This window comes from Mya arenaria, chromosome 4 (genome assembly GCF_026914265.1).
Source record: "Mya arenaria isolate MELC-2E11 chromosome 4, ASM2691426v1".
Taxonomy (NCBI): Eukaryota; Metazoa; Mollusca; class Bivalvia; order Myida; family Myidae; genus Mya; species Mya arenaria.
In genome coordinates this window covers 29470961-29527794 of record NC_069125.1, presented here as the reverse complement: position 1 = coordinate 29527794, position 56834 = coordinate 29470961, and the positions used below count along the sequence as shown (strand labels likewise).

The 56834-nt window shown below is 34.1% G+C and overlaps 1 long non-coding RNA gene and 1 pseudogene across 4 annotated transcripts; both read right to left on the bottom strand.

The window, feature by feature from the left end:
- Nucleotides 1-20436: 20436 nt before the first annotated feature.
- On the bottom strand, nucleotides 20437-22721 carry LOC128230478 (uncharacterized). Of its 4 annotated transcripts, none has more exons than XR_008260234.1 (3): nucleotides 22272-22721; nucleotides 21528-21826; nucleotides 20437-21392 (listed from the first exon to the last, which is right to left on the bottom strand). It is a non-coding gene; the product is annotated as an uncharacterized LOC128230478 (long non-coding RNA). The 4 variants fall into 4 exon arrangements; XR_008260236.1 differs by having other exon boundaries at nucleotides 21594-21826; XR_008260237.1 differs by having other exon boundaries at nucleotides 21626-21826.
- Nucleotides 22722-33957: 11236 nt separating this feature from the next.
- Nucleotides 33958-47293, bottom strand: LOC128230741 (uncharacterized; annotated as a pseudogene).
- Between the last annotated feature and the right edge of the window lie 9541 nt (nucleotides 47294-56834).

Genomic DNA, 56834 nt, shown 5'->3' with positions numbered 1-56834 from the left:
CACGAAAATACTTAAGTCAATTCTCAAACTCAGTCTCAACTCATGTCCGCATGTAAAAGCATAATATTCTTCAAAATCTTGCATGTTTTATACTTTTTGAAAACATATTTTGTCATAAATGTGTTGTTTAAAAGATGTTATCAATATTTCAAAGAAAACTAATTCTAGAGCAAAAATATACTTGAGTATTTTATAAAGAATACTGAATTGTACTGAGAAATACATTTTCGGCTGTAGAATATATTTACCTTGGAATTCGACCAAAGGCGTTTATCAGCATATTCTATGATAAAATGTGCTTATAAAACTGTAAAAAAAAACATATATGAATTTTAATAAATTATAATGCTATGTGAAAAACTGTGTTGAGACTGAGTTTGAGATTTCACTTAAATATTTTCGTGATATTGAGGACAGTTCTATTATGTGTGACCTTATATGACTAGATAGAAGGAATTTTTACCAAATTTTCAAACTTGTATATGAAAGACTGTGATCTGATATTATGGCAGCAGTCTAATATCACTGGTTTCCATACTTTTGCACAATAATTGCCAATTTAAAGACAAAAAATAAAAAAGGTGTCTGAACAGTAAAACTGTGAGGATGCAGCTTTAAATTGGTGTTGCACTTCATATTTTGTGAATACTTTTCTGTTGTTGTACAGGCTTTTAAAATAATTGATCTGAAAATATAATTCCTATTATTGTTGTATTTTCTGTTTTCTATTTCAGGCACTGGAATCCGAATGTAATCAAAAATGCCATTGTATGAGGATTGACCTGCAATGCATGGAAATCATCTAACACAACTGCAACGCCTACCTTGGAAAAATGAGTGCAAGATGGAAACAAAGCATTCAGTGGAACATCTTGTCATCTCAAATATTTGATGACTTACATACTGATGTGAAGTTGTAGATAAAAGTCATCTGTAGGTCCGTGATTATTAAATAAATCCGAACATATATTTAAAAGGGTTATATGGTAAAGGATTTATCTACGCTTAAAGTGGTTTTCCTATATTATGGAGGGAAGGTAACTACAAAAACAGAAACATATGGCATCGGCAGACCAAATAAAGGAGAACTATTTTGTTCGGTTCAGTTTCAGAAAAAGACTTCAGAAAATCCGTTAATAGGGCACATCCTTGCAAATGCCATATTGTAAACTGGGCTCTTTAAAATGTGAAAAGGTGAAAGTGGTCTAGAGGATAAGCCTCAGATTCAAGGTTGTGAGTTCAAGACCTCCAAGATACTTTCTCTTGACCTCAGGAAAAGGATGTCCATACTTGTTTCTACTTAGGCAACAGACTTAAGAGTGATTCTGTAAGCTTCCAGCTTGCATAGCAATCTGATAAGGCATAAAATAAGATTGCTTACTGCAACCAATATTTATTTTCTTTATTAAGTTAATTTTAACGAACACATAACATGACTTGTGATTTTACAGATGCATGTTTATTTTGTTGATTGTATGAGTTTATTTTCTCTAATGATGTAATAAAAATTATTCTGAATGACTGTCCTTTTTTGCATGAAGAAAATGTGTTGAGGTTTTGGCATAGCATAGTGTCATCATCATCATCATCATTGTTGTGTACAAATAAAACATTCAAAACAATGTATTAAAAACCAAACTGTCAAGCCAAGTACTCAAAGAGGCACAAGGATATTGCTAAAGAGACCGGTAATACATTTAGACAAATAAAATGCAAAGAAAGATCTATAATTCTGACACATGGTAATGCTTTAGTCCTCTCATTGTGTGTTAAAGTGGAGACATACAGTATTTTTTGTAATGAAGACTTAAATTTGTATGGCAACTTAAAGCCATATTTGGGGATTAAACGCCAGAAATATTGTGAAGTCTCCCAAAAGACTCAATGCACTTAAAAGGGCTTGGCACAGAAATGAAAGTAAAAATGGGAGCAAAACCTAATTTACCATTAATTTTACATTGGATTGCATACAGATGGCTCCGTTATTACTTGACTAATATTAAAAATAAAATTAAGAGAAATGTTGATCCAAACTGTAATTATTCTTGTTTGCATTTTATGGAGTTGGACATTAAAGAGTCATTTGGTGAAGAGTGATCTAAAGGCTAATTATTCAAAATAGATTAAGTATTATTGAAAAAAGTCTGGTATACATTGCTGAAAAACTTAGTGACCTGGCTAAATATTTTGTTTAAGGCTTTTATTTACAAAAAAATAAATCAGTTGAGTATCTTATCAGTTACTCTTTTGGTGTTGTTGTTTTTAAATAAAAAATGACAATTTACTAAAAGATATTAAGACTAATAATTATAGATTAAGACAAATATAATGTGTAAGGAAACTTCTAATGAGTGGTTTTATCCACAGCCTAGGAGGTAAAGTGAAGCATGATCTGCCTTGAACAAATACTATCTGTCAACTGTGCACCAGTCAATTGTACCCCCCCCCCACCCCAAGTCCAGAGGAATACTGGGGTTAACCGGGGAAATGGGCCGTGTTTTACCTATCAGGTGGCCATGCAGTGCTGGGTGAATGCGGTGGTTTTGTCTTCGCTTAAAATATAGAGGGGAATGGGCCTTACCTAGAGTCCCTGGGGTGTGGGGGCATTTTGGCAGGGATTTTGCCATTGGATCATCCGCACAGGGTGGGGAATTTTAGCCAGGGTTGGCTGTACTGAACGTCAAAGTCCCCACTATTCCCCAGACCTGGGTGGGGGGGGGGGCGTGATTACAATTGTCTGGTGCATATCCACATGAACGTTGTACTGGTACTCTAACAATAGCTAGAGGTTACTGCGTGGATAGTCACCGCCCCACCACAACCCCACAGAACTGTTTACATAAAAAAAATCTGCAGCCCAAACCCAATAATGCTGAAGTAAATGCATGCATAGATTTCAGCTGCTAAAGCTGACTGGGTGCCAAGCTCACACCCATCCTACCACAACCCACAAAACTGCACAATGCAATCAATGATTTTACAGAATAGTAATGTTGTTTTAATGGCAAGGCTTGGTGTGAAAATTAACACGGCAAAGTATGACTTAAAACTTACATTTCTTAGGGTATTCCTATAACTGTTGAGAAAATGTTGACATTTAGTCCATGCATGCATTTAATCCGATGTAATGATTCATGCATGCCATGAACCGTATGATCATTTCAATGACTGTCAAGTACATTTTCTGTGTGCTCACAATTTTTCTAGAGGAAATAGAGTGCTTCAACTATAAGGAAACATCAAAATATTCATAAAACGAACATTCTTTGAGGTTACAATAATATTTTCTCTTAAACAAGCACATTTAATTTAACACAATCCATTTCCTTGTTGTTACAATGGGCCTTCTTTGCGCGGATTGAAAACGGTGTTAATCGCCGGCAGCCGCATCGCACTTTCGTATATCCTTACTACTATTTACGAGGTCTATCTCGAAGCTTGCCGGAGATGGCCGAGTTGTTACGATTGATGCATGTTAAGCAAGCGATCACTTCGTACGAAGTTGCGTACGATGATTTCTGCGACCGTTTTATTAACGCTTTCGTACGTAATTACTCTTCAAAAGGGGGAAGAATCGGACTAAAAATGTAAACAAACCGTAGATGTGAGTATACTAAAAAAAATCGCAAATAGTGATTTGATCGCTTCTTTAGATATATTTACTATTTATTTTAATAAATATAGTGGGTGGTAACCTTTTGTCGACTACGGTTGCTACGGCAAGGTTTGACCCGTTTAAACAGCTGTTTCTGTGTCACATTGCAATGTTTTCAGGTTATGACACATTTCGATACCAAGTATATTCATTTCTTATCGCTTGTACTGTGTATAATAATTGTTATGGCGTTAACATGTTAAATAATCACACCCCAAAAGGTAAATGTACTATTACGTTCGTTAATTCTTTGTTCTATTCGATTGAAAACCCCGGAAGTACAAATTTAAGAAAGAGTTTAGTTAGCGAATATTATTTGAACTGTTTCTTAAGGTATGTAACTTTACACACTCAAATATGTTTTAATATACAATTATATATACTAACCAGTATACAAATGACATTTGTCATTACAAATAGGTATACCTATTGTCAATTACAGTATCCTCTTTGTTTGTTGTTGATTGCAATCTTTTGAAAGAAAAGCTCAGTCATCTGAGATGCAGTGTTGCATCACTGAAAAGCATTGGGTATGACTGTATATCTCAGCGTATGATTAAACCAACTATTGCAAAAACTATGCAAACAGTAATCGGGGAGTAGGATAATTATTAGATTTTTTATTGTTATAAGACCCAGTCTTTCAAAAACAGATGCAATTGCCATTAAGACATAGTATGAAATAAGAAAATACTTGCTACTGCTTCTTGCAAACTACCGATTTTTTTACTAATATATGTAATCATAATACAAAATATCACTGTCAAGGCAGGCATTTCATTTGAATTTGAGAAATGGCTTTTACAAAACAAATTTGTACTGTAGTGTTGTTTTTTATCTCTTAAGATAAATGTGTACTTTTACAAGAAATATTATCAAGAATTGTATTTGAAAAAAATGGTAGACCATTTTTTTATTTTACTAACAACTTTCACGTTTTATGGATAATAGTAAAGATTTATGTATCTTCTATTTTACAGGTGCCCATCATAGAGTGTTTTTCTTTGCCTGCAATCAGGATACATCAACTGACCTTTGAACTGTGTTTTTCAACTTGGGATTCAAACACATACCCTCTTGGGTAGGAGAAAGTCAGACAAACACTTGTGGCTATATCACTATACTTCTTCAAGTCTCGCTCTATGAGTGATCATGATGTGAAATAAAACAAAATGCAGTCATCTTTTTGTCATATTAAATGAGTTATGAACAAATAAAATATTTCAAATATTTTATTCATTCGTTATTTTGACAAACAGTATGAATAAACATACATGTATACCAATAGACAAACAAATAATTGGCAAAAAATGGGCACAAAAATATGAGAATATTGAAGTTGGAGATTTATTGTTAATATTGATTTTAATGTGACAGAAAATGCCCCAATTTGCCAAAAAGCATTGAACATCAAATGACAATGCTTGGATTTTCAAAATTCTGCCCAAATGAGCATAGATCTGTGAGTTGCTGTTTGGTATTTGTTCATAAAAGTCATGATATATAAATCAAAGTTTAAAGCAAAAATGTTGCAAACATAAAACAGTGGAGGATCTGATGTTATGTTGAAATGATATACTTGTATAAGCTAATTAAACTGTATTTAAGCAGATTCTTATGGAAATATGAGCTTTAAATATTACTTTATTCCAAAATGGTGACCTAGAAGGTTTAGTTCCTTGTATTGGTCAGTGTTATATTGTTCACTTAACAGCTTGAGGTAAATACAAGATATAATACAGTCAAGTTCAGAAACTGCTCAACAGTTATAATAATAAACCCTTCCTCTCAATATGGTGTACATTTGTGGGAAGTTATATCAATCCTTCAAAAGGTTAAAGAGACATGGAGCAGACACAATTTGTTACAGACGGACAGACAGAAAACTCGAGCCAAAAGAATTAGTCTATTTCAGGAGGAGACATACTTAGCCAAATGGTACTTGAGAAAAAGTCATTGAAAATAGTTTATAAAAAGTACAGTGAACAGGCAGTCATAAAAGTTAACATGAACACTAACTTAGGCTTAGATGAGCTGGATGAAAAATGTCTTAAACAAAATAATTGAGAAGTTGCCCAAAATGTTACAGCTACATGTAAGAAATGAGCCAAGTATCAACAAGAGATGTTTGTCAAACATTATTCCCCCACCTGAGCGCCATGTTGTCAGGATTATATGAACAATTGAATGAAATAAGCATGGACCGAAATGACAGCTGATTAGTCACTGACATTGGATGCCGTTGAGGCAGTTTTAAGATTATGACCATTCAAAGTGTGAGAATAGTGTGTTATGACCATGACCTTTGACTCTATGACCTCAAAATCCATATGAGTCATCAGCTGGTCTACAAAAATCTAAATGTCAAGTTTGAGGGACATGGATTCAGGCATTGACATGTTAATGTCAAGTTTGAGGGACATGGATTCAGGCATTGACATGTTATCACACAGACAAGCTTTTTTCAATCAATGTCACTCTGACCTTGACGTTTGACCCGATGACCCCCAAAATGAAAAGGGGTCATCAACAGGTCAGACACAACTCCAAGTCAGGTTTGAGGGCCATCGGTACAGGCATTGTCAAGTTATCACTCGAAACATTTTCACATTCAAGGTCACTGTGAACCTGACCTTTGACCCAATGACTCATAAAATCAATAAGCGTCATCTCCTTGTCAGGCCCAACTTCCATGTCAAGTTTGATGATCATAGGTTCAGGCATTGTTGAGATATCACTGGGAGAAGATTTGGTATCTTTTTTGCATTAAAGGTTATTGTGACCTTGACCTTGGCTCGATGACCCTCAAAGTTAAGAGGGGTCATCTACTGGTCAGGCCCAACCTTTATGTCAAGTTTGATGACCATTGGTCCAGGAATTGTCGAGTTTGCTTTCAAGATCACGGTACCGACCGACATGTGCAAAGCAATATACCCCTCTTCTTCGAAGGGGGCATAATAAAAAATGTCTTATTATGCACAACAGTAATTACATTGACAGAGACATTTTTCCTTGAGTCAGTAGCTGAGTCCTTGGATGACATAACAGTGCAGTATGTTGGTTATAAAATTTGTTTTCTTTTTAAATGATATGCCAGGATGTATAAAGATGGTCTCTTCTTCCTGTATAGAGTCAACATCAAAGTCCACAGTAAATAGATTCATGTGAGTTGCAAGAAGACAGAATTTTCAAGTTTAAACAATTTACAATGTTGAACTGATGTAAATAGTTGCTCAGATCACAGCAAGAGTAAACTAAATCAGAATGAATCCATTGAATCTATTGAAGGTGTTGAAACAGTTTCTGTTTGAAGGCTGTTCAACTCAAGCACAATCCTTTGATATGAGATGGTGGCATAAACTGTTTTGTGAATTCTGTCCTTGAAAAGTCTTTGGTAGTCTCAAGTATCACCTTGAAGAACAGTTAAGATGAATTTTGTAGAGATTGGAAAGTCTATTGCTCTTTCGGTAACTTTCATTCTAGGTTCTGCAGTATTTGTGACATGGCGCTGAGTCTCTGAAACGAAAAACAAAAATGATTTAAGAGCAAAATAACAATGATAAAAAAAAATGAGTACATATATATACAAGATATTTTAAATTTACACCTTTTAACAGTCACAGAATATTTCAAAGAGCCTCTTGTAAAATACGTATAATAAAACATCTGTTGTTTTCTCAGTTATATAAAGGGCACAACTCAAAATCTCTTAAAGCCGGATTTATAGACCTAATAATTAGGACCTATACATCGTATACAAATATAATACAATAACATTAGTGTATTGTCTCTGACATGACGGACGGCTATAATGATACCTTGAATTTGGTTCTTTGACAACAGACTTATCTGCTAGAAATCATTAAAAACCCTTTTTATTTCTTTTGTTTTCTTTAATGCTGCACTCTTACAGATTAACAGTTTTGATAATATTTTATCTTTTGTCCAGGAATGAGTCAATTTTGTGTAAACATCGTAAAACCAGCGATACAAGAATGCTGACAAAATATTTTATCGCAGTTTTTCATATTTCTGTCGCAAATTAATGTTTTTGAAAAATGCATAAAACATCAATTTTTGAAAATTAATATGAAAACTTGCAATTTTTTCAGCAGTCTTATATCACTTGTTGCTATGCATTTTCACATGCAATGTTACATATATACAGTATAGAGTGATGTGGATCATTCTATATATATGCTGCACATCTTTAATATTATAATTATAGAATGTGCATCAAACTATATGCATGATAAGCTTAAAAAGTTGTATTAAATTGAGATTTGGTAAAAAAATTGCTACAAACTGACTGTAAATACATACATAATGCATGATTTCCACTTGATTTGCTCTTGTGGTGTATTAACTTTTATCTTGATTATAAATAACACACGTAAACCGGAAATATGGAAATTTAGTTACCCAGTCAGAAACCTGCAGTTCTGTGAATCAATCCGTCCCGCCTAGTTACCAGCATCTTGGATCCATGTCAAGATCTGAAATAAAAAATAAATAATATATTTATTTATAAACAGGCTGTTTTCTTTCTGAAGCTTAAAATATGGTTGACATTTTTCTTTAAATGCAAGGTGATTTCTGTTTAAATAAAGCCATTGCTTGAGCTCAAGTATTCATCAGTCTTGGGGTTCAAGATCTGAACCTGTCCCACTTTTGCACCCAGGTTTACCGTACTAATAGTATACGGTTCATGAGTGTGTCCCAGTACTAACCCACACAGGTCAGATTGTTTGCAAATTAAGTTATCAGGAACAGTTTGTAGAGCTGGTTGAACAATTCAACTGCAAGCTTTAAGTTATTTCAAGTTCTAAGGGCCTTTGAGCCAAGTTGATAGAGCACAAACTTGCAAACAGGGAGTCCCCAGTCCAAGTCCCATTACTAGCTGCACTGTTTTCAGAACCGCAAGAAAATTGAAAAAAATGTAGTTTGGGACAAACAAGTCTCCAAACTGTGACCAATAGAGCTTATGCTTACCTTCTGGCTGCTCTGGATATTTTAAAAATACTTTTTGACTAGCTACAATAATGAGCAATCAACGATTCTTTTTTTATTATCTTGACATTTCTTATGTATCCCTGTAACGCTACAACTCTCTACCATTTAACACTGAGCGAAAGAATAAATACACAGAGCGAAAGAATAAATAGTTATATTATGCATCGATGTTGAATAATAATGACAAAGTTGTTCAATATATACCCGACAGTGATCTAAATTGGATTTAATTTGTCATTAGAATCGTTTTTTCACATAAATATATTCTTGGTCACGAATACCGTTATACATGTACACAACCTGTCAGATTTGTCCCAGATTTACAGATATCAGGACACTTGATAAAAAAAAAATGAAACATGTACTGGTTGGAGAGCAGTAGCCGGCAGTTTTTGCATGTTTTTGAAGATTTTCTCGGTAGATCGAAATGTAACGGAAATAATACTTACATTTTATTAAACTAGGGGTCAAGGTCTACTAACTTTACAATATTGAAATTTGTGTTGTCACGAAGCGCGTGCCTAATTGGGGCCACAAAGGGGGTAATCAATTAGTGCCAATTTACAGATTATGAGAAGCAGTAGCCGACAGTTTTATTTCAGTACCGCTCCTTGACTATAAAACCGATATTTATCGGCTTATTAAGTATAATTTTCCCATCGGGCGCCTCTGTTGAACAGGGAAGTAATACTAGTAACCAAGCGCTGGGGTAGTCTCGCTTTAACAACGCGTCTAAAACCACACCATGGATACATAAAATTTTGAATACTGTGAAATCATTAATGTTCGTTGGCATGAAATTTCGTGGTTTGCCGAAAAAAAACAACAATTTCGTGGGTACTTGAATTCGTGGATTTTCATTATTGAAAAAAAAATCGAAGATGCGATCGTCCTAGACCGTCTGCATAATATCCACGCGCTGGCCCGTGATTTCCGTCTTCTACGTCACTCGGTTTATGACACTCGCTAATGTGGTACGACATGCCAATTAGTGCATATACCCATGTCACTTATCGATTTAATTGGGAATAAAGGTAATAAAAGAAGATGTACCTTAATCATAAATACAGATAGGGGAAGCCATTGAATGCCAATTAAGAATTTTGCAAACTGAAAACACCGAAAAGGTGCGTATATTGTCACGTTCGGTGCTTTGTAACCTTCAATGTACTAGTAATCGATTAATTATTTCATTAAATAAAAAATCGAGTATGGACACTCATCATAGACTGGTACCCTTCGTTACTTTTTGATAAAAATCTAACGACAGGTATGCGCCAATCCGGATCAGCAGGTGCTCGTCAGTTGTCAATGTCAACAAAATGGCGGCACTTGCACCAAAGTAATTAATGAGACGAGGATTTTCGAGAAATATCTCTTGTTGACTGATTTATTTAACAAGATAACCGCCTTGATTCATTTATCTCAGTCAAGGTCCTTGAAATGAATTCATTAGCCCAACTGAGTGGTCGTCGTGGCTCGCAACTGATATATCATAAAGATTTCTTTATTGAAGTCTAAAAACTCTCATTAAGTGATTAACGTAAACATGAAAACAAATTTTAATAAAACAAAAATAATATAGCTTGATCCTGTTGTAAGAGATTTATGAATTTTCGAGAAATTGGGGCCGGAATTTGGCTGAACTCACACCTGAAGGACCGCATATCAAGTTGGAGATGCTTTGGAATCATTTAAAAGTGTCACAATAATATCTGTGCAGATGTAGTCAATTCTATCAACCCATATCTATTAGCTGGATTATATTCCAACTATATTTATGGCATTACACCTGCACTGATAATCAAACAAAATGAGTGGATTGATGTCTGTAAGGTAAGATTTTAACCAATAAGCAATTATTTAATAAGTAAATTTATCTCATATATATATATTTTAATGATACAGTACTGGTATTCATTAAAATAAAGCAAAATATTTTCATTCGTCTAGCGCCCAAAAGTCACATGGTCTCAGTTTCAGATTTTGGTTCAAGCATTAAGCTAAGGTAAAGAATATTTAAAACATATACAGGTATATAGGGTCACGGACATTACAGACCATAGGGACATTATGGACCATGATATATAATTTTTCTAACAGTTTGTTTTAACTTTACCAGTATAACATACCATATTTGCAGACAATGATATATAATTTAACTCATAGTTTGTTTTTACTTTATAATGTACCATATTTCGGGACATTATGAACCATGAACTATACATCACCACGGACCTATAAACCATATACATGACATCACTCACTGTTTTAGAACAAAATTTATCATAATTTGGTATTTAAAGGGGCCTTAACTGTATCGTACACACAGTATGCCACAAAATAATATATACAATTTTATAAACAGGTTGAAATTCAAAAAATCTTCAAAAATCTTCATGTAAATTCACTTACAGCTGGCTTTATACTATTTCTAGGCATAATTGTAAATGTATCTTAATGTTAATTGCTTGGCATGAAATTTTCTAACAAGTCCTGCTATATAAATTACAGAATTTAAGCAAGCCTGGAAGACATCTTACCACTGCAGGGCTTACGGGCTTGTGTTAATTTCAACTGCTGGCACATTAGCCATTTTTAGCACTGATAAAATTTAAGACATTCTTAAATTGGAATGAAACTTTAAACAAACCTCAATGTTTGTAATATTCACTGATATATATATATATTAGTGTTGGGAATCGGTTCTAATTTTACTATCGATAATCGGTTCCACTCATGTAACCGATTATCGATAGTACAATGTTTTTTTTAAATACTAGATAGAACCTAAAGTGAAGTTTTATTCAGACACAGTATTAAACTCTTAATCATCATATGCATATACATTATGTCTATGATTGAAGTTATGAAGTTACTAAGTGTTGTTGTAAAAAAAACAGTTATTTTCTTGCTCATTGTGGCTTTCATCATCAATTTTGTTAAAGATAACATCTGAACACTTATTAATATTTTTTTTCAATTTTTTGTTCGATGATCGATTATAACCAAAAACAATCGATTGTCGCCGATTTCAGGCCCAACCAATCGATTTTCGATTATAATCAATCATCGGAACATCACTAATATATAAATATATATGATCAATTATAATAGATAATGTGTTTATGAAATTTCAAAAGATAAAATAAATTACCAGTATATCAATATAATATTGATTCGCATGTAATTCAAACTCAAGACCAGTCAGTCGAAACAATATATTTATTGTAAAAATAGAATTACAATGGGCTGTATAATATTGACAAGAATGTTCCAATTTTCGCAAAGAAAGGTTTGATACTTTTCTGGTTTGTAAAAAAATGACAAGAATTTAAAAGCCCCTGAATGCTTTTCTAGTTGGCCACCGCTGGGATTTGAACCCAGAACTCTTTCTACATGGTAAGAAGTGTTTTTCTTAAAACTACAGTGGCTGAGTAAAGAGCAGCATGGAGCATTATGTCGTAAATATATAATTTCTTACCAGAATAAGTACAAAAATCATTAATAATAGTACAGTAACGAGGGCATACAGTCATTTTATTAACCAACTTTGTACGTAATTTCAATGTCAAGTTTATTTTGGCTAAAAAAAAGGATATATGGTAATCCATCAATGTATAAGTAAGTTATGGTGCAGACACGAGCATGTGAACTCTTGTGTGACCTTGACCTTTGAGGTATGGAACCGGGTCAAGGTCACTGCACATCGTCTCAATGAGGAAAACATTTGTACAAAGTAATATGGTAATCCATCAATGCATAAGTAAGTTATAGTGTGAACACAAAATGTTACAGACAGACAGACAGATGGACAGACGAACGAAGTGCATTCCTATAACCCCTCCCCACTCTATGGCGGGGGATTAAAAACCCATCAATAAGAATAGGATTCAATCCAAAAAAATCCCCTTATTGATAAAAAGAGCAAAATTAATTTAAGATTTTACAAATATCAATACTGAAATCTTTATTCATAAAATAATGGTGAATATTCAATAAAATAGGAGAATTTCAAGATACTTGTAAAAATGAGCATAGACTGCATAGTCCACACTGATACATGTAAGTTGTTACTTTTCTTCAAACAAATTTTGTCCAACACACAGGGGGCAGAAACAAATTATTTTTATTCTGTCCTTTATGTATATATCTATATTCCTTTAGGCTAGAATATATACAAATAATTTGTTTCTGCTCCCTGTGATCTAACATTAAAAAATCCACATTATTACCAATATCACCAGTTATCACATGCTATGTTTCTGCTTCTGCTTAGGTACGGTGCAGGGCCTGTTACGGCGTAGCGCACCGGGGGGGAGGCGTTTAATCAAAATGGAGAGCAGCCCTAAAGCTCTCCACTGTCTGTGCGTGGACTATACTATTATCCAGATGGTTCCAATCCTGACACGTTTTGACAAAGAATGAATGTTTTAACTGCTCAGTTTTGCACTGTTGAATTAAGAATCCTCGATCATGATTGATCACTTGTTTGTCAATAATGTTTGTTGTAATACAGTCTTGAAATTTAGTTGCTTTAGTTTGCCTCTTTTGCCTAGCTGGCTGTAGGAACTCTGTAGGTGGTAGTGCTGGCACCAAACCCTCGGCCACCTTATAGAAGAAGATCAGCCTGCTACCTGTTCGTCGATCTTGTAGAGCATGAAGTTTCAAAGATTCAAGCATGTTTGATACACATCCTTCTTCTCTGGACTTGTAGTTCCCAGTTATAAAACGGGCTGCCTGACGCTGAACCTTTTCTAGTTTTAAAATGTCCTGTACATGGAATTTGATTATAAGTTTACAATAATAATACAAATAACTACAGATGAAATTAGAAAATCCTAGAAAATGTGCAAAAACATCAAACAAGTATCCATAACAATTTGCACATAATTTTTATGCAGTTATCATATTTTTGAAACCTCAAACTATTCGAAAAAAGTGAGGGCACATATGTCAAAACTATTAAAAATGTCAAGAATAGTCATATATAATAAAAGAAAAAAGTATAATAAATCTAAAAAATGCTATGTGCCATGCAATGAATAGTTAAAAATAACACATTTTATCCAAAAAACGTATCAAGGTGACATGCAAATTTTGTCCCAAAAAAGACGGTACCGACTTCTGAAGTATAATTATTCAACTAAGTTTGTCATTTTGGTAAATAAAGAAATAAGATTTCGATTATGTATATTCGTCGGAAATGGAGTGAATAACACCAATATACCAACATTTTATACAAAGGAAAACAAAAACGTTTTTTACATCGGCTCTCCTGATTGTTTACTACTTACACCGCCATTTTGATTTGGTTCCCGTATTCCTAATACTTTTCGATTGCACGACGGGCACCTGGTTTAGCTGATACCGGTCTCTTTTTGTAGAAAAGAGAAAAAGGGTACCAGTCTACACTCATCACGGACATCTTGTAAACCATTCGGAGCTCCTCGGCCATTTTATCGAAAACAACCTCGGATGTATTTGGACGGTTTACACACTCAAAAAGTGGTACGTTTAAGTCCGCTGCAAGTAGATCGCGTAGTAATTTTATTTAGCAACTTTGTGACTTAACTCTTGGGATTCTTCATTATGTTTGCTATAATACAATTCAATGACAATAAATTTAAACTTAGATCAATAAATACAACTCTAAAACACTACATTTAACTGATGATATAATTCAAAATTTTACGAACTACTTCAACAGATGTACCGGCATACATCCGAGGTTGTTTTCGATAAAATGGCCGAGGAGTTCCGAATGCTTGTAAACTTGGAGATTTTCATTAACAGCACACGTTTAACCACGTGCTTATAACTGTCAATTGCTGCATAAAACACATTTAATTGATTTGGTTCATTATTTGTTAAAGGCAGTTATAATATATTAACAGAATAATGATCGTAAGTTATACAGTGAGACAGGTTTTAACACTGTATACAGCGACCTCTGTAAAGAATATACTAGAGTATGTACGTAACAAGGCAATTGAAAAAGTGAATAAAGGGTTTATATTTCGTGGGATCTTGAATTCGTGGATCACCCAACCCACGAAAACCACGAACATTAATGCCCCACGAACATTAATGATTTCACAGTATGTCAATATTGTTTGAAAGCGATTGACGGGCAATATGAAAATATCATTTCAACAGGCTTTTTTAAAAATACATTTTGCTGTGATTCATCGATGAATAATCGTTCATAACCAACACTTGACTGTCGGTAAATGCTAGTGCTATAATTAGATATGCAATATTATTCAATTGCGCATGCGCAGTAACATTCACGTGATCATCCCCCACGAGAAAGTTGGCAAACTTTTTGACATTTCCAATACTTTTTGTAAATAAAATGTTTAAACGTATGCTTTGTGTTGGAAAATGGTGTTGCTTGGATTTACCATTCTCACCCTTTTTAAGAAGATTTAAAAAAAAACACGAATAAAAAGCGGTTGCCGGCTACTGCTCTCCAACCAGTATACCTGAACATGTTTTTTGGCATAGTGACATAAATAAATATGTGTTTAAAAGTAGGCAATAATATTTTCGTAGAAATTTGATTTTATAACGGAGATAATTTCAAATAGTACTGCAATATGGTGAAAAATTGTGCAAATCATGGGAAAGCATGAAACTTTGCAGATAGGTTCTATTTACCATACATAATTCAAAATGTACGAGACCCCGGATGTATCGGACAATATGGCCGCCGTGGCGGCCATTTTCAAAATGGCCGCCAAAATGCGATAAAGTCGTACAAAGTCTTTGATTTATTTGGTCTGTATAGTATTTTATTTCTTTTTTTGCAATTGTTTTCTACGGAAGAATACAACTTTCTTATACATACGCGTAGAAATTGTTTGTTTTGTATATTTTACCATAAATATGAGCCTGCAGTTTTAAATGGCCGCCAGAAAAAGCGTGTACTATGAAAAATACATATTACCTAGATTAAAATTTCTCACTACAATGTCATTTTTGCAGTACATTTGAAGGTAAATACTTCAATTGGCATACCAAATAGTCATATTAATAGACAGTAATATGTATTTCTATACAACAATGCCATTTGAATTAGCCAAATAAACCTACAGCTGGGGCACCCTTCACCCTTCAGAAACTTATTGGTCTGTTCGTGGGCATGACCTTAAGAGATACCAGAAAACGCATGGTGCGTTTTATTCATTACAAATGCTCCATTGCTGAAATGCTCAGCAACTTCGGGATGTTGTTTTTTCAATAAGAAACAGGTCTCGTATATGCACTGGTAGCCAAGGCGCATAGTTGTGATGATCAAGCGCGAAGAACCACGGAGCTAGAATTATAAATGAATTTCTGTACAATGTGAAGCCCTCTTATCAAAAAGATTTCACAAAACGGAAGGTTAAGCCCAGAATTTAGACTGTGGGGACTTTACTTCTCTGCGTATCATCATAGATTCAAAAGATTCGCCCATAGTATTTGCCTCCGATGAAGAAAATGCATTATGAATTAACATTTAAGAGCACTTGCGGAGACTTGATGAAAATGGCGAGTTCTGGGTACTCGGAAGCTTTCAATAACGATTCAGCAGTACCTGACGATGCAACATCAGCTTTTTCAATGACATGTGTCAAGCCACTGTTGTCCAACCAGTCACCAAGGGTCCTTAATGCTGTTATTTCTATATGTTACCAACAAAGTACCCGTCTTCCCCATGTGTTTGAGGCAAACTCCACATCACTAATTTTATTCTTGCATACAAGGGCTGGTCACATGCGATGACAGGTGTATGACTGGGATTGAGATGTTGCATTCTGGCCGAAACAACATTCATTGCATGCTTGTTCATGGCTGGTGACTTGGCTTGTTCCTCAAAAGTGGCAATAGTGTCTGGAACTGTCGCATTCCTTGCATGCTGGTCAAGGTCGGCATGATACGCTGACCATGACATCTGCAAATTTTACATCTCCTCAGTTACAAGGCAGATACGAACATTTCAAAACGCCTAAAATAAATTCAGTGCAAAATATTCAAAAACTGGAGCAGAGGATTTAAAACAAAAGAAATATCTCTAATAGTTTTTTATGCTAGTCAACAAGTATGTTGTATATGTTTATTTTATAAATAAGTAAGTGTTCTATTTTTCTTTCGGACAAGGTTTGACCGGTTCTGTATTTGTATAGCCTACTGGATTCACACCTCGTTATGACACGGGTAACTGTTGGACAGTACTAGAATTGAATTCCCCCTCAATGGTTGGAACACCTTGCTCAATTCCATCTGATAATGTATGGCGCTGTTGAAACAATGAGATGCTATTGCCATGGAATGAGCCTTGTGATGATGTAGAGCTAGGGTTGAGATCTATGTTGTTCAATGCTTTTGAGGACACATATAACATTTTGGCTTTCATACACCTTTATGGCATTGTTCCCTAGTACAGTGGATAGCTCAAGTACTCTGTTATAGGATATTGACGCCCCATGTTGCTTCATTATCCACAAGGCCCCTATTTCTAGTTTCAGCATGTTATCCTACATACATTGGAAGAGGAAATTCTCTACTTTTGAATGAAACGGAGCCGTTGAACTGCTTCTGCAACGTTGTATTGTGTTAAACTTGACAAGTTGAGATAATGCATATGTAGCTTGGGTTTCCATCACATTATATGTTGCAATTTTGCTATTTTAGAATCATGCTCACTAATGACTACAAAGACTGTGGTACTGGCTTATCCTGACAAGCATTTTCAACAAATGGATCCAACAAAACATTCAGACTTCTTGTCAAATATATCTTCCCTCACAATGTTAGCAGCTTTGGCGAGTATTACAGCATTACTATACTAGTCTAAGCTGACAACAGCGTGCTTTAGAACAGCTCCAATGCCTTTGCGGTAGGCATTAAATACATCACATCCTTGAGTGTACCCCTCTAATTCAGGAAAAACTGATACTATTTAGTCCTTAAGTCTAAAGGCATGAATATATGTGTCAACACCCATCTGCTGAAGACGTTTCTTTTACAACTGTTTAAGCCCTGAGAGTATGAAAACTCGAACTAAATCAAAATCCCCACGAGTATCTTCTATATATGATAGTAACTCAGCGAGTGCAGTACTATGAACCTGAATGAGTTTGTCAGACATATATTTCACATCACTGGCGTTTTCATCCCGAGCCTTGTGGAATAGACTTCTATAGCATTTCAAGTGATAAACAGCATCTTGAGATACTAATTCCCAAGTACTTAGCTTTACCAATAAAACTGTATCTTGTAAATCAAGACTATTTTGTCTCACATTGCTCTCCCCTTCAGGAGTTGAAACACTGTGCAATTGCCCTGTGTTTTTCCTTTGTTAAGATTTGAAGCACTTTCTGTATTTTTACGGGTATGCTTGGCAGGGGTTGTATTAGCTTCATCACATATATTGGCAGTAAATACTGACCGCTTTTCAGTCCTTTGAAATTTCCATTTGCAATACTTATTTCTTCAGTGTTTATGTCATTTTGCCTTATTTTCATAAAGCTATTTTGCAATCCCCCTTAAAGATTCCAAGGACTGTAACATTCGGAAATCCTCGGCCATTTTATCGAAAACAACCTCGGATGTATGCCGGTACATCTGTTGAAGTAGTTCGTAAAATTTTGAATTATATCATTAGTTAAATGTAGTGTTTTAGAGTTGTATTTATTGATCTAAGTTTAAATTTATTGTCATTGAATTGTATTATAGCAAATATAATGAAGAATCCCAAGAGTTACGTCACAAAGTTTAACTGCTGAATAAAATGACTACGCGATCTACTTGCAGCGGACTTAAACGTACCACTTTTTGAGTGTGTAAACCGTCCAAATACATCCGAGGTTGTTTTCGATAAAATGGCCGAGGAGCTCCGAATGGGACTGTAACTGATTTGGAAGGTAACATTCATTGACTTGGCAATACTTTTAAGGTGATCTTCCAATGACTTTTAACTCTGCTGAAGTGTATTTTTAAAGTTCCTAGCTGTGGCTGAACTTTGCAATGGTTCACTGTAAGTTCATGACATAATAATATACAAGACTGCCAGTTTATACTGTTAATTTTAAAACATTTTTAAACATTTTAGTGTATCAGGTTTGCAGAACATTTCCTCCTTCTGCAATGGTAAATGCATTGACTTTTTTCCGCACCCCCCCCCCCCCCGAAAAATAACCTTGGGAAACTTATTATTAAAGAATACTTTATGATTCATAAACCCTTTTATCTTATAAGCACTAATGTTTACATATAAATGATTAATGATTAGAATTGTACTAAAAATATTAATTCTTCTTTTACAAACATGCCTTATGATATATGATTATTTTCTTACTACAATAAACTTAAGAATAGAAATAACATACACACATGGAATATAAAAATCAGATAGTAATATAATACTTTTTTTACTTGTTGGAAGATATGCTGGATAACGAAGAAATGAGGGGCTGGTTAACATTCATCAAATTAATGGAATAAAATGTAACAAGGGAATGTAACTCAATACAAATTATTTATCCATTAGCATCAAAGTGACCTTATAAATTACTTTCAGCACCAAAGTTACCTTACAATGTGAAAAATTGAAGATCCAATGAAAAAAATGAATAAGAAACTGTTTTGTATTGTATAGTAAAACTAGTAAAAAGTTTTGTATTTTATAGTAAAATATCACTCTTTTTTACATATTTCTAACTAATTGAAATAAGACTGACCACTTGAAATGGTCAAATAACCTGGAAAATCATGCAGAACAAAGTATTCAAGTTCAACTACAACAAACTACATTAGAAAATGAGTTTGAATGAAACTTATACACGATTATGACTAAAACAGTTGAGTACTTGAGAAAACAAATCTGAACAAGTGGTCACTTCATTCAATGTCCAGCATAGAGGTCAAGCGGGTCATTTTTGTCCGGGGTCTCGTACTTTTCAAATACCTTATAGTATATAGATCATCTCTGCCAAATTTCATGCTTTTCCCATTTTTTGCACAATTTTAGCTTTATTTGCACCAAAGTGCAGGACAAAAAATTGTGGCCGCGAAGATTCTCTGCGCAAGGACCGTTCGGTACTTTTTGTTGGGATGGTGGACGTCACGAATCTGCCATAGTAAAACAACATCGTCAAAAGACTCGTTGACGGCCATTTAAGTGGACTAACTTTTTGACCCCCCCCCCGCATCCCCACCCCCAGGCAACTATTAAATTTATAAGCTTCAATATTGATTTAGAATTTCTGAACACTATTAGAGACATGATAATCTTGTAAATATAAGTCAAAGGAAGTTATAGAAAATTGATAAAAACTTTGACGGATGAAAACACTGTCATACAGTAGTTTGGGGTATTCCGGATCAGTAACAACCTTTTCGCGTATTTTTAGTTCAAATCCATTGGTATGAATTATTTTTTTATATAACATGAAAGACAAACTATTCCTAAGTTGAACGAAACTTGTTTGTAACAAAATGTTACGGCTTTTATTGATATTTACACGCTTGAATAACCTTACCAATTTGGTTACTTCCGGTTCACCTTGGGCAGTTTCGGATCAAAGTATGGGTGTTCTCAAAGTAGTTATAAAACTTTGTCAAAGGGTTACACTTCACTAAATTAGAAGTATATAATGTGTTTCACATTGAATTACGAAGTTGGGGCATACATTAGTACCAGTTAATCAATGTATTCCTATATATGCCTTGTGGACATGCCATATTCAAATTTAACAAAGGGGGCATTTTAAAAGAGAACAATGATTTAACTAGATTGTATTTTAAACATACATGTTAGGATTAAAAAACAAACTAACACAACTTGAACACAACTAGAACATGCATTCATTAAGATTCCAGTTATAAGACAGGAATTAACAAATACTCACACTCATAACATCACAAACCAGGTATACACAACAATAAAAGTTTGACTAGACTTAAAAAATCACATTTTTAAAACACTTGGAAGATTTTACCCTGTATCATCAAGCATCAATTAACAAATACTCACACTTATAACATCACATACCAGGTATACAAAACGAATCAAAGTTTGACTAGACTTATATAAAAAAATCACATTTAAAAAACATGATTACACACTTGGAAGATTTTAACCTGTATCATTAAGCATCAATTAAACAACTATTCTTTTCACTTAATAAATGACACGTTCATAGCTGAACCTTCTTGCATTGTTTCCAATGCTGAGCGCAACAGGGAGACAGACATTTCAAATGTTCTTGATGGACACGAGATGAAATAGGAGCATGGGATAACAGCACCCCCTCCTTTCTCGTTAAGTGCTGGCCAGGGAGGAAAGCTTGGACACGGTCCACCAGTTGTAATGGCGTAAATACTTCCCTCCTCGTCAAGAACTCTTCTGAAAAACCCTGCTAATGTTCTTGGTACATGACCAATGGGAAGGCCGGCAATGTCGGATAATTTCAATTGTCTACTTTGGTCTGTAACCATGTCATGAATATGTTCATTAAATGTCTCAAGGTCTGGCAGCCACAAAAGACATGCCTCTTTGTCTACGATGTTAGTGTATTCACAGTCCACCCTAAGTTTAGTAGGCGGATCCGTAATAGGTGGCTTGATCTTGTAGACATGGTATCCCTTATTAACACTTTTCTCCAACACAATAGTCTTCAACAAAGTAGCATCAGTTGTGCCTGAAGGACCAGGAACTGGCTCACTGGTTTTTTACCTGAAACAGAAAGTATTTAATTGATCAAAATTAAATTAGGTATATTCACTAAATTTTATGTTTTTAGTAGGAAATTGAATTTGAATATCACAAAACAGGATAAGTGTATTTGTTTTTAAGATTCACTATACTTACAAATGTACATGTATATCAATTTCAAGGCAGTTACAGATGAACAAAATATTAATGTGCAAGATGTACTGGTAATTATTAGAAACATCAACTAAATCAACTTCTCCAGAAAGCCGCCTGTGGAAATAACCATAGGATACACCATAAAGTTCTGAAGATTTTCTTATAGACTTTGCCCTTTTCGATTGCGATAATGGCTCGCCTACATCTCAGGGCTTTCCTGGGGGATCCACTTTGGTATTTCTTTTTAATACATTTAGCTTTCTTCACAGCTGGGCTTTGATGTTTTGGTTTTCCCATTTCTGAAAATAACAATTCAACTAAATTACATGTATTTCAAGACACAAGACTAAGTTCAAGTAAATAAGTTGTTTTTTAAAGCTTATAATTTTCAATCCAAAGTTCCATTAAACAAAACTATCATAGATATATCCTGGTATTGTCTAAATGATCATTCAAATAATTCACTTGAACATTAAAATGAAAATAAGCATAAATATTCAATTTCTTTTGAAAAATACAACACATAAAAGCTGTTTGACAGCTCAAAATACATTTGAGAAAATCCCCCATTGAATATCAATTTGGGAGTCACGTGATCCGTAACTACCTGAACGATCAATATCATATCGTAACATGTGGCAATTTACACAGGCGGCCGATATAATATTGGCTTATTTTGGGGCATAAAGGACATATGTGTGAACATTTTGATGTATAAATATGATGCATTTAAACAATACTTACTGGTAAGACTCCGATGTTTTCATTGAAACGCCATAATTTTCCCGTACCTTTTCAAGAGCGAGTGCGCATGTCCGATTGTCTGACACAAAAAAATAGGTCACGAAAGTCGCAATTTGTAAACAAATAATTGTTTGAATTCTTTAAAAAGGTTAACTCTTCCAATATCAACTAACTGTTTAAGACAATTTTTATTACAATTTTCATAATTGATTGTTTTCACCTGCTTTGATCCGGAACTAACCAAAATCCGGAATACCCCAAACAACTGTAAAATCAGTCTGTTTTTAGCTTGTTTGTTTAACTTAAAACACCGTAAAATTCATATACCATGAGTCTAATGGTTGGATAGTATTTCAGTCTATATTCCAGTGTTTTTATCACAACAAAACTCTTGAAATGCATCGAAATAAGAGCATTTTGTTTTTCAAAACATTTTGACAGTTGGCACGAGGTTGCGTCCCTTGAAAATTTAGTCAAAACGGCGTCGTAACGAATTTACTCACCGGGTTGCAGATTCCAAAGAGTCGTCTTCTATCTTGAAATTTGGCAGTTGGTTTTGTTAAAATACGCCATAATAAATGAAAGATCGCCAATATAGAATATTTCTGTTGTTGTGGCGGCCATTTTTTAGTCTACGAAGTTCGTACGCCACCCTAAGAGCTTTCGTAGAAATTTCCGTAGATCTACGAAGAAATAGGTGCTTGTTCGAACGAAAATCCTAATAAAACGGCTAAACAGCCTGAGATAAATCGTACGAAGTTCGTACGCAAAACAGACTTCGTACGAAGTTTAATAAAACTGGCCCTTATTCTAGTAAAGCTTGGAGTCCGGATTTATTTTTTTAGCAAGTAATTTGGTTGGTGCCAAAAAAGGAAAAAGTCCAATGTCATTAAATGTAACGGTCAGCTCGCGCAGGAAAACAAATCAAGATAAATAAATCATGCATTCTTAAGAAATGTATTTTAAAACTATCCTTTATGCTTTAGAATTATAGATTTATTGCATAATTATTAATGTTCTTGTAAGCTATTGACTATTACTTGTGTTTTAAGCATTGAAAAACCGCACTCTCTCTTCGACCGAGTCTGACGGTAAATCGGTTTGTAACTTTTCAGCCGATTGCCCCTACTATGAACGCTGCCCTGAGCGGGCACCGTCCAAAAAGCACAATGCCGAAATTAGAGATTTTTAATGGTTGTGAGGTTATATGCAGATTACATTAAGTTTAACATATTAATGATCATTAAAAACAAATCCGAACACACGATGTCAGTTATTTACGTGACGAACGTAAAAGTTATACAATGCTTTTTTGTATCAAGTAGTGCTATGCAGGGCATTAACAAGCTAGACGCGGATTGCTTTGGTTTCAAACATCCGTATCAATGCTACTGCATTAGACCTTTTTTCTAGCCTGTGTAATTGACCTGTTGGATAATAGGAAGCTGTTTATATAGAAATGATTTAGCGTAAGGGTATACGAAATATTAAGTAGTTACGACACAAGAGTAGCTATTCCCAGGTTACAAACTAGCACGTTCATCGCTTGAATGTAACACACAGGAGTTAATGAAATGGAATCCACGGCAAGCTTCGGATATGAAAATATATATCGTTTAGATTTATATTCTGTATCATAAACAATGGACTTCGGTTATTTAATACGAATTAAAATATAAACAGTGTTTAAACCGCATGTGTCATCAAGACGTTGCCATAATCAAAGTGTCCTCATATGTTTAAGTTATCATGATCTAATAGGGTTTATCAGCTAGTACATGTATCTCAGTGGATTTATTAGTGTAGTATCCCGAGAGATGTTGACCAGTTATTTGTAGATCACCTGTTCTGATGATTTTGTAAAAATAACTTATACGCCTACTTAATAACTGGGTCAGTAACTTCCAACGTTTTACGTCCACAAAACAGAACGATGTGTACAAAACGTGTTTCTATGCGGTTAAGCTGTAATGTGTACTCTAACAACCTGACTTATCGATGTTATAACAATTTTCAAATTCCATGAAATAATAGTCAGAACAAAAAGTTCCTGTTAATACTACTATTGATATTATATTCCTTCATTTAAGGAATGGATTGCGAGATTGATGTCATTATCGGCATATGAACGCAATTGGGCTGGTTATAGTGTGTAGAGTCCGAAGGACTTCACGCGTACTTCCAGAATATATGAAACAAGGTTTCCTCTTCATACAAACAGAATTTACATAATCTATCATTAACACTATTCATTTTAACCAAAAGTGAGTTTGTAGCTCAAATCCTATGTATTATTCTTGTTTGAAACCATTAAATATATGTATCTCTTGTAATACTAAATATCAATCCATAGATCTTTTTCCAATTTATATCCTGAAAAACAATGTTCCATTCAACCTGACAGGTTGGTGTGTCGTTATTTTTTATCTATTCATTATAAACTTTCTTACTTCCTTTGGTTTAAAGCAAGATATCCTTGATAGGTTTTGAGTTTTATCATTTAGACTGAAAGTAATTTTACATGTTCTTTATGTAGTTATAACAACTCTTATTAAACCTTCAAACAACTTGAAATGTATATTTGTCCCTGTACAATTCTCTAAGTATCTCTTTGTTACAAATGTGTCTGTTTCATAAACATAATCTTTAATAAAACGTTTTTCTCTATTATGAAGACTTTTGACAAAGAGACCTTCATTACCATTTTTCAAATGATGGTTGTAAAACAAAGGTGCATCTAGTATTTCTCCCACCTAAGATAAGTTGGTACCATAATTTGACCATGCTATCAATTCTTATTTGGCCCAAGGGCAAAGATAAAACAAGTTCTCGTATGGAAACCCTTCTTTATTGTCATCACACAGTTATATCCCTTGTTGAAGACCGTCGTCTGTAGCATCATTGAAACCTTGTCTTGTGGCAATATTTAGAATCCTAGTTAATTATTTCTCGCTTCAAATGGCACCATTTCAGAAAATTTCAACCTAAAAAACAAAAAACACCCTACGCTCTGGTTGGGATGAACCTATCTTACGGCCATGGAAGATACCTATAATCTTCAAATGTATCAATGGATAATTTATCGATGTAACTATTAAATATGTTTAATACATCATTCCAATTTTTTTTTATACTTTCAGCAAAAAAAATCCTGTATTAAGTAGATTACAAACATCACACAATGAGTTCATTAATACATAACATTTTCCTTCACTATTCACAAATTTTCTAAGCCAAGAGAGTTTTAAGCTATTACAATATGCTACAACATAATATCATTTTTAGACCTCCATTACTGTACTCTTTTACCAAAACAGAGGTGTATTTTTATGCCCCCACAAAGTGGCGGCATATAGGGTTGCCCTTGTCCGTACGTACGTCTGTCTGTCTGTACGTACGTACGTCCCGAAGATTGTTTCCGATCTAATTCTTGAAAACCGTTTGTCCAATCCTCACCAAACTTTAAACACATGTTTGTGACCATAATATCTTGATCAAGTTCGATAGTCATGGAAATCGCTTTAGTCATTTAGGAGTTACGGCCCTTTTTTGCCAAAAATACTTCAAAAATATATGTTTCCAATCTAATTCTTGAAAAGTATGTGTCCAATCCTCACCAAACTTTACATACATGATTGTGACCATAATATCTTGATCAAGTTCGATAGCCATGGAAATCGCTTTTGTCATTTAGGAGTTACGGCCCTTTATTTGCCAAAAAAGACTTGAAAAATACGTCCCGAAGATTGTTTCCGATCTAATTCTTGAAAACTGTTTGTCCAATCCTCACCAAACTTTTAACACATGTTTGTTACCATAATATCTTGATCAAGTTCGATAGCCATGGAAATCGCTTTAATCATTTAGGAGTTAGGGCCCTTTATTTGCCAACAATACTTGAAAAATATCTTGTCCGATCTAATTTTTGAAAAGGATGAATGGCGCCATATAACCTATACAGTCTTGCGATGCCGTAAAACCCAACTCAACTCAACTTATCCTATATGTGCAGATTACCCTGAATAATCATTATGGCTTATTTTCTGTGACAAAAAATCGAAGTGGGGGCATCCGTGTCCTATGGACACATTTCTAGTTTCTTATGGGCTCCATCCCAAATGAAATCATAAAACATATTTAAGATTGTATTGAACACATGTGTACTAGGGTTTGGCAATGACATAAAAAGATGTGTAAACATGGGAAGTAACAATGACTTTACAACAGTGATTTTTCCAATTCGAGTTAACTTCCATCTTTTCCAATAACTGATCGATTTCTTCACCTTTTCAAGTTTGCTTGTAAAATTTAACTCTACCATTTTGCTAAGATCTATATCAAATATCAAACCTAATAATTTAAACTGTGTAGCTGATTGTTACTTTTACCAATAATACCCAAAATTATTAAATTGTTAAATATTAAAAGAGTGAGACCCTATGTCCGTGTTTTTTTCATACTTGCAACTCTGCGATATTACGCGATTTTCAAAGATGACTTAAAGACAAAGCTTGCAAACCTTTTGCGTTAGAAATTAAGAATCAAACACATTTTCTGAAATCTGTCTGTTTTTTTTATCATTCAACGATACAAAATTTTATTAAATTGATAAAAAAATGAAAAGTTAAACCTTAGACCCGTGTTTTTCTCACCTATGCCTATGTACGGGCGTTATAGGTCCGGTGTTTATACCTTCCCATAAAATGCACATAAATAGATATGACGTGTATGTGCATGTAGTTCAACTATATTTAAATTTTGGTTAAATTAGTTGGCTTTTGTTTTTAAAAATAATTCTTCATATTAATGAATAACAAAAGGACTTGTTAAATTGAGAATGTCTTTTGTTTTTAAAAATAATTCTTCATATTAATGAATAACAAAAGGACTTGTTAAATTGAGAATATTTTCCCTATAAAAATGATCCGTAATGTGTGTTAAATCCGGTATACGAAATGATGATAGAAAGACGAATTTCCAAATCAACGTTTATTGAAATGTTCAAACCTTAGCCAATGCTTGATAATAAATATTGTATTATATAAATACAGACAATTTCGTCATTATAGAGGTACGATGCATCACTGGATTAATGGCGTTGTACGCCGCCTTGTACGCCGTTGGACTTGTATGAGCCCACAGTAGGTGAAACGCACGTTGTAAATATAGCACGTTGTAAATAAGCACCCGTGCGACGGCAGCTTAAATAAACACATTAAGCTATATCCAATGATGTGACATAGACCTTTTTATTTCAAAGGCGAAGGTCGATTTAACAAAATTGGTCATTGTTATAGCAAGTGTTAGTTGGATTGAACCACAGGCGGCATTTTTTTCAGGAACAAAATTATTTGGAACATGATCATTTATCCAAAAATTCTAGTCTAAAATAATAGACGTGTTATACAGGATTCTTCCAATCCCTATGGATTTGTCATATCAATTACTGCACTTTAACAATGTTAGAAAATCTCGAAATGCCTAAATAGAGCATTTCGAGATTTTCTAACATTGTTAAAGTGCAGTAATTCATAGTTATTTTATGCTAGGTCGTTGGTAGGAGTGACTCCTTTGATAAACCTGAAGAAAAAAAAATATACAAGATTAAATGTCACTAAATTTTGTGCAGGTCAAATGGCACCAAAGCAGGAGTTCATTCCCGTCAAATCACTGTGATAAAAACAGCAATGTCATATTTCAAGAGTTAATACTATCGTTGTGAGGTTATTTTGAGATTACATTTTATTTAACATATTAATGATCATCTGAATATTAATCAGAACACACGCGGCCAGCTATTTATGTGACGAACGTAGTTAAATGCTTTAGTCCAGTGACCATGTGGCTGAAAATGCAAATAAGGGCAAAAATGCCCAGAAAGGATTTTTGCATATATGTGTTGTTTGATATCTGTTGTGTGTGGAAAAAAGTAAAGAAAAATCTAATGGTGCAAAATGTGATTTTTGGGGTTAAATGTTATGATTTTTGGGGTTAAATGTTAAAAATTGTAAACTAAAGTATGAATTTCTGGAAATTTGGATTTAGCAATAAAAACTCTAAAATAACTCTATCTAATAGATATTATACAGCATCATAACATATCTAATATTAAGGCACATATAATATTGTTAAAGGTGATTTTGGGGGTAAAATGTTAAAAAATGTAAACAAAAGTATGAATTTCTGGAATTTGTTTACATTGAAATTAAATTTAGCAATAACAAATTCGGAATAACTGTATTTAATAGAAAGTATACAGCACCATAACATACCTAATGTGTCGACTCATTATTTATAGTGAAATATGATATTGGGGTAAAAATTTAAAAATGTAAACAAAAGTATAAATTTCTGGAATTTATCCATATCAAAATTTTATTTAACAATAAATGTACCAGAATAACTTTGTTGAATACTTATTATACAGCACCTTAACTACCTTATTTGCCATATACATATATACATGCTATATTTGTCATTGGATATAGCTTAATGGGTTTAAGCTGCCATCGCACGGTTATTCAACGTGCCAGTTTCTCGGCAGTTTCTCGTTACCGGCTTTCTATCCGTACCGGAAACACATGATAGATACTTATAAACTAATATGGTGAATATATGTTTTTGTTTTCAAAGTGCCATTAAATCTGAACCAAGTTATTTTAAAACTTTACTCGGGGAAAAAGGTCTTGCGACACGGTATATCACTGAAAAATCTTTGTGTATATTTTCATGTTCGAATTTTCCTTGTATTATATCATAAAAAATGAGATTCTTAGCTAGTTACACTGCTACCAAATTCATAATGATATATTGTAAATGACATCGATCAGATTTTATTCTTCCTTATTACTTAGGGGCAAGACATGAATATTCACAAACTCGCCCTCTTTTACAAAGTCCAATTTCAAGTACCCCTTAATCCAAATACTTCCGACAATAAGAAGGTTATTGCAATGATTTGACAACAGCAATAACACAATGTTAAGCACGTTAAGAATGGCCGGTCGCTTTGCTTTGCATTCATGACGTCGAAATATGACGTCAACGTTCGGCAACGGCAGTAAGTTAATATTTTGTACGTTGAGACACGTCGCCTTAAAGGTAATTAACACAATTTACAGTTTGTAATGCTCTGTCTGTGAGTGAAAGTGAGTAATCATGGTTTCTACGCTAAAACAGTTGATTTCCAGTCAATCGTTTGAATACTGAATTAAACGACGAAGAGCCATCGTACGTCTGTGTCCGGTCTGACAATGGTTGAATGCTAGGATTGCAAGTTAATATTTAGATGATCATTTATCTGTTCAATAAAAAGTAATCTCCAAATAACCTCGCGATCACGGAAAAATCTTGAAATTTGGCTCTGCTGCTTTTATATTAAATTAATGTAAATTCCTTGACTTTTGATGCCAGACCATTATCAACATCAATCATGTTTTTGACGCGGTAAATGATTAATGAATGTTGTTTCACCTACATGTTACGGTAAGATGGAGTTTACATTTTCCAATAAGTGTATACTATTTGTAACTTATACCAATTTAACGCGTTGTAGCATGACTTGTTTTGCTGAGTATGACATTCATAATAGTTTGATCGGTATACCCTATATTAACCGATTTCTAGTTAGAATCTAGTAGAAGCAGTAGATATACCCGATATTAACCGATTTCTGGTTAGAATCTAGCCGTAGCAGTAGATATACCCGATATTAACCGATTTCTGGTTAGAATCTAGCCGTAGCAGTAGATATACCCGATATTAACAGATTTCTGGTTAGAATCTAGTAGTAGCAGTAGAGGTATTACTGTTTCTTTTTGGGAGGTCAAGAGATCATTGGAACCAACGAACACTCGGATGCGATACTCTCACAATGGCCACTTAAACACTCTCATCCTTTTAAATCTACCATCGCCTTTGATACAAAAAGGTCTATAACACGCCTATGGACTTTTCTGGTTAGATTACCAGTTGCCTTTATCCTTGGGGGGTAATAGTCTTTTCAGTTTGTCAGTCCTGCACCAGATATGACGCAGACAAGGTTACAGTAAAGTGCATTAGGAGCAGCAACTCCACTGTACGTGTAGAGTTGCTGGTATACCGGTGCGCAGCCGGTAGCTGTACAGTGTATCGTAGAAGTTCAATTCTACCATCAATTATACACATGTGTACAGTTGCACATGTCAAACCTTTATTGCACATGTGACTAATCCTGTTTATGGCATCCGTCCGGATATGCCATTGATGACCTATATGTTCTGGTTTATAGGATCGGGATAAGGCTATATTCCACAGACACAGGGCGTAATTTAAGTAGTATGGATAAAATTGTCAGTAATTAACTTCTCTTTTCCAAATGATTAAAACATTTTGCATTAGGTTCTTACTTTCTTATAAACTTGCACTTCTATATGCTCCATTAACCGTTTACCATCAAGTCTGCTTCGTCAAAAGTAAATGGTGACCTTGGGACTTTCTGTTGTAACAGACGATCATGGTGACGTGTCAAAATATCTAACAGATTTATTTTCCCAAGCAGAATCTGTATGGCATCCGCCAATGACTTAGCCTTGTGGGAACTTTTTACAGCCTTTAATTTGATCATACTCTCAAAAGTTTTCAGTTATTCGAAATATTTCTGGTGCTGCTTTAGTAATTGCAACTATCGATTTCTCAGTTTTGTTTGCACCAAGAGAACGGATAAGTGTTTTCAATTATTTAACTTCATTTTCCTTTTGAATATCTGCAGCCTTGTTTTACCAGGCTTACCTTTTGGATTTACAACAGATCCTGCTTGTACTTTCAGTGACATATTTGAAGACAATGTATGCTCTGTCTTAAGGATGTAATCTATGCATTCTGTTAGATATTTGGACAACCTTGAATGACTGTAAAAATGAAATCATGTTTTTAAGAACAATACTGATCCGTTTAACATTACCCTCACGAATTGCATCTTTCATTTGTACAATGATTAATAACCATTGAAGAAAATTCTTGACATAATTCAATAGATCATCATTCTTTTCAACCGTTTACAACATAACATTTATCTCTGTATTAACTACTTTCAATGAACATCCTTTCTTCAAAGATTCCAAATTCGTCACAACAACTAAGTCACAGCCATTTATGTTCAGTGGAATGTTAACATGTCCCCATTAGTAACATTTGCTGTATACTGATAGCATTGCAGTGTTTTATGTTCCTGGATAGTGACTTCAACCTCACGACTGTCCTCTTGTTCCTGAAAAGAAACAAATTGATCCGAATCATTAACTTAAACAAGAAATGCCGCAATGCAACAAAAACAGGTTTTTAATGATTGACAGAAGATCTTCAGCCTGTGTCTGTTTTTCTATTTTTAGTAACAGTGACCTTGACCCTAGGGACCCCAAATGCAATCCATTGAAAGGTATCCATAAACTCTTCCTTTATACCAAATTGTGTCAGGATATGTCAACCCTAACTTAAGTTATTTAGTTTCAACCATTTTTCTATTTATAGTAACAGTGACCTTGACCTTAAATCTAGGGACCCCAAACGCAATCCCATGAAAGGTATCCATAAACTCTTCCTTTATACGTGGTTTGGTCAAGATATGTAGACCCTGTCTAAAATTATTCAAGTTCAACTGTTTTTCTATTTTTAGTAACAGTGACCTTGACCTTGAATCTAGGGACCCCAAAACCCAATCCCATGAAAGTATCCATAAACTCTTACTATAGACCAAGTTTGGTCAAGATACGCCAACCCTAACTGAAGATATTCTGTTTGAACCATTTTTCCATTTTTAGTAAGAGTGACCTTGACCCTAGGGACCCCGAATGCAATCCCATGAAAGGTCTCCATAAACTCTTCCTATAGACCAAGTTTGGTCAAGATATGTCAACCCTAACTAAAGTTATTCAGTTTCAACTGTTTTTCTATTTTTAGTAACAGTGACATTGACCTTGACCCTAGGGACCCCAAATGCAATACCATGAAAGGTATCTATAACCTCTTCCTGTACACCATGTTTAGTCAAGATATGTCATCCCTAACTTAAGTTATTCAGTTTCAACCATTTTTCTATTTTTAGTAACAGTGACCTTGACCTTGAACCTAGGGACCCCGAATGCAATCCCATGAAATGTACCCATAAACTCTTTCTATAGACCAAGTTTGGTCAAGATATGTCAACCCTTACTAAAGTTATTCAGTTTCAACTGTTTTTCTATTTTTAGTAACAGTGACCTTGACCTTGACCCTAGGGACCCCAAATGCAATCCCATGAAAGGTCTCCATAAACTCTCCATATAGGCCAAGTTTAGTCAAGATATGTCATCCCTAACTAAAGTTAATCAGTTTCAACCGTTTTTCTATTTTTAGTAACAGTGACCTTGACCTTGACCCTAGGGACCCCAAACGCAATTCCATGAAAGGTATCCATAAACTCTTCCTTTATACCTGGTTTGGTCAAGATATGTAGACCCTGTCTAAAATTATTCAGTTTCAACTGTTTTTTCTATTTTTAGTAACAGTGACCTTGACCTTGAATCTAGGGACCCCAAAACGCAATCACATGAAAGTATCCATAAACTCTTACTATAGACCAAGTTTGGGCAATACATGTCAATCCTAACTAAAGATATTCAGTTTGAACCTTTTTTCCATTTTCAGTAACAGTGACCTTGACTCTAGGGACCCCAAATGCAATCCCATGAAAGGTATCCATAGACTCTTCCTATAGACCAAGTTTGGTCAAGATATGTCAACCCTAAGAAAAGTTATTAAGTTTCAACCGTTTTTCTATTTTTAGTAACAGTGACCTTGACCTTGACCCTAGAGACCCCAAACTTAATCCCATAAAAGGTATCTATAAACTCTTCCTGCACACCAAGTCTAGTCAAGATATGTCATCCCTAACTAAAGTTATTTAGTTTCAACCGTTTTTCTAACAGTGACCTTGACCTTGAACCTAGGGACCCCATTCGCAATTCCATGAAAGATATCCATAAACTCTTTCTATAGACCAAGTTTGGTCAAGATATGTCAACTCTAACTAAAGTTATTCAGTTTCAACTGTTTTCCTATTTTTAGTAACAGTGACCTTGACCTTGACCCTATGGACCCCAAACGCAATCCCATGAAAGGTATCCATAAACTCTTTCTATAGACCAGGTTTGGTCAAGATATGTCAATCCTAACTAAAGTTATTCAGTTTCAACCGTTTTTCTATTTTTAGTAACAGTGACCTTGACCTTGACCCTAGGGATCCCAAACGCAATCCCATAAAAGGTCTCCATAAACTCTTCCTATAGACCAAGTTTAGTCAAGATATGTCATCCCTAACTAAAGTTATTCAGTTTCAACTGTTTTTCTATTTTTAGTAACAGTGACCTTGACCTTGACCCTAGGGACCCCAAACACAATCCCATGAAAGGTACCCATAAACTCTTTCTATAGACCAAGTTTGGTCAAGATATGTCAACCCTTACTAAAATTATTCAGTTTCATAGGTGAGTTTGACGCAATTCTAATAACCAGGTTTCACTATGTGAAAACTTGGTTAATGAAGACTACAATGTAATGCATTTAGAAACAACCCAACTATTATCAATAAACATTAATGAACATATGTAAGCATAAAGAAAAAAGTATAACTTCTATTGAATAATATATAATCACTATGAAAATGAACCTCTTAGAAGTCTTGGAGAGTATGAAAGAGCTCCACAATGATAGGGTGCAGATGGTTAAAACGCTCAGTTGCTGTATGGGCACCTGCACGCAGTGCCTTGGCCCCCTGCAGTCGGACTCGTGTCAGCTGGTCACCCCCAAATGGTACCTTCATCTCGTCTAAATCTCCAACTGAAATGATTTTAATAAAAATCCTCCATCTTTGACAAATATTAAGTAAATTTGTTAAACCAAAATGTTTTGCTGTTCAATAACGTAGCTTTAAGCTAGTGTTTAATGTATGTAATCCCTTTGAAATAACATTCAGATTAGACACACACTGTAATTGTGACCTTATTTTTGTATTTGCCAATAGATAATATAATAATATTTATGAAATATACTTTATAATTCAATTTGAATGAGATACACTAAAACAATCAGATTTAAGGTGTCAGACCGATAAATATGCCTGGTGACCTAACCCCATTTTTTCTAATCCTTTGAGTTTGTTGTGTAGAGGAAAGATATCTTATTTTTTTGCACACCAAAATGTAAGAAATTTACATGAAAGAATTGCAAAACAAAAGTTATAAAATGAATCCGATTTGAGTTGAAATTCTTCAAATAAAATAAATATTTTATGGTGCCAACCGCGGTCAATATTGGGGCTGAACAGCTGTCAAAATTTAATTTATTATGAAGTAACCTGAAAGCTAGCTTTTTGTCAGTCGAATACCTTAAGCAGAATTAAGAATTAAAATTACTCTGATATTTACCTCTTCCAGCTTTTGTATCCCATCTGTTGATTGAGCCAGAACATTCATCCATAATCTTGACGCAATATGAATATGTCGTCTCATTGTTCAGAGACACTGGAAGAAAGAAAAAGTAGGACTTTTTTTCACCTCTTCATCTAGTAGGTGTGGAATATGTGCTGGGATGAGACTAGACATCCATTTTTTAAACCATCAGGCTTCTGGAGCTCACGTCCAAGGAGTATTTTAAGGTCTTTTTGTAGTATTGTTGTTCCTCATCATTCGGCAAAAAGAATCGAGCTTGTACTGCCTCAACATTAGGAGTAACCTTACTTAAATGGTCTAAGTTTACTCTGTCAAGGGTAAAGTCTGTAGCGAAAAAATGATAGTCCTTGTTCCTACTGGTAACATCCATTCTCATGTCATTTGTATTGACTCTTATATCAAGGTTGTCACCATTTAATTTTCCATCATGTCCTTCTGCGATGGCACTGATGATAGAATTTTCTTACTTATCGCCAAAATCCTGGATTAGTTTTCTCTTTGACTCTTCACTCAACATGAGGTGTACTTTATTGAGATGCGCCAGAAGCTTAAATCATAAGAAAAATGTTCATTTACCATATAATAAAACATTTAGATTTTATTTTACATCAAATTTTGTTTGATCTTAGCGTCATCAAAATTAGACTTTTGGATGAACAAGCCCGAAGTCTTATACTATTGCTTGGCATCAAATTTTTTAACAAGCCCTGCTATATAAAATTTAGAATTTGAGTAAGCCCAGAAGACATTTTACCAGTGCAGAGCTTCAGGGCTTTTTCTGCCCATTTTGGGAAAAAGACCCTAGACATTTTGGGAAAGTTTGCGTCGTGAAAATGCGGAAATTGGGAAACTTTACAGTGAAAAGAGAAAGCTTTCTAGTCTCCTGTGAATTAGGAAATGATTTAATATTAGTTTATTTTCCCTTTAAAAGACCCACAATGGCTGAAATATCAATCCTTGGGGTGTAAATATCCATTGCAATAAATCATGACAGATAATATTTTATATCTCTGAATGTGATGAAAATCTATGATTTCTGAGTTCAATAACCAAAAAACCTCACATAATTTATTAGGATGTTGAAAATGAACCACAGGTAAAAATAATTTCTAAAAAAAATAATATTTTTTTATTTTATTTTTGGATTGGGATTTTTTCTGAAGATTGGGAAAATATCTTATATTTTGCTTTGGGAATGGGTCCGATAGTTGGACCTGTGGGTTCTATAAAAAAAGCCCTGCTTGTGGGCTTGTGCTAATTTCGACCACTGATCTTAGTTAACAACTATTTCCACAGGTTAATCTTGTTACTTTTAGAATTGATAATTTGACATTTAATCAATCAAGTTAAAGCTTTCTTCTTCGTCTAACGTTCTTGAAACATTCTTAAGTTACCAAAGGCAAAAAAATAATTTGGTTAGGGTTATATCCTTTTCAAAAGCAGGTAGGGTAGGTAGGCATTTTATTTGGTTTATATTAGAACATAATTTTCATCATTGGAGGATGGTGTTAAAGTAATCTTCTGTATAAAGCATTAATTTTTTAACTTCGTACTAAAAAAACCTTCAAGATGCACACTTATTCCCGAATAAGATGTACCAAAGGTAATTCAATAATTGTTAAAATATACAAAAAAGGATGTACAAATATCGAAAATAATGGATTTCATGAAGGTGTTTAATTTGAAAGAAAGGTGCAGAAATCACGGTATTTTTAACTGATTCCTAAAAATGGACCCACCAGTCATATATATATATATAAGTCCGTTTTCACTATTAAATACACTAAATACATGTAGTTTCAATCTTGTTATCAGTAATTAATATTTTCCATAAATGCATTATTTAGTAATAAAATAAAGGTTAATTATTTTTATATGAAATACAAGTTAGGAACTGACTTTAAAAACAGTAGGGTAAGGCCTATTTTGTAAGTAGGGTCAGGTCACCCAAACCAAATGTATTTTTTAGGCCAAAACTGTCTTTCTACTGTATGTGAATGTGGTAGGGAAATTTTGCTGACGAAAGGGAATTTCGAATGCAAACAGTATTACTTCTTCATATGATATCAAATTTATGTTTTGTTGTGTCATATATAATTCATACAATTTATCTTGGTATATTTACATAGAACTTGGTGTTTATACTAGTACCTACTATTTCATTATCATGGTATTAAATTGTTCAGTCTCTAATTTGTGTTTCATTTTTTAACTTTATGCTCTGTCACATATGAGAAACATGTATGAATCTGCAATGAAATAAATAAATACTTATTCATTTGATGTGTTTTTTAAATTAAACCTTGGTCAATGTTCTTGATTTCACTGAGAGACTGTGTGAATGTCTTACTTCTGGGCAGTGTTGGACCAGGATTCGAACCTGGCACATTCTCATGAACATTTGTATATAAACAGTTCTGAGATGCTCTACCAGCTGAGCTATCCAACAAGTGAAATAAGCCCAAAATGATTCTCTAATATATAAAAGCATATTGCCAAAAGAACAAGAGCTGTCACAGAGACAGCGCGCTCGACTATTCCGCTGCTTTTCAGTGTAAGGATTGAAAAAGTTTTGGCGAAACATGCATGGATCACTGTTAGATTAGATTTCAATGCAAATCATAATGTGCTGAGATATTAACATAAATGTGGTTACATGCAAAGTTTTAACCAGATTTTTTAAGTCTAATAATAAAGGGCCATTATTTGCAAAATACAGGTATCCAACTTGGTTATTCAATTAGATTGGGTGGTTGAATACCATTGTATAAAGTCTCAATGCAAAACATCATGTAGTTGCTAAGATATTATCCTATGTGTGCTAACATGCAAGACCTTAACCAGAATTTCTAAGTAACATAATAAAGGGGCAAAAATTATATAATATGAAAGATAGAGTTATCTTACTTGATTAAATAAAAAGGTTAAATGGTTGGGAACCTGTGTGTAAAGTTTCCATGCAGTACATGATGTATTCGCTGAGGTATTGACCTAAAAGTGGTTACATGCAAAACCTTAACAAGAATTTCTATGTCGAATAAAAAAGGGTCATTATTTGAATTTAATGCAAACTAGAGTTATCTTACTTGGTTATTGAAGTAGATTTGATGGTTGAGTACCAAAATATAAAATCTCAATGCAATACATCAAGTAGTTGCTGAGATATTAACCTATTTGTGCTTACATGCAAAACCTAAACCAGAATTTCTAAGTCAAATAATAAAGGCCAATAATTTGCATTATATTCAAAAAAGTGTTATCTTACTTCATTAATTTAGTAGATTAGATAGTTGGGAATACATATCTAAAGTTGCAATGCAATACATGATATATTTGCTGAGATATTGACTTAAATGCGGTTACATGCAAAACCTTAACCAGAATATCTAAGTCGAATAATAAAGGGCAATAATTTTGCATTAAATGCAAACTAGAGTTATCTCATTTAGTTAATTAAGTAGGTAGGATGGTTGAGTACCATTGTATCAAGTCTCAATGCAATACCTCAAGTAGTTGCTGTGATATTAACCTATGTGTGCTTGCACGCAAAACCTTAACCAGAATTTCTAAGTCGAATAATAAAGGGCAATTATTTGCATTAAATACAAACTAGAGTTATCTCACTTGGTTAATTAAGTAGGTTGGATGGTTGAGTACCATTGTATCAAGTCTCAATGCAATACCTCAAGTAGTTGCTGAGATATTAACCTATGTGTGCTTGCACGCAAAACCTTAACCAGAATTTCTAAGTCGAATAATAAAGGGCAATTATTTGCATTAAATACAAACTAGAGTTATCTCACTTGGTTAATTAAGTAGGTTGGATGGTTGAGTACCATTGTATCAAGTCTCAATGCAATACCTCAAGTGATTTCTGAGATATTAACCTATGTGTGCTTACACGCAAAACCTTAACCAAGGTGTGACGCCAACGCCGACACCGACGCTTGGGTGAGTAGTATAGCTCTCTTTATTCTTCGATTAGTCAAGCTAAAAATGCCTCAATCATGGCAATTTTTGTCATATGTTTAACTTTTTTTATGTCTTTATAAAGAGTAGGATAATTTTAGCTCGAAAATTGGGAAAATACATACATTTTAAGGTGTGGAAGTGGGCAGAACTAGACACAAAATTTTAGAAAGAAAGCTTAGAAACAATAATATACATACAAATATACAATTCACATTTATTTAAATTCTTTTTTTAAATTAACATTCAATTACCTGCTCTTTAAAAAATATCATATAAAAAGTAAAATGGCAGGGATGAAACAAGCTAAAAACAATTGAACTTACTTACCAAAATTGATGTACCGTTGTCATTGTTGTTGAGGGCACATCCAACAAATAACAGAAACTTGAAACATTGACAAAGAACAGCATTATAACAGTAACAAGGATTCAGCCAATTCAGGCAAAACAGGCAAATGTAATATCTCTAAAGGCCACACCAAGTTGATTAATAAAGTATAATGAAATGGAACTTATTTTTATTTTTGATCTTATGAACACAATATCTAAAAGTATGCCTTATTCAACAGTCAATATGATCAATGTTAAAAAAGTACCAATTTCTCCTAACGGCCATCAATAAAACATTCATGCACAATATATTCATAATGCTGTTTAAACTTTATAATATTTATGGGTTATTGGCCTTTAAGAATGCAATAAAAAATTCTTTAGTATGAACATTTTTAAGCAGTCATTCAGGAAACCGCAAATAATTTATATTAAGGTTGGCTTACTGTGAGAGTTTAAAATTATGCAAATATCTAGTAACATTGTGTTTTAATTAAAGGCATAATTTGAGCTATGTGTTTTAATCTTTTATGAAGACCAATATAGGTCAATGTACTGCCATACTTAAGAAAAAAGTGACATCTTTTAAAATACTCAAATCATAAACATTAATAAGAACAAACACATGCATTTCATTGTGTAGGCTTACCTTGTTGTCTGCATTGTATCGTATACACACTGTAGTCAGCAGTCGCTGTAAACCAGACACTAGTTTGTTTTGACAGTGCAGAATCATACCATATATTGTTGCTGCAGTTGCTATCATCGCCTCTTCGGATAGTTTTTTACCCAATTCTGTAAAATACATTGATCAAGAAGAGGACAACCCTTGCACATCTCCAGAACTGTGTCCAGGAAGACAGTGTCCTCACTTAAACTGTCCCTTTTGAAAAGAAAACTCTTCATTCCAGAAAAAACAGCTCAGCTGAGAGTCTAGTTCTTGCATATGACTGTCTTGAATGTCACTAAATGTTTTCATTAAACTTTTTAATTCAGTTTCCTTCTCTAATTTATCTAGGGAACAGTGAACCTCTGTTGTTTTTGTCTTCATATAAATGCATGTTCTTCAAACAGAATGCTCCTTTTTGCTGTTTGGGCAGTGGCACTACTGCTTTTATCTGTCATCTACAACAATAATTTCATTAGCTTAGGAAATATATATGATACAATGGCCTTTGATCTTGCTTGTTACTATATATTAAAAATATAAATAAATAATAAAAAATATATATTCCTAGAACAATATCAAGACCCAAATGCTCATTTTTTTTGTTATATGATGATATGTGACCCATGTGAGATATTTTCAGAAACTAATCATGTATAAATAAATGTCCGTGATGTATGCCGTCATACACCATGTCAACCTCGGCACCCCAGCATATTATAACCTATATGATCATATAGGTTAACTTATGATACGCTGGGGTGCTGACGATGACATCATGTATGCCGTACATAAACATAAAACTATTCTTTAGAATAACTTTTCCATTTAAAAGAGGTATCATTTTAAGGTAATAAATTTGTCAATCACAATAAGTAACCATCAAGGGTCACTCATCCTTTAAAGATGCAAAATATAGATCTAGGAAAGAAAAAAAATCTTTCATTTTAAAGCATTATCATGTTTAACTCATTTCACTTTAGTTGAAAGACAAAACACTTGATTAAGATACAGATAAAAATGTTATACTTTTACAGTGTTCGAAATTCGCAATAGCCCGATAGCCCGAGGCTACCAAATTTCAGCTGGGGCTACCGTTTTTTCCTTATGTGAGTTAAAAAAGACCATGCCAATTAAATGCGTAACACATCGTTTTTTTTTATTTTTCGCAAAGCCTTATTATTTAAGAATGCGTCCTTCAAGGCGACTGGAGCGACTAAGTCGCCTTGACAACGGGGAAGTCGGATTCGCCGAAATTTACGATGATCAAAAAGCTAATTGCTGTGCGATTCAGGGCTCAAGCCATGTGCTGAATGTTTGTTTATTTAATCAATGAATATAAACACATGTCAAAATTAATTAATGTCCGAAGTGACAAGTAATTATCGATCAGTTTTTAACCAGTAACTGTGTCTGTTAGCAGCAGTCAAACTCTATGACGTCAATAACTCCGCCCATTATGTAAATTAACAGATGACATCGGCAGTTTTCAACAACTACGATGGCTATGAAATTCAACAATGCTAAAAAAGAAATATCAACATTGATATTTTATTTATTTCGTTTAAAAATATTTTATTTATTAGCTTAAATAAAAAGAAAGATATTTAAGTTAGTAATGCGAACAGTAAATAATCATTCTACAAGCATCGTCTTAAATGCGCAGGAAACACAGGGTTCCCACATTTTTCTTTAAGTAAAATTCCAGACTTTTTCAAGTTTTTTTTTGCAAATTCCAGACTTTCTCCCAACCTTTTTCACAGTTATTACAACGAAACATTTAAGTGGAATAACTTATTAATATTTGCCATTTTTGACATTTATTAAACAACTTGTTAAATAACATCAAATGTCATTTTAAAAAGGTTTTATTCTCAAAAACCAAACCTTTCACTTTCTGAACTTCTTAGACATTTATTGAACACCATGATTAACCTTTAGCATGCTGAATACTGTTGGCCTCTGTGAACAGTGTAGAAACGGATCAGCTGGCATGATCAGGGTCTAGGCTAATTGTATTTGCTACTTGGAAACTTAAAGGCTTACCTACTATATGTGCATAGAACAGTGTGGACCCAGATCAGCCAGCATGGTTTGGTGACGGTTGATCTCCTAACTATACCAATTTTCGTAATTGGTGGATAAATGCATGCTTAAGGTAATTATAATCAAATATCACATTAAAAAAAGTTTTACTCTCTGAACGAAAACTTACCTTCTGAACATTTTTTAAAGCTGCACTCTCATAGATACTTTTTTAACAACTTATTTCATTTTTTGTCTGAGATAGATCAACTTTTGACGTAAATATTTGCAAACCAACGATAAAAGATTGCCAACAAAAGATCAGACCGCAATTTTTCATATTTATGTTCAAAAATTTATGTTTTATGGTTTATTAACGGTTAAATAAATATGCATAAAACACCAATTTTTTATCTTAAATATAAATATATGTGATCTATCTTTTTGCCAGCAGTCTTAAATAATTGGTTTTCATGGATTTTTGCCAAAATTGGCTCGTTCCAAGACAAAAGTAAGAAAGTTGTCAAATTGTTCAATCCGTAAGAGGGAAGCTTTAAACAAATATTGAACAACTTGAACTCATAACATCCAGTGTCATTTTAAAAGAGTTGAACTCTCTTTAAAAAAATCTACTTGCATCAATGAGCATGCAGTTCAGCTATATCTGTCCATCTATCTTCATCAATCCATTGGGTGAAAATGCAAAATAAGTGACTTTTTGGCACAAGTTTAAAACTATTATGATGTCCACTGGCAAAAGGACTGTGGTCTTCTCAATGTCTATAAATACGAGCAAGGTCAGTCTAAAGGCATGATCATTCATAGTTCTGGCTTCCATAACTTTAATGTTGATATTTATTTTTTTGATGTTTACAACACATTAAAGTTATGGCGTAACCCTCATAGTAAAGTCAACCAGAATCAATTGAGTGTGATGATGCAATGCAATCACATGACCATGATGACGTCGATGGATTCTATTTATAGCATCGGATTCACATCGTTCATTTAGTTGAATCCAATTGCAGTAAGGCTGTAAATAACTTTTGATAAGTAAAAACAATATATTTATTCCAAATTTGTTATTAGTTATTTATTAATTATTCGAAATAGAAAAAATAACAGCAAAATAAACACTAGGTCACATGGGTATTTTCTGAAAATCTTGGTGTCACGTGATTAAATTTGAACACAACTATGACCTAGATAAGGAATGCTTGTAATAGGATTTATTAAAATGCTAAATCAACTATCTTTAAAGCGTTTTTTTGGTTTTGAAAATGAGTTTGTGAACTACATTTTACTTCATTAACCTAAGGATACAGCTATTTTGTCTGTACAATGCATACAAGTGAAATAACAGCGTGACATAAAAATGTTACGAATTCTGGTAGGGTTTGGATACGGCGTTCTCTTCAGCGAACACATCCAAAAAGGTAATATATAACGTGTTCGCTGAAGTTCTTTAGCTAGATCATTCATAGATTCACACTTGAATAGCAAATATTTGCCAGGCTGTGTAGCACTTCGCAGACTAGTAAGATCATTGCAATTAACATTCATGTATGTTATTGACAGCGTATCTCAAGTTTATTTTAATGAACTAGGGCCAATTTCACGTATTAATAATTAAAATATATTTCGATGAATGCATGGATCGCTAATTATCCATGATCATTAATTAGCAAAATGTAGATTAAAAATATCGTTGTATATAGCACCCACGATTCTTACTGACAGCGTATATAAAGCGAATCCCGACAAACTGCGGCCAATTTCTTGTTTAAAATATCTTTTAAATGCAGACGGCAGTGACAAATAAACGCTTGCATGTAACGGAAAACTTCTTAATCTCGATCATTCAGCCGCTCTGATCAGAGTCAATTCAGCAGAACAGTGTCAGATGCAAGCTTCTAGATGACCGTGAGTACTTACTTTTACTAGTTTCGTACCCAAAACAGTTCGAACTTTAAATATTACTTTTCCCGGCTTTTTCCCGATTTTAACCTCTAGTCGCAAAATTCAAGGCATTTTCACGACCGGGAACAGACTTTTCGATATTCCCGACTTTTTCCCGTTTTCCCGGTAGCGTGGGAACCCTGTTTAAGGTGATTCCTATAATGGCTCAAACCATCGTCAAACTGTTAATTATTATCAATGACTTTTAAACCTTATCAGGTAAGACATCAGATGATGGCTTCAGAGAAAACAAGCTTAAAAAATAACAGAAGGTGGATTATCTTAACACTAGATGCATTTCCTATCAAAAACAAGGAAAAAAGGGTACGTGTGAAAAAAAAAATCATTTTTAATAAAAGAAGTAACTGTATTTTCATTTTCATTCTGTTCCTAGAATTTTTTCTTAGTCTCAAGTTAAATTATAATTGTCAACTAATTGAAAAAAACTTTTTAAAAAAATGATCATACCTCTCCTCTCACATGGTATTTGTGTTTAGCACTTTCTGGGGTAGAGCAATACACCCGATGTTCCAACACAGGCATGACGTTGTTCTGTAGGTCACTTTTCAGCCGATCAATTTGTTTTCTACGTTGGTAGTTGGAATCAGAGTGTATCTGAAATCATTCCGTAAACTTAAGCTATCACAGAAGTGATGAATTCCCTGGACACAGGAGTAGTAAAATTTCAACAATCATCACCATAACTCTTGAAAGACAAAGTGGAATGTGACAAAAAAGTATGTGCATGCTCAGCTCAACAAAAAGGTTCATGAGCCTGTGTGCACTACTATTGGTTATATATATATAACAACAAGACAAGCTTTTGTGTAGCGACAAAATTTTAAGATGAAAAATGAAATAAATGCCTCCCAGATCATTAAACAAAACAAGAGCCGTTGTAAGACAGCGCGCTCGACTACGCCGCTTTGACTTAGAATACAATAAGGTTGAAATAATACTAAGTTTGGTCTCTTTATGTCAAACCTAACTAAAATTATTCGAAACATAAGGTGACTTTGATGCTGCCCTCCCACCAGCCCGCCCAAACAATGACGCAAGTCATTCAAATAACTTGATTTCCCATTATCAAAATGTGGTTAAGAATATACAAATATGCCTTTCAAATGAAATTTAAAAAAAAATCAAAAAAATCAAGGGCCATAATTTATATTTAGGCTAAAACGGAGTTATGTTTCTTGTTGTAAGATGGTCGTAATAAATTTTTGAATTTCATCAAGTGCATTTAATGAATGGTATAGAAGTTATTTTTATTAAAATCCCAACTTGCTCTTAACTTATACTTGCCTAAAACTTAACCTAAGTCAATCAGGGGCAATAACTTGTATTAAGGATATGGAGTTATGTAACCTCATTGGGTGATGGTACTGAACAATTGTGTGAAGTATTAAGTTAATTGAATGAAGGGAATAGAAGTTATTATACAATATCCCAACCTGCCCTAAAACATTAACCTAAGTTCCATAGTCAATCAGGGGCCATAATTTGTATAAAAGATAATATGGAGTTATCTAACCTCATTATGTGATGACTCTGAACATCTGTGTGAAGTATTAAGTCGAATGAATGGTATTGGAGTTTTAAGTGAAAATCCCAACTTGCCCTTAAACTTTAACCTGCCTTAAAACTTTAACCTAAGTCGATCAGGGGCCATAACTTGTATTTAGGATAATATGGAGTTGTGTGACCTCATTGTGTGATGGTCCTGAACAACTGTGTGAAGTATTAAGTCAATTGAACAAAGGATATAGAAGTTATTAATAAATATTCCAACTTGCCCTAAAACTTTAACCTAAGTTCCATAGTCAATCAGGGGCCATAATCTGAGTTAAGAATAATATGGAGTTATCTAACCTCATCATGTGATGGCCCTGAACAACTGCGTGAAGTATTAAGTCAATTGAATGTAGGGTATTGGACTTATAAATGAAAATCCCAACTTGCCCTAAAACTTTAACCAGACGCCGACGCTGACACTGGGGCGAGTAGTATAGCCCACCTATTCTTCGAATAGTCGAGCTAAAAACCCTCACTTTTAAAAAGAAGATTGCAATACATAGAAGTGCATTTAGCAGATCTACTTGACATCACAATGGAAGAGATCTGGACCAATGCTTAACATTTCATATAGAGCACCAGTTGACAGTGATTTTTTTTCAGAGAGCTACAAAACCCACAGAGATGTTCACCTTATACTCAGGAAACCTGACGATATATCGCAGCATGATGAACGCAGGGCAATTCCATTTGTGGGTAGACTGGACAAGCTTCTTTCCCTTTTCTTCGTAAGGGTGATCAACCTTAAAGATGAAAACAGTTTTTACTTTATTAACTTTTAATCAGCCTCCAAAACACTGATCATATGCATGTCAGTCTGACATGGAAAAACAACCTATGCCCTGACAGTAAAAATGTGATAGTTGTTCACAATGATATAAATCATATAAATTTCAATTTACACTGGAAGCATGGCCTATCGTGAAACTAGGTTTTCAACTTGTTTTGGAAATCAAGGAGGGGCAAAATTATTTAAATAATAAAGCACAAGTAAACCTGATTGATATTGGTATTGAAATCTTTGTATTATTCCGATATTTACAAAAAAAACAACAAAAAACAACAACATCTTAACACAAATATTCACTTAGTTTAACTATAAATATTGAGATATTGCGTGACATTTTTATTATTTGATTGACCAATTTCATACAAATAAAAGGCAATGTTATCAGTGAAATTCATTATTGTATTTCTTCCCATGGTAAGTGTTACTTAATCTGTTTTGTGACACAATACCCCTTCTATCCAACACAGACATGTATACAGGTTTATCGGTTAACTTTAGCTTTATTTAATTAAGTATTCAGGGTTACTTTTTATTATTTTGTTATCTCTTTGCCATAGTCATAAAGTCGTCAACACCTACCTTTTTTCTGTCTTCATTCTTTTTCTTTTTACCCCGATTTCTATCCGGCCCATGAAAACATTCACGTCGCTGCTTCCCAACAATTATAAAAGGAACTCCATCGTAGGAAATTGGGTTCGAGTCACAAGAATGCTCCCTCCAAAAAAATGAATGCTTGATGGATCCAGCTGAATAACAAAAGTAAAGTCAGCAATTTGGCCCCTGTAAGCATATCCTACAACCCTAATTTCATTCTTTACAACCCTAATTTCATTCTTTAAGGATGAATAATCATTTTTTTTACTTCCAAATATGGCCATTTACCTATAACAATTTATGTCATAACAGATCTAGTACACCATGGCATGCAAAATGTTGCAGTCATTTGTGACTATGTCCAAAACAGATCCAGGATAAACCGGGGTAAATGTGCTATGTTTTTAAAAGTGCCAAGTAAATGCGGTGGTTTAATTTCGAACCAAAATAAAGCGGGAAATGCCCCATGGCTTTGTGCCAGGAAATATCTTTTCCTTTAACTGAATTTATACACGTTTCAGCCAAGCTTTTCTAGAGATTGATGAGATCTCACGAGATATTTACAAATGATGACGCCTCATCCTGATTCTCGCCAAATTTGAAAGGTCAGTTTAAAATTACAGTATGTCCCAGGAGTAGAGGGGCATTTTAACAGCAGTTTGTACCTGAACGGCAGGTATTTTACCTAGAATTAGATGGACCTGCTTTCCCCTGAACTGTTGGGGGGGGGGGGTTACAATTGTCAAGTGCATAAGGAATCTGTATTCTAACTTGAGTTTATGTTACATATTAAATGGACATTTTATAAGAAAATCCCAGTTGATTATCATATGATTCATGTATAATTACTGCACCAGTGAGTCAATTGTAACCACACCAGCCCCAGGCTGGGGGAAGGGCGTGGACTTTGACTTTTGCTCCACACAAGCCCTAATAAAATCCCCACTCTTTAGAGATGAACTGATGGTAAAATAACTGCTAAATGTCCCGGCACCCCCTAGTCCAAATAATTGTGCGTTGATGGATTTTTTTAGATTTTTGATATGGCAGATCCTTCACGTACAAATTGTTTAGTATCGAAAGTGGGTAGTTATTTCGGTCGGAATTCCGGGTTAAAGCATATTGCATCTATAAAATATCATAAAATTAAGAAATATTACCAGATAATGTTATTTTATATTAGTTCCGTACACAAAAAATAAATTTCCAACTTCTTATTATGAGTTTGACAGGTTTTTTTTCATTCTATTCTGTCAAAACATATTGATATATACATGAAGGGCACCTGCAAGGCTTCCGGTCACAATTTTAACACAATCGGAACATTTTGGCCATGGCAGAGTTTTTAGACTGTCGGCTGCAAGCCGACAGTCTTTAGAGAGCGGTATTTCAGAAACGCGACTAGTCGCCTGACACGACATATTGAACATGAATATATTAATACACACCACCTGCGTAGCAACAGAACTACTTGCGTGAATGCGGGGCGTCAAGTACTTGCTTATGTGTATTTAACGCGTTATTGCCTTTTTTTATGACAAACATTGCGTGTTACTCTTAGTATAGTTGTACTTGCAATTTGGTGAGTTTTATTGAACAAAGTAATGAAAAATAATGAAAGTATAGCATTTACATACGAAGTCATTTTACCCTACAACCAAAAGTAAGCTACACCACATGTTTGCACCCCGTGTGACGTCACACATATCCCGGCATTCAAGACTGACCCGGCAAACCCCGGCAAAGAACATATTTTATGAATGAAAGCTATTAAGAAATAAATCATACGCGGTTAAAGAGTTTATATCATGTAATATTTTGTTAAATAGCTTTTATGTTTCAAATGATTTATTTTCAGTAGCAATCGAACTATTGTATTTGTTTGAGTAAGCTATTTGGATTATAACTATCACAGTGTTTCAACGTTATGCCTATTGTTATTTTGCACTATAGGGTGTAGTTTTTAAAGTCATACACAATATGGCGGCGATTATGCGGAAATGAAATTGAATGTTACTTCGAACACGTTCCTCTACAAAATAACCGACCTGTATTTAATGTTATTGCTTCAACATCAATCGAAAAAAAATGGCATCAATGTATGCGTCTAAAAATGTTAAATTTAGATGGAGACAATCCAGAAATGAGCTGCCAGGAAGTGATCGATTTCGGACACGAAGGTACGGTGCGGGGTGATACAGGATTCTTTCAATCCTTAACGTCTAAACGGGTTTGTGCAAAAAGCGGGAGTGTTTGAAAAATATTGAAATTGTATTAAATGAAGTATTTTATGGTTGAAATAGATAATTAAGGTTTATATTCATATTTTACCATGGAAGTGCATAGTCTAAAATAATAGACGTGTTATACGGGATTCTTCCAATCCCTAACGTTTAAACGGGAATGTGCAAAAAACGGGGGTGTTTTAAAAATATTGAAATTGTTTGTAGTGAAGTATTTTATGGTTGAAATTGATCATAAAGAGTTATATTCATATTTTACCATGTAAGTGAAATGTTATTTTGCACTAAACAAACATTTAATGCATTAAAACAAGTTGTTTACCTTTCCAATAAAACGAAAGTTGACTGACACAGACAACAATTATGCGAAGGGGAACAACTCGATACAATCGTAATAGCTCGGCCTCCTCCGACAAAGCTTCGAGATAGACCTCGTTATACAATCATAACAACTCGGCCATGGCCGAAATGTTCCGAGCGATTTAAAACTGTGCCCTAAAGCATTGCAGGTGCCCTTCATGTATATATCGTTATGTTTTGACAGAATGAAATGAAGAAAAGCCGTCAAACTCATAATTATAAGTTGGATATTTATTTTTTGTGTACTGAACTAATATAAAATAACATTATCTGGTAATATTTCTTGTTTTTATGATATTTTATAGACGCTATATGCTTATACACGGAATCCTGATCGGAACAACTACCCACTTTTGATACTTAACAATTTGTACGTGAAGGATTTGCCATATCAAAAATCTAAAAAAAATCCGTGATCGTACAATTAATTATTTGGACTAGGAAGTGCAAAGCTATTTTGCAAAAAAAAAAAGCATTTAATGCATTAAACACAGTTTTTACCTTTGCATTGAAAGGAAAGTTGACTGACACAGACAACAATTATGCCAAGCGGAACAACTTGACCCTATCGTAATAACTCGGCCACCTCCGACAAGCTTCGAGATAATACAATCGTAACAACTCGGCCATGGCCAGTATCCAACAGGAATTGACTATCTCGAAGCTTACAGAAGATGGCGAGTTGTTACAATTAATGGCCGAAATGTTCCGATTGTTGTCAAATTGTGAACTGCAGCCTTGCAGGTGCCCTTCATGTATATATTATTATGTTTTGAAAGAATGAAATGAAGAAAAAACCATCAAACTCATAATTATTTGCTGGATATTACTTTTTGGTTACGGAATTTATATAAAATAACATTATCTGGTAATATTTCTTGTTTTTATGAAATGTTATAGACGCAATATGCTTTAACCCCAGAATCCCGATCGGAATAACTACCCACTTGTCGTACAAAACAATTTGTACGTGAAGGATTTGTTGTGTCAAAAATCGTTAAAAAAATCTGTCAACGTACAATTATTTGGACTAGAAGGTACATCTAGCTAATCCACATCTCTTAGTCTAAATATTTGTACATTGATGGACTCTTTTTACGATTCAAAAAAATATATTTACATTATATAAATATGGCAAATCCTTCATTACAACATCTTCATGTTACTTTCAATTCAGAGTTGATTATTCACTAAAATTATTTTGCATTTTTAATTGTTGTTTAACCTGAAACGTCTCAACCATCAAAAAAGAACATATGTGCTTCAATAGTCTAAAAAAATAGACGTGTTATATGGGATTCTTACAATCCCTTACGTCTAATCGGGTTTGTGCAAAACATGTGGGGGTGTGTGAAAGATATTGAAATCGTAGTTAGATAAGTATTATATGTTTGAAATGGATATTAAAGGTTTATGTTCGTATTTTAGTTATAACCATGTAAGTGCAAAGATTTTTTTCCACAAAACAAGCATTTAATGCATTTAAACACAACCATTTTACCTAGCATAGCAAATGGACCATCTCAGGTTAACTTCGAGATAGACCAGTCACCTTTTGTATATATAATTTTAACAACTTGACCATGGCCAAAAGGCTCCGATTGTTGTAAATCTATGTTCCGCAGCCTTGCAGGTGCTCTTCATGTATAACAGTTTATATCATTATGTTTTGACAGTATGAAATGAAGGAAAACACTCATCAAACTCATAATAATTCATCGCATTTTATATTTTGTGTACATAACTCATATTTTAGATAATTATCTGACCGGAATCCCAATCGGAATAGCTACCCACTTTTGGTACAACAAAAAATGTATGTAAAGGATATGCCATTTCAAAATTTGTAAAAAGATCAGTCAAGTTACTATTATTTGGACTAGTGCTTCAAGTGTTGGATATATTTTCTTTATAATGTATAATGCACCTGTCAATTGTAGAGCCAAGCTGGGAACTGCCTAAAAATCAGTTACCCGGTTAGCTCAGTTTGACAGATCTCCATGCAAGTGTTCACATGGTCGTGGGTTCAAGCACCATACCAGTAGCATCTTTTCTCACAGGTTTACTTTAGAACCCATCATCCAGGGGTTAACGATTATATTTTTTTTATTAAATATTAGGCCACTCCTTTTTTATTTTTTGGTTTACAAGAATTTTTGGAAAAAATGTCCACCGGGTGGTCGAAAAAAAAAAAAAAAAAAAAAAGGAAAAAAAGTCACAAAACATACTCTTAAAGGGTGAAAATCAGAGAACAACATAAAAACATTGAACATTTATATCATTTACTTGACATTTTAAATTTTAAACTGCTATTAATGCATGTTTTAATACACTCAAAGTTTCAAGGTTCTAATTAAAGACACAGTTTAAATCTTACATACTGTGCATATAAAACATCAATGAAATTGACTTTAAAACATGTTTACATGTAATTAACTACACTTTTTATCAAAGATACATTGAATATCACTCAGCAAGACGTTTGTTTAGCTTTAAGGGTATGCTAAAGCAAAAGTGAATGCAGAACACTTAAAAACTGACCAATATTAAATAAAAACAAAACAAAGAGAAGGCGCATTTTACACATTAAAATACACAAAAATTGCACTGTATTAAAATACATTACATTTTCTAAACATTGTTTCAGTTATTTCAATATTGGAAAATGTCAATAAAGTGAAATAATTACCAATTTTGTAAATAAGGAAATAACATTTTATGAAGACATTTGACCTTTAATATTGTGAAAACAATTCCTGAACAACTAAAAACCAAACTACACCTAGATTTGAGTTTTAATAACCCTTACCATGCGGGGTCCTAGTTGTGTGTAACCCGATCCATGCTAAGTCCGAATATTTTCGGACCGGGATATCTACCATGGGATGTTCACCAAATCCATTTCAAATTCAAATCATTGCAGCAAATTAGAACATCAGTACATAAAAATCACATAGCAAAATAATAAATCTAGCATGTGACTTAACTTTATGTACCAATTATAGTAAACTGACAGAGAAATCCATAATTATGTATCGGATATTTTCATCTTCTCCCAACTCCGCCATTTTGTGTATACATGCGTTCACAGAGCATCTATGCTTCATGCTTGTTTATTTTGCATTTTAAAGAGTATTCCTTGGTTAAAACAACAAATCTCATTCATAGTGAAATATCAAGTTCATTACAAATTGAAATGGACTTATTCAAAATAGTAAATAGTTTTCAGTGTTGTTTTATCTAAATGTTTTGCATACAACTCCCGGCATTAGTAAATGTCATTGACACATGTGTTCAACTCTTTCATTGTTTTAACTCTACTATTAACCCAAACATAAATAAAAATGTAATCTAGAATAAACACAAGCTTTACATTGACTATATGACAAGTATTTCCAAACCATTCTGTGATTTAAAATCCATAAACACCACCGACCGAACTTGTGAAACTAGGTCACCGGTGTCGACTTAGAAATTTTACTTTCGATTTAACCACTCACACTTAGTGCACTGTTATTTGATATTTAACCATAACATGTTATAAAATGTTTTTCTCAAACATAATTTACAGATATTTGTGTCTACTAATTCGATGGCAGCCGCTGACACTTATTTTTATCTATAAACAACAATATTTTCATGACCTAAATTGGCGGAAAATAACAACAATCACGTGACAGTTATTGTTTGTGTCGGCTGTTAAATTTGCCATTTTTTTGCTATTGTTATTTTAACAATTTCTGCATGTTTTAATTAATTATAGCATACAAAGAATGACTGCTATCGTCAATTCCACCATTGCCAACGGCGCTGCCATAACAGTTGACTGGCTCACATGCTATCACTATAATTTGGCGAATACGGCTACGGAACAACAAACCAGTCGAGATTTACTGCATTCGTACTCTTATCTGTTCGTTTTTCTTTCGTTTCGCACCAAAATCAATACGGTCGGGAAAATAATTTTGAAAAAAAGTGAAATTCATTTTTTTTTGGTACTTTTTTGAAAATTAGACCCGCCGGTTTTGTAAACCAATTTATATAAAAGTAGTGGCCTTACCATCATTAAAAAAATAAGCCTGAAAGGCATTTTAGAATGACTAATTACTTGAGACCATAGATGCTCGACAGGTTTTAAATCACTGTAGTTTATCAAATGACCATATATCTTTATACTGGTGATCATAGCTGGGGACACGTTCTGAAGCACTGAAGTTAAACAAATGACAATTGGCTTTATGCTGGTAGTCATAGCTGGGGCTCACGTTCTAAAGCATTGTAGTTTATCAAATGACCATATATCGCCATACTGGTAGTCATAGCTGGGGGACACGTTCTAAAGCACTGTAGTTTATCAAATGACCATATATCGCCATACTGGTAGTCATAGCTGGGGGACACGTTCTAAAGCACTGTACTTTATCAAATGACCATATATCGCCATACTGGTAGTCATAGCTGGGGGTAACGTTCTTAAGCACTGTACTTTATCAAATGACCATATATCGCCATACTGGTAGTCATAGCTGGGGGACACGTTCTAAAGCACTGTACTTTATCAAATGACCATATATTGCCATACTGGTAGTCATAGCTGGGGGACATGTTCTAAAGCACTGTACTTTATCAAATGACCATATATCTTTATACTGGTAGTCATAGCTGGGGGACACGTTCTAAAGCACTGTAGTTTATCAAATGACCATATATCTTTATACTGGTAGTCATAGCTTAAGGACATGTTCTATAGCTCTGTACTTTATCAAATTACCATATATCTTTATACTGGTAGTCATAGCTGGGGAACACGTTCTAAAGCACTGTACTTTATCAAATGACCATATATCGCCAAGCTGGTAGTCATAGCTCGGGGACACTTTCTAAAGCACTGTTGTTTATCAAATGACCATATATCTTTATACTGGTGATTGAAGCTCAGGGACACGTTCTAAAGCACTGTAGTTTATCAAATGACCATATATCTCTATACTAGTTATCATAGCTTTGGGACACGTTCTAAAGCACTGTAGTTTAACAGCTGACTATATATACCCCGGTACATATCTATACATAACACTGGTTGATATGACAGGAAGTATATTGTCTTCAGCCGTGTTCTTATTCCACTGACCATACACATGTATATTACAGATTTTGACTGGACTTCACCTTAAAAGCTCTGTTTTTTAATTAAATTCTCTTACCATATATCTCTATAAAGGTGACTTTCTCATGCACTGTAGGTCAATTGACAGATGTTCATTTTGTTTTGTGCTATTAGATGCACAATAGCACAAAATGACCACCACCACTATCACCATAAAGTGTGTGCTTGGTGTCTGTCTACACGTGCTTGCTTCTGGAATGTTGAAGAACAAACTGTGTTGAAACGCCAACTGGTAAGACTGTGCTTAGTGTTTATAATTTTGTATGATAAGGACATATATTGTTTCTGCCAGGCCTAAAGGAAATGTCTATGAACAAGTACAGGTCTATACACAAGTACAGGATTGAAATATAAACAATGATTTAAGGAGCATTGAGTTGATGAGTGTGAACAAAAATGATATACCCATGTACATTTACATGTTTAATAAATAGTGCATCTCATACTCATACTGTGCATATAAAACATCAATGAAATTGACTATAAAACATGTTTACATGTAATTAACTACACTTTTTATCAAAGATACATTGAATATCACTCAGCAAGACATTTGTTTAGCTTTAAGGGTATGCTAAAGCAAAAGTGAATGCAGAACACTTAAAAACTGTGCACTGTTATTTGATATTTAACCATAACATGTTATAAAATGTTTTTCTCAAACATAATTTACAGATATTTGTGTCTACTAATTCGATGGCAGCCGCTGACACTTATTTTTATCTATAAACAACAATATTTTCATGACATAAATTGGCGGAAAATAACAACAATCACGTGACAGTTATTGTTTGTGTCGGCTGTTAAATTTGCCATTTTTTTGCTATTGTTATTTTAACAATTTCTGCATGTTTTAATTAATTATAGCATACAAAGAATGACTGCTATCGTCAATTCCACCATTGCCAACGGCGCTGCCATAACAGTTGACTGGCTCACATGCTATCACTATAATTTGGCGAATACGGCTACGGAACAACAAACCAGTCGAGATTTACTGCATTCGTACTCTTATCTGTTCGTTTTTCTTTCGTTTCGCACCAAAATCAATACGGTCGGGAAAATAATTTTGAAAAAAAAGTGAAATTCATTTTTTTTTGGTACTTTTTTGAAAATTAGACCCGCCGGTTTTGTAAACCAATTTATATAAAAGTAGTGGCCTTACCATCATTAAAAAAATAAGCCTGAACGGCATTTTAGAATGACTAATTACTTGAGACCATAGATGCTCGACAGGTTTTAAATCACTGTAGTTTATCAAATGACCATATATCTTTATACTGGTGATCATAGCTGGGGGACACGTTCTGAAGCACTGAAGTTAAACAAATGACAATTGGCTTTATGCTGGTAGTCATAGCTGGGGCTCACGTTCTAAAGCATTGTAGTTTATCAAATGACCATATATCGCCATACTGGTAGTCATAGCTGGGGGACACGTTCTAAAGCACTGTAGTTTATCAAATGACCATATATCGCCATACTGGTAGTCATAGCTGGGGGACACGTTCTAAAGCACTGTACTTTATCAAATGACCATATATCGCCATACTGGTAGTCATAGCTGGGGGTAACGTTCTTAAGCACTGTACTTTATCAAATGACCATATATCGCCATACTGGTAGTCATAGCTGGGGGACACGTTCTAAAGCACTGTACTTTATCAAATGACCATATATTGCCATACTGGTAGTCATAGCTGGGGGACATGTTCTAAAGCACTGTACTTTATCAAATGACCATATATCTTTATACTGGTAGTCATAGCTGGGGGACACGTTCTAAAGCACTGTAGTTTATCAAATGACCATATATCTTTATACTGGTAGTCATAGCTTAGGGACATGTTCTAAAGCTCTGTACTTTATCAAATTACCATATATCTTTATACTGGTAGTCATAGCTGGGGAACACGTTCTAAAGCACTGTACTTTATCAAATGACCATATATCGCCAAGCTGGTAGTCAAAGCTCGGGGACACTTTCTAAAGCACTGTACTTTATCAAATGACCATATATCGCCAAGCTGGTAGTCAAAGCTCGGGGACACTTTCTAAAGCACTGTTGTTTATCAAATGACCATATATCTTTATACTGGTGATTGAAGCTCAGGGACACGTTCTAAAGCACTGTAGTTTATCAAATGACCATATATCTCTATACTAGTTATCATAGCTTTGGGACACGTTCTAAAGCACTGTAGTTTAACAGCTGACTATATATACCCCGGTACATATCTATACATAACACTGGTTGATATGACAGGAAGTATATTGTCTTCAGCCGTGTTCTTATTCCACTGACCATACACATGTATATTACAGATTTTGACTGGACTTCACCTTAAAAGCTCTGTTTTTTAATTAAATTCTCTTACCATATATCTCTATAAAGATGACTTTCTCATGCACTGTAGG